We start from the raw sequence: 64854 nt of genomic DNA, 5'->3' as shown, positions 1-64854 counted from the left end.
GTCCTCTTCCTCCGATTGTTCGACGAATGCCGAAGCATGAAACATACACTGTGAACGATCAGAAAAAAAGGTTGGGATGCCTGCAGATACGCCCTTGTCAACCAAGGCTTTGAAGACCGTAATATACAATCATCGCGAACAACAAGTTCGAATAACCGCTGAAAAAACATTGGCCTGAACGTTCACCGCCAATTCAGAAGGTTGAAGAAACTTGACCTTGTCACGGACCCCGAACAAACGAAGAGATCAAATATGTTGCACCACAGACCAGCCAATACCTTTCCCCTAAACGACACACCAACTGACAAGAACCAAAGAAATCAAATAGATCTAGCAGAACCTACCCTCGTCGACCCTTTGCCGGCGTCGGATCAAAAGTTGACGAGGTAGGGAGAGGTCGAAGAGACATCATTCCAACACGCCACCACCACGCCGATGCCGCTAGGGGACCAAAACATGAACCTGCAAGAACTAAAGCATGAAAGAATGTGTCCCCACCCTCTTGGCCACCAACGCGATCGCTGAAAGAGAGAGGGGGTGGGCGATCAAGGTAACAATGCTAAGGAAGAAAAAAAAACCTGGTCTGGTGGAGGAAAGGGAAGATCTACTGTCGTCTTAGATAGGAAGAAGAGAATTGTCACACAAGTTTCAATTTAGAAATGTTAATTCGTGATCCAACCTCGACCAGTTGTGCTAGATATTACGGTGCATTGAGTGGCGGTAATTACAAGGTCTTTATGAAGTAAGTTAATTTGCATACTCCCTTCTATCCATTTGACTTGTCGCTAAGGCTGCTCATAGTGGAGAGTAACTTAGTCTAGTAACATATGTCATGTTACTAGTCTAAGTTACTATCTCCATAGTGGGTAGTAACTTAGATGTGATTTCATGCAATGTGTTATTAATTATGTTGTATACTCATATTGCTTTGGGATGTGTAATGTTATGGTAACATAGCTAGTTACCACCTCACTCTCTTTCTTCTTTTATTGTCATGTCATGTCACCAAAATGTCTTGAGATGTGTAATGTTACCACCTATGTTACCCCCACTATGAGCAGTCTATAGATGTATGTAAAACTAAAATATGTCTAGTATATCCATATCAGTGACAAATAATATGGACCGGAGAGAATATGACATTTGTGAGTCATAAATCAATTTTTTCCAAGACAGGTTTCCAAGTTTCAATTGTTAGTATATGGTTTGACTTGTCTCTCTCGAAATCTAGAACAGATTATTATAGTTTTCAATTGTAAACGCTAGATTGGTATTTTTCAACTTCTCGAAATAGGCAATCACAATGTGGAAGTAGTAGCATAGATTTCTTCTTCCTGAAGTCTAGCTCGAATTCAAAACTTTCTATTCTATGATAGGAACGATTCCTAGCGGTTGCCTTGTGGATCATTATGAGGCGGGCTGCTGAACAAAGCCGACGATAGAGCTAGACGTGCACTGGTGTTTCTTCCTAACAGACACGCATAAATTAGTTTGCCATTTTTTAAAAGTACTGTACAACAATTGTTGGTCAGCACTCGTGTTGCTGACCAGGTGCCGTTCATCTTGGATGCCGTTTCTGAATGCTTCTGTACCATCTTCTTATTATCAATCAACGAAAAGCCGCTCCGCCTGCATTTTCATCAAAAAAAAGTCTGTTCCTCAGTCTTCTTATCGGCAAAGACAGAATCATTTGGAACTCGAAGTAAAAAAATGGTAGAGGTGATGGTGATACCATTTCAGAGACTTTCATGATGCCCAGCTTAAACTGCTGCCGTTCCGCCTCCGTGCGGAACATGGGGGGCCGCAGCGGCGAGTCCCCGTCGTCAAAACCTGCGCCGCTACCATGCGAAGTCATGGCGTCGCGGAGCTTAGGCAAAGCGGCGCTTCAGCGCCCATGATTCCTCGTCGGAGAGGTAGCTGGTGGGTGCGGAGCGGGTGGCAGTGGCGGACGGGAGTAGGGTTTGGAAACCGAATTCCCCTCCGCGGCCAGTTTTAATACGAGGCCATCGTCGAGTTTCTTGGGCCCTCAAACTCTGTTTACGGGCCAGGCCGCGAGTTCGGGCTTCGTTCTAGACATATTTAGGCCTAAATCCGTAAAGTCGTCGGAATTTTTCGGTTCCGGCTTATTTATCGGTTACTGTTAGAGTTGCTCTAAACGCCACAGCGTTTCGATCCCACAGGCGGCACAGCTTGAGCCAATTGTGACGAGACCAAGATGAACTCGCTTGTGATTGACTGATTAATTTTTCTGGGTGGATGACTATGCACCTTGCTCTCTCTAGTCACTTATGTGCGCCCCTGAATTCCACCACGAATCAAGCACACATGATTTAGGCTCAGTTCTTTTAGCGGCTTTTTCGAGAAGCTGCCCTCCTCCTCAGCTTCTTGCAGAAGCCTCATACATTTACATTTGTTTGACTTTCTGGAAAAAAAATAGGCCTTAAGCCTTGGGATGGAGATAGTAGATACTAAATATGTGACACTTATATCAACACAGTTTATCTGATACTTACCGCGGTAAACAAAGCTAGTAAAAAAGTCCAAATCGACACAAAACATATACTCTAGTAAAAATAATAAGAAGAAAACCAATATGGTGTTCTCTTCCTATGATTGTTCGAGGAAATGCCGAAGCATGAAACATACACTGAACAATCAGAAAAAGATTGGAACACCTACAAACGCGTCCTTATCAGCCAGGGCTTTTGAAGACCGTAATAGTCGCTCGTCGCGAACAACAAGATTGAATAACCGCTGAAGGAACATCGGCTTGGAAACACCCCCAAACAGAACATGCTTGCAATCATTCAGCACCAATTGAGGGGGTCCAAGAAACTAGACCTTCTCAAACACCCAAACAAACAAACAGACCGAATATGTCGCACCACAAACCAACCGGCAGCTTTCCCATGAACTGCCAAGATCCAAAGAAATCCAAGAGATCTCGCAACACCTACCCTCGTTGACCCTTTGTCGTCGTCCGATCGAACATTGACGAGGTAGGTAGAGGCTGACGAGACCTCATTCCAACACGCCACAACCAGGTCGATGCCGCTAGGGGACCAAAAGTTGAATCCGCAAGAACTAGAACACAAAAAAATGTGTCCCTGCCCCTCTTGCCATCGACGAGATCGCTAAAAGAGAGAGGGGTAGGGGCCGAGGCAGCGGTGCTTGGGAAATACCCTGGTCTGGTGGAGGAGATGAAATATCTACAAGAGTCTTGGTGTCGTACAGATAGGAAGAAGATAATTGCCTCACAAGTTTTCAATTCGGAAATGTTAATTCATGGTTAAACTTGGAAACCCTAAACATGATCCAACGACCCACAACTGAGCTAGATAGTACAATGCATTCAGTGACAATAGTCTCAAGGTCTTTATTAACCGGAAATTCAATTCGGCACATGGGAGCATATGCTCCTGCCACCGGAAAAATATTTTGAAATGTTCAAAAAAATTAAACAAAAAATTTCTCGCTTACGTATCAACATTTTACGTGCGCACATCAAGTCTTGCGAAAAACCGACATTTTTTGTGACTTGTGTAAAAAAGACAAATAAAACGTCTCGTACATAATTTTTTTTACACAAAAATTTGTTTTTTTACGGATGGCACTCAAAATGTCGGTTTTCTGTGAAACCACTTTTTAAACGTGTAGAATTTCAAGATGTATCCACTAAATTTTGTGTTCAAATTTTTCAACATTTTAAAAGAGCATTTAAATCGAAGTTTAAAAACCGGGAGCATATGCTCCCGGGTGCCAAAACACCACTCCCAGTAAAACATTGTTATTGAGTTAATTTACATATTCCCTACATCTAGTTACATCCATATTGGCGACAAGTAATATTGATCAGAGAGTATGATCTTTGCGAGTCATAAATTTAATTTTACGAGACAGGTTTCCAAGTTTCAGTTGTTATTTATATAGTTTGACTTGTTTTTCTCGAAATCTAGAACCGATTATTAAAATTTTCAATTGTAAACTGCTAGATTGGTACGACTTTTCGAAATAGACAATCACAATGTGGAAGCAGTAGTATAGATTTCTTCTTGTTGAAGTCCTAGCGGTTGCCTTGTGGAGTATTATGACTTTATGAAGCATTGAGGGTGGTTGTGGAATGAAGTAGACGATAGAGCGAGACGTGCGCTGGTGTTTCTTCCTAACAGACACGCATAAATTAGTTTGACATCCCTCTTTTTAAAAGTACAAAACTGTTGGTCAGCACTCGTGTTGCTGACCAGGTGCCGTTCATCTTAGATGCCGTTTCTGAATACGTATGTACCCTCTTCTTATTATTAATCAAAATATATAAGTCTGTTCCTCGCTCCTCTTACCGGCAACGACAACAAAATCATTTGGAAATCGAAATAAAAGAATGGTAGAGGTGATGGTGATACCATTTCAGGGACTTTCATGATGCCTAGATTCAACGTTCTAAACGCCGCAGCGTTTCGATCCCACAAATGGCACAGCTTGAGCCAACTGTGGCGGGACCAAGATGAACTCGCTTGTGATTGACTGATTAATTATTTCTGGTGGATGACCGTGCTCTAGTCACTATCGTGCGCCCCTGAATTCCACCACGAATCAGGCGCACGGGATTTAACTATGTACTCCCTCCGTCCTTCACAGGGCTTACACGTATTCCTAGGTCGTAAATTTGACGATGATAATGCAACATATGTATTATAAAATATATATCATTAGAAAGTTTAGATGTTCTACTTTCTAATTATATAATTTTTATATTATATAAATGATATTATGTTGGCCAAATTGATAACCTAGGGATACGTGCAAGCCCTATAAACTGGGACAGAGGGAGTACCACAGCCGGGCGAGCACTACGAAGAACCAAACGCATGTGCCAACGCCCAACGGATTAGCTTGGCGTACGCGGTCTAGAAAATGTCAAGGATAAGATGAATGCTACATCCCATGTCTCCTGCATAGCCGTTCGCCAACTGTAACAGCATCGTAGCCTGACAGTAAAAACTAAATATGGATCACGACAACGCAAAAACTTCGAGAAGGTCGAGCAGATCAACGGAGTGCTCTTGTTAAAAGAAACTCTTCCAATCATAATTAAAGTGACACGCAAGTCTTTTTTATGTGTTCTGGAAAGAAAAAAAAAACAAATCGACGACTACGAGTGAAAGTCCCAAAGCCACCCGTCATGGACGATGCGAGGGTAACAAGTTTTCACCAGGCCCAGTATTTTCAACCAGTTCATAGCGCATCTCCAACGGGGTGACCAAAACGGACGCGCCGTGATCGAAAATGCATCTCGGCCCTCCTTCAGCGGGGCAACGCAAAGTGATCGAGCCGTCCGTGGCGACGCAAATCTGGTCCAAATATGCACCAAATTTGCGTCTCCGCGGGCGTTCCGTGGTCGCGCCGAGCGTTCTCCTTTTCTTACCCAGTCCCGCAAGTTAGGGACAGCGAAATCGAGCGCTTCGATTTGCTTCTTTTTTCCTTCTTTGCTGCCCTAGTGCGACGCCACCACCCCAATCCCACCAGCCGTCGTCCTGCCGCAGTGCCGCAGTACTCGCCGGTAGGTGTCTTATTCCTGTTTTTCGGCGCTACTGTGCGCGGCCATTGACCCACAGTTCGTACCCACGCAGATGAACATGTGGCAGACGCTGGACAAGTTCCGCGCGGAGGTCGTTCACTCCTCTTCCGACGAGGAGTCTGATCATAATATGGCTGCTGATATATTCGATGAGTATCTTCGAATGGGTGAGAGCATCTGCCTTGAGGCCATGTACAGGTTTTGCCGAGCCGTGATTGCCGTGTTCGGACAGATTACTGCAGGGAGCCAAATGTTGAGGATACAATGCGGCTGTTGTCTATCAACGAGTCTAGAGGGTTGAAATGATTGACAGTATAAATTGCATGCATTGGGAGTAGAAGAACTGTCCATTTGGATGGCAGGGTCAGTACATCGGTCATGCAGAGGGACGGACTGTCATTCTTGAAGCTGTCATATCTCAAGATTTATGGATTTGGCATTCATTCTTTGGCATGGCCGGTTCCAACAATGACATCAATGTGTTGCACCGATCACCGGTTTTCAACAGGCTCATGCAAGGCAAAACTCCCCGGGTGAGTTATGAGGTCAATGAAAATGAATATAACAAGCCATATTATCTTGCCGATGGCATCTACCCTGACTGGGCCACACTGGTGAAGATTGTCCGTAATCCAAACTCCGAGAAGACGAGGAGGTTCGGCAAGATGCAAGACGCTTGTAGGAAAGATGTGGGCGCAGATTTGGTGTGCTCCAAGCTCGGTGGGCAATTGTCCGTCACCCGGCAAGAACATGACCGCTGAAGGCCATGCATGAGGTGATGACATGTTGCGTGATCATGCACAACATGATCGTTGAGAACGAGCGTCCTGATGGCCGCAATGAGAACCACTTGAAATTTCAAGGTGAGTTGGTTGCGCTACTCCCTGGGGCTTTATCTTGGGAGGACTATCTGCATATGAATGTAGAAGTCACTGACGAGACCGTGTGCAAACAGCTGCAGACGGATCTGATTGAGCATCAGCGGGCATTGGCTGGTCATGAATACCATGCCTAGAGGAATATCATCTTATTTTCATTAGACTTTTTAAATTTTGGATGTAATAACTATGACTTCGTTGAAACTCTTTATTTTGTTGTTTTCAAACATCATAATTCATGCCGACGCGGAAATGCGTTAGGCAGCTGGAGGCACCCCCATGTGCAAACGGACGCGCGGACAAATACGGTATTTTTCTCGTCCGTCGAGCGACTCAAACGGACGCACGCGAACACCGATTTGTGTCGCCCCGTTGGAGATGCCCTTAGGATGGTCATAGTGGGAGTAACTTAGACTAGTAACATATGCTATGTTACTAGTCTAGGTTACTACCTTCATAGTGGGTAGTAACTTATATGTGGTGTCATGCATTGTATCATTTATTATGTTGTAGAGTCATCTTGCCTTGAGATGTGTGATGTTATGATAATATAGCCATTTACCATCTCACTTTTTTTTTCATTTATTAGCATACCATGTCACCAAAATGTCTTGAGATATGTGATGTTACTACCTATGTTACTCCCACTATAATCCTTTTAGAAATGTTAATTCATGGTCAACCTTGTGTGGCATGTTTCCGGCAAGTAATTCTGTTGCTGCCGTGAGGAACACCCGCACAAGTGATACTACGCGGCCACATCGAAACAGATATGCCGTACATCTATCATGATGCCTATGGTAGACACATGAAGGTTGAATTTCCGACGTGAAACCTTAAACATGATTTGATGGCCATTTGATCATGTTTAAATTTAGAGAGTGGTTTTGCTACCCACATGGGTAGCTACGCATCTGCTAACTGCCCTTAGATCTACGTGAAGATTCATACTGGTTGGCTTCCACTTTGACCGCTGTTCCGCTCCCCATACAGTAAACCAAAATGTTAATTAGGTGTCATCAATTGCGTGCGCCCGTCACCTACCTCATCCCCAACCCGACGCTCCACTAATCCCACCGGCGCGCTCGAGCTCGACTGCTCCAGGCGAGCGTTCTACGGCGGCGCTAATTCCTGGCGAGCGTTGTAGGACCGGTAGATGAAGCGATTTAGAGTTCGATTTCCGTCGTCGCCCTTCCTGATTCCCATCGCCTCCGCGCGCGAGCAGATCCCAAATCGAGCAGAACTCCAAGTTGGCCACGAGCAGATCCCAAAATCGGAAAAATTCCAAATCCAATTGACAACCGACGACCACCGACGCTCTTGACCGCTCCTGAGCATGAGCTGCCCATCAGCGCCAGCCACCAAGCCGCCCTTGCCCCGCTCCCGCATCTCCATCAACGGTTGCGTGCGCATCCAGGGAGAAAGAACGGGATAGAACCTACACATCGAACGGGAGGCCGCGGTTCGAATCCGAATCTAGGAGGAAGGCGAGGGTCGGAGGCCAAATCGAAGTGGACACCCAAACCACGGCCCGCCGCTTCGCCGTTGAGACCTCGATGGAGCCACCGCTGGTCTCCCTACCGTGGGACGCTGTGGTCTCTTCCCTGCCGGTGTTGTGGCCATCTAGGCGCTCGAGAGTGGGGCAATGGAGGTCGGGGCGCTTGGGAGAGGGGCGATGGAGGTGCTCGGAGAGGGTGATGGAGGCACGAGAACCGGCGGCGCCGCCGGTCGCGAGGAACGACATGGGTCTGTAGGGGAACTCCAGGGCTCTGCAGCGGACGGGTGGGGAGTTCCTCCCGGTGGACGCGCGTTGAGAGAGTTGGGGAAGAAACACTTCTTTTTTACCTTAGTCTGGAAAGAACGCTGATTAGCGCTAAGTTTAGCTTTAATGTGTTATAAGGACACACAGGGTTGGTAAACGAGGTTTGACCAATTGGGTACGTGTCGGATGGTGAAGGGGTGTGCAGCTACCCCCGTAGGCAGCGAGGTTCATTCGTTAAATTTAAACTTAATCCCCAACACTAGGAGTGGGTTCTGCCCCAGCCTGATACGATATGTAGCTCTGTGCCCTTGTTTTATTATTATCAATGAAAAATAGCTCCACCTGCATTTTTTTGTCAAATAAGAATTGGAATTTTAATGAAAATAATGGTATGGGTGATGGTGATAGCATTTTCAGAGTTTCTTGGTGGCCAAATATTCAATGGTCTACAGTTCAAAAAAAAAAATGGTCTAAACGCTATACATCGTTTCGATCCACAAGTGCCACAACTGTATAGGTGATGGTGATAGCATCTCAGACTTCACATATTCAATACTCCTTGAGTAGTACAAACGCTACCTCCGTCCCAATTTATATGGCTTACGTGTATTCTTAAGTTGTTAATTTGCCCAACATAATATTATTTGTATAATATAAAAATTATATTATTAGAAAGTAGAGCATTTAAGCTTTCTAAGGATCTATATTTTGTAATACATATGTTACATTATCATCGTTAAATTTACGACCTAGAAACACGCGTAAGCCCTGTGAACTGAGACGGAGGAAACCAGCCGACTGTGATGTGGCCAAGATGAACTCTCTTGTAATCTTATCTAATTCACCCTCAGAAAAAGGTGGATATTGATACGTCCCCGACGTATCCATAATTTCTGTCGTTCCATGCTTGTTTTATGACAATACTTACATGTTTTGCTTGCACTTTATGATGTTTTTATGCGTTTTCCGGAACTAACCTATTAACAAGATGCCACAGTGCAGTTCTCGTTTTCTCGCTGTTTTTGGTTCCGTAAAGGCTGTTCGGGCAATATTCTCGGAATTCGACGAAACGAAGACCAAACCTCCTATTTTTCCCGGAAGCGTCCAGAACACCGAAGAAGAGTCGGAGAGGGGCCGGAGGGCCACCACACCATAGGGCGGCGCGGCCCGACCTCGGGCCCGCGCCGGCCCGTGGTGGGGAGCCCCAGGTGCCCCCTGCGCCGCCTCTTCACCTATAAAATCCCTTTCGACCTAAAAACATCGTAACTCTTGACGAAACTCCGTAAAGACTCTGTGGGTGCCGCCACCATCGCGAAACTCCAATCCGGGGGACGAAGTCTCGTCCCGGCACCTCGCCGGACGGGGAAGTGCCCCCGAAGCCATCTCCATCGACGCCATCGCCTCCATCATGCTCCGTGAGTAGTTCCCCCATGGACTACGGGTTCTAGCTGTAGCTAGTTGGTATTCTCTCCCCCATGTACTTCAATACAATGATCTCATGAGCTGCCTTACATGATTGAGATTCATCTCGATGTAATCGGTGTTGTGTTTGTCGGGATCCGATGGATTGTTACATTATGATTGTCTATCTACAAAGTTTATGAAGTTATTGTTGCCGCAATCTTGTTATGCTTAATGCTTGTCACTAGGGCCCGAGTGCCATGATCTTAGATTTGAGCTCTATACTTATTGCTTAGATTGTATCTACAAGTTGTATGCACATGTCACCGTCCGGAACCAAAGGCCCCGAAGTGACAGAAATCGGGACAACCGGAGGGGATGGCGGTGATGTGAGGGACACATGTTTTCACGGAGTGTTAATGCTTTGCTCCAGTACTTTATTAAAAGGAGTACCTTAATATCCAGTAGTTTCCCTTGAGGCCCGGCTGCCACCGGCTGGTAGGACAAAAGATGTTGTGCAAGTTTCTCATTGCAAGCACGTACGACTATTATTGGAAAACATGCTTACATGATTAATGATCTTGATATTATGTCTTAATGCTATTTCAATCCTATCAATTGCCCGACTGTAATTTGTTCACCCAACACTTGTTATTGGAGAGTTGCCACTAGTGTAGATAGCCGGGAACCCCGGTCCATCTTTCATCATCATATACCTGTTCTACATGTCATTGGAAGTAGTATCAACTATCTTCTCGGTGCCATTGCTCTCATATTGCTATTACTGCCGCTGTGTTATCGTTACTATTGCTCTCATATCACCGCTACTTTCACATCACCCCCGTTGCTAGTGCTTTTCCGTGTGCAACTGAATTGACAACTCGCTTGTTAAGGCTTATAAGTATTCTTTACCTCCCCTTGTGTCGAATCAATAAATTTGGGTTTTACTCCCTCGAAGACTGTTGCGATCCCCTATACTTGTGGGTCATCAAGACTATTTTCTGGCGCCGTTGCCGGGGAGGCATAGCTCTACTCATAAGTTCACCTGGGGAGTACACTCTACCTCTCTCTCTGCTTTTATTTTATTTTGTTTTGTTTTGCTTAGTTTACTTTTGTCTAGTGTATTTGTGCTTAGTTTATTTCTGTCTAGTATTACTTTGCTTAGTTTATTTTTGTCTTTTTTTATTTTCCTCATATACCCAAAAATCCATAAAAATTTGAAAAACCTAAAATTAAAAACTGCTGTTATGGGAGAACCTACAACCTACTTGGAGCTTATAGAATGTTATAATAATTATAGAGAATCAAGAACTCGGTAAAATAATGAGTGCTATGATAGAAAAATTGAATACAATTGCTGAAATCTTGCTTGAACGCCATAATATAAACTCGTTGCTCTCAACAGGATACTAAACATCTTAAATTTCAATGTGGCTTTAGTGAGGAATTTTTAATTAAGAACTATAATCGGAATTGCTATATTCATTATGGGTTCGAAGAGGTAGAACAATTTGTCTTATTTATGGGAGCCTCCGAGATAGAATCCTTCATGGTTGAGAATTATGAAACTTGTGTTGTTTGTAAGGGCCTTAAAGATTATGTCTCTACTATCCTTAATTCTTGCATAGAATGCTACAATAGGAATCCTTATATCCTTGATTATAAAGAGAGACACATTAATGCACAAGAATGCACTCACAATTTGCAGTGAACCTGCGGAAGAAGAAATTGATGAACCTCGAAAGCTCATTGGATGAAAAAGAGGAGGAAATTGATGAACCCGAAAGCTCATTGGATGAAAAAGAAGAGGAGAGTGATGAACAAAAGGAGGAAGAATGGATTAGCTACCCATGCCAACCTTCTAATGAGAGTAACTCTTTATCTCTTACACTATTTGATTGTCCTCCATGCTTACCGTAAGAGGTTGAATGTATGTTCCCGTGGATTCTCTTGAAATAGTACCTATGAGTAATACTTGTGAGAATGATTATGCTATCTGTTATCTATGATAATCCATGCTACTTTGATAAATCTTATGATAATGCTTTGTTTGTGCCTGATGTCGAAATGCATGGTACTAAAGAATTTTGCTTGGCAAATGTTTATGATAAATCTCTTGATGATGGTCCTATGTTACTTGATAATATTAATTGTACTACTAATGAAAATGGGATTGGAGAAGTATTGACTTTATTTAGGAGTCCCATATCTCTTGAGATTGATCAACTACCTTGTTATATTATTAATAAAAGTAAGTTTGAAAGTTTTAATTCCACTATTCTTGAACTTGATAAAAATTATGTGTTTGGAAATCATGAAAAGTATGCTGCATGTGATAGCTATATTGTTGAGTTTGTTCATGAAGCTACTGAAAATTATTATGAGAGAGGAAAATATGGTGGTAGAAATTTTCATGGTACTAATATACCTCTCTATATGCTGAAATTTTTGAAGTTATTCTTGTTTTATCTTCTTATGCTTGTCACTTTGTTCTTCATGAATTTATTTGTGTACAAGATTCCTCTGCATAGGAAGCATGTTAGGCTTAAATTTGTTTTGAATTTGCCTCTTGATGCTCTCTTTTGCTTCAAATACTATTTTCTGCGAGTGCATCATTAAAACTGCTGAGCCCATCTTAATGGCTATAAAGAAAGCAACTTCTTGGGAGATAACCCATGTGTTATTTTGCTACAGTACTTTGTTTTATATTTGTGTCTTGGAAGTTGTTTACTATTGTAGCAACCTCTCCTTATCTTAGTTTTGTGTTTTGTTGTGCCAAGTGAAGCCTCTAATCGAAGGTTGATACTAGATTTGGATTTCTGCGCAGAAACAGATTTCTATCTGTCACGAATCTGGGCTGTTCTCTCTGTAGGTAACTCAGAAAAATATGCCAATTTACGTGTGTGTTCCTCAGATATGTACGCAACTTTCGTTAGTTTTGAGTTTTCTGATTTGAGCAACGGAAGTATTTATTTAAAATTCGTCTTTACTGGCTGTTCTGTTTTGGCAGTATTCTGTCTCGTTTTTTGCATTGTCTCTTGTGGACTTTAAGCGAGGTTTTCTAGACGTGGAGAGCTGTAGCTAATGTTTTATTGAGTTCTTGCAATGTGCCACTACAGGACCAAGGTGGATTCAAATTTTTTGAGTACTAACCCCTCTAATGAAGTTTGTGAGAAGTTTGGTGTGAAGGAAGTTTTCAAGGGTCAAGAGAGGAGGATGATATATGATCGAGAAGAGTGAAAGAGTCTAAGCTTGGGGATGCCCCCGTGGTTCATCCCTCGCATATTTCAAGAAGACTCAAGCTGTTTAAGCTTGGGGATGCCCAAGGCATCCCCTTCTTCATCAACTTATCAGTTCCTCCCCGAAACTATATTTTTATTCGGTCACATCTTATGTGCTTTACTTGGAGCGTCTGTGTGTTTATTTTCGTTTTGTTTATGTTTGAATAAATTCGGATCCTAGCAATCCTTGTTTGGGAGAGAGACACGCTCCGCTTTTTCATATGAACACTCTTGTTCTTCGTTTTACTTTTAATGTTCAATGATAAAAGTTGGAAGCTATTGCACTTATTTATATTTGGTTGGAAACAGAAAATGCCTCATCATGTCTTGGATAATTTGACACTTGGCAATTGTTTTGAGCTCTCAAGTAGATCATGATTAAGTTTTTTCATGTAGTTTAAACCTATTAGTGGAGAACTACCGTAGAGCTTGTTGAAATTGGTTTGCATAATTGATCTCTCTTAAGGTCTAGATATTTTCTCGGTAAAAGTGTTTGAGCAACAAGGAAGACAGATGTAGAGTATTATAATGCTTGCAATATGTTCTTATGTAAGTTTTGTCTGTACCGGTTCATACTTGTGTTTGCTTCAAATAGCCTTGCTAGCCTAAGCCTTGTATCGAGAGGGAATACTTCTCATGCATCCAAAATACTTGAGCGAACCACTATGCCATTTGTGTCCACCATACCTACCTACTATGTGGTATTTCCCGCCATTCCAAAGTAAATTGCTTGAGTGCTACCTTTAAACAATTCAAAATTTATTACCTCTGATTTGTGTCAATGTTTTATAGCTCATGAGGAAGTATGTGGTGTTTATCTTTCAATCTTGTTGGGCAACTTTCACCAATGGACTAGTGGCTTCATCCGCTTATCCAATAATTTTGCAAAAAGAGCCGGCAATGGGATTCCCAGTCCCAAATTAATTAACAAAAATAGACACTCCTCCATGGTATGTGATTGTTGGACGGCACCCGAGGATTCGGTTAGCCATGGCTTGTGTAAGCAAAGGTTGGGAGGAGTGTCATCATAATAAAACTAAAATAAAAAGGCACTCCTTCATGGTATGAGATTGTTGATGTGCACCCGAGGATTCGGTTAGCCATGGTTTGTGAAAGAAAGGTTGGAAGGGGTGCCACCCAAAAATAAAAATAATTCATGGGAGCCGCTCTTTGAAGGTTTGTTTGGCAAGGGGGTTAGAGTGCCCACTACCATTCGTTGACAACAACAAGCACCTCTCAAAATTTTACTTTTTATGCTCTCTTTATGTTTTCAAAACCCAAGCTCTAGCACCAATATAGCAGTCGATGCTTTCCTCTTTGAAGGGCCATTCTTCTACTTTTATGTTGAGTCAGTTTACCTACTTCCTTCCATCTTAGAAGCAAACACTTGTGTCAACCGTGCATTGATTCTTACATACTTGCATATTTGCATTCATCATATTACTTTGTGTTGACAATTATCCATGAGATATGCATGTTACAAGTTGAAAGCAACCGCTGAAACTTATATCTTCCTTTGTGTTGCTTCGATGCCTTTACTTTGAACTTATTGCTTTATGAGTTAACTCTTGTACAAGACTTTTGATGCTTGTCTTGAAAGTACTATTCATGAAAAGTTTTGCTATATGTTATCTATTTGTTAGCAACTATAGATCATTGCCTTGAGTCACTTCATTCATTTCATATGCTTTGTAATAGTATGATCAAGGTTATGTAAGTAGCATGTCACTATAGAAATTATTCTTTATCGTTTACCTGCTCGGGACGAGCAGTAACTAAGCTTGGGGATGCTGATACGTCCCCGACGTATCCATAATTTCTGTCGTTCCATGCTTGTTTTATGACAATACTTACATGTTTTGCTTGCACTTTATGATGTTTTTATGCGTTTTCCGGAACTAACCTATTAACAAGATGCCACAATGCTAGTTCCTCGTTTTCCGTCGTTTTTGGTTCCGTAAAGGCTGTTCGGGCAATATTCTCGAATTCGACGAAACGAAGACCAAACCTCCTATTTTTCCCGAAGCGTCCGTAACACCGAAGAAGAGTCGAGAGGGGCCGGAGGGCCACCACACCATAGGGCGTCGCGGCCTCGGCCCGGGCCCGCGCCGGCTCGTGGTGGGGAGCCCCTGTGTGCCCCCTCGCGCCGCCTCTTCGCCTATAAAATCCCTTTCGACCTAAAAACACCGTAACTCTTGACGAAACTCCGTAAAGACCTGTGGGCGCCGCCACCATCGCGAAACTCCAATTCGGAGACAGAGTCTCCGTCCCGGCACCCGCCGGACGGGAAGTGCCCCCGAAGCCATCTCCATCGACGCCATCGCCTCCATCATGCTCCGTGAGTAGTTCCCCCATGGACTACGGGTTCTAGCTGTAGCTAGTTGGTATTCTCTCCCCATGTACTTCAATACAATGATCTCATGAGCTGCCTTACATGATTGAGATTCATCCGATGTAATCGGTGTTGTGTTTGTCGGGATCCGATGGATTGTTACATTATGATTGTCTATCTACAAAGTTTATGAAGTTATTGTTGCCGCAATCTTGTTATGCTTAATGCTTGTCACTAGGGCCCGAGTGCCATGATCTTAGATTTGAGCTCTATACTTATTGCTTAGATTGTATCTACAAGTTGTATGCACATGTCACTGTCCGGAACCAAAGGCCCCGAAGTGACAGAAATCGGGACAACCGGAGGGGATGGCGGTGATGTGAGGGACACATGTTTTCACGGAGTGTTAATGCTTTGCTCCGGTACTTTATTAAAAGGAGTACCTTAATATCCAGTAGTTTTCCTTGAGCCCCGGCTGCCACCGGCTGGTAGGACAAAAGATGTTGTGCAAGTTTCTCATTGCGAGCACGTACGACTATTATTGGAAAACATGCTTACATGATTAATGATCTTGATATTCTGTCTTAATGCTATTTCAATCCTATCAATTGCCCGACTGTAATTTGTTCACCCAACACTTGTTATTGGAGAGTTGCCACTAGTGTAGATAGCTGGGAACCCCGGTCCATCTTTCATCATCATATACCTGTTCTACATGTCATTGGAAGTAGTATCAACTATCTTCTCGGTGCCATTGCTCTCATATTGCTATTACCGTCGCTGTGTTATCGTTACTATTGCTCTCATATCATCGCTACTTTCACATCACCCCCGTTGCTAGTGCTTTTCCGTGTGCAGCTGAATTGACAACTCAGTTGTTAAGGCTTATAAGTATTCTTTACCTCCCCTTGTGTCGAATCAATAAATTTGGGTTTTACTTCCCTCGAAGACTGTTGTGATCCCCTATACTTGTGGGTCATCAGATATGCACCTTGCTCTCTCGAGTCACCATCTTGCGCCCCTGAATTCCACACAACTAGGGATGAAGCCATGAATGAAGTATAAAGGGGGCAATTTTTAGTATGAGGGGGGCATAACTAGCTAAAATCACACAAATAAAGAGTTGCCATGGCTTGTGTTTGAAGAAAAATTATGAGCAGTAGAGGGGCTGCCCCCCCCCCCGTCTCCGTCCCTGCATACAACCCTTGTCTCCTGCATAGTCCTTCCCCAACTGTAACCATATCGGAGCAAGTCAAAGTTCTACCCTTAAAAATTCACTATGGTAACAAAATAAGAAAATGGATCATGCCAACGAAAAAGCTTCGAGAAGTATCAACGGATCAAGAACAGGTGGAAGCCCCAAAGCCAACCGTCAAGGATGATGCAAGGGTAAGAAGTTTTCACCGGGCCCAAAATATTCAACCAGTTCATCGATATCGGGATTGAAGGATTCCGGTAACATATATGATTTTGCTTGTTGTATGTTGTGAAATAATTCATAGACATAAGTTTTGTTGTATTTTATGCACCCATAAAATATTGTCTCAAAATATGACCATGTCTGAATTTTTCCAAAAAAAAGAAAAGACATATACAACACCTGATGTGCTAGCAAGCGGCACCCACAACAACCCTCTTAGATGTCCCCATAATACTGATTTTACTAACCACTTCAAAAAGAAAATACATTTTATTTGCCATCGGAACACTCAAAGCGAGCTGATGCGGGCATGCCACTTCCATCCCTACTAGCTAGTACTATACCTTGAGAACCGAGAGTTTAAACTCTTTACAAAAAATTACAATACCAATTTAAGAGTTATCCTATATCTTCCAAGACAAAATTTTGGTCAATGCAAGTTATCCAACATTGGCAAACAAGATGAACTAGTGTGGACAAAGGAACATTGATGTGCCAAAATATTGGCAACCATGTACCCAAACAACGACATAAAAATTGGCGATGAACAATAATTTGGCAGGTTGAGTTTTGGTCACGAACCAATTAATTGTTCCAAAACATAACTTTGGTGCTCATCTTCAACAAGATAAACGCTATTGCATATCAATTTTCCAACCACCTCACAAGTTTTCCTTTAGGATTTTTTATCGCGGTCAACTATACCTAGAATTTTACACTGAACACTGACAAGCACTTGGAACTTGATGTACATTGCAGTGCAAAGCCCTCGCAAGTGAGACGGGTGTATCGTGCATGTGTTTAGGTGCCAACACATGGGTCCGTATTGGTGGGCAGATAAAAGTTATGCGCCTAATTTCAGTTTGAAATGTGTGTGTTCTTTGTTATCATCGTCGAACCGTAAACAATGATCCCATGTCTACATGATGTTGTAGCTAGCAAAATGCTTCCAAAACTTAAGAGTTTTGAACTCGTTTTAGGAAGTGCAATTCTCGGGTTGGCATTGTTTAGATTTGCACGTTAGAGGTTTCTTGCTTCAATGAACCGGTTACAAGTTCCAGATGCGAGTTGCAAGGTTTTTCTTTGTCTTTCAAAATAGTCAATCACGGTGTGGAAGTTTTAATTGTAGTATTCTCGTTGTTGAAATCTACAATCAAAAGTTCTATGCTAGGGAAAGGTCAGATTCTTAGTAGCAAACCATAAGAATTAGAAGGGAAAAAAGAGTGAAGGTGATGGCGATAGCACTTCATTGGCGCCCATATTCAACGGTTTAAACGCTATTGCATTTCAATTCAAGTAGTGCCACAGCTTGAGCCAACTCTGATGCACTCAGAAGCTATTATAGTTTATTGGCGGGTGACTGTTCACCTTAATTGCTCTTACTACTGGTCACCTTCGTGCGCCCCTGAATTCCACCACAAATCAGGCTGCCTTGAGCACACAGGATTTAACTATGTACTGTAACTGGGGGCGGGCACGACGAAGACATGTGCCAACGGATTTACGGATTAGGTCGGCATGATCAAGTAAACGCATGGCAGGAACTACGAGCATACAAGTCCTGTCTCCTGCATAGCCGTTCGCCAACTGTAAGCACATCGGAGCCTGTCAGTACAAGTCAAAGCTCCGCCCTCGCGATCGACAACGCAAAAGCTTCGAGAAGATCGACGAGTGGAAGCCCCAAAGCCAACCGTCAACAGCGATGCAAGGCTAAGAACTTTTCACCAGGCCCAAAATTTTCGACCATCGATCGGATTGGATGGATTCCGGTAAAATCTATGTTCTCTTGGTCCAATAATCTCGGCAGGCATGGATCGATCGAGTAAGCAGGACCGAGCTCCCTCTTGCTACTCGCCATTGCCAGTTGCGAAGTGTGAGATCCGCTCAACTCAATTCAGGATAATAATACGAACGCGATACAATTGTCCACAGCGTCACGCTGGGCACGAGAGAATTCGTCGAACTAGGTTCGCGAAGAAGGAGGAAGGGAATTCCTGACGAGGAATATGTTATCTCAATTACCAGTTTTTCTCTCGTCCTCTGCACGACTGTCGCTGTTATATCGCGGCTGCATCACTGGGCTTCGTAGACGATGTCCGACTGGGCCTTTTGCTTCTCTCGTTCCTGGGCCTCGCGCAGTTCTCTGTGCCTGTCTGTTCTCCTCTTCACCTTGATGGCTTCAGGCAGTGTCACTGTCGTGACAATACCCCCCCCTGGAGACCCAGCTTGTCCCCAAGCTGGTGCATCTGGAAACGCATTGACAACAACATACAAATGCTCCCAGGTTTTGCAATTGTCTGGCAATCCTTCCCATTTGATCAGCAGCTGCGGCACTTGCTTGTTCCCACGTCGTATGAGGCGTTCTCCACAGATTTGCGAGGGCTGTAGTGCATAACTCATGTCCATGGACAAGACAGGTAGAATTGTACTAACCGATTCAGTTGCTCGCAGCGACTTCTTGAGCTGGGAAACGTGAACTACAGGATGAATTTTTGATGATTCAGGCAGGTCGAGTCGGTATGACACACTCCCCACCTTGGCCAGTATCTTGTATGGGCCAAAGAACTTAAAGCCAAGTTTCTGAGAGGATCTGCGAGCCACAGAGTTCTGGACGTATGGTTGTAAGCGCATATACACCCAGTCCCCAACCTGAAACGACCTTTCCATCCTCTTCTTATCTGCCTGTGCTTTCATTCGATGTTGAGCTCGCTCCAAATGCTGCCTGATCACTGGCATCATCTCTGCTCGCTCACGCAGCCAAGCATCCAAGTCCACATTGCCTGTTGGCGCTTTTTGCTGGAATCCAAAGTGTCTTGGTTTTCGACCATAGAGTACTTCAAAGGGAGATCGTCCCAATGCTGAATGAAATGTTGTGTTGTACCAGTATTCAGCCAACGACAACCACCTGGCCCACTGATTGGGTTGAGCATGTACCAGGCACCGCAAATATGTTTCTAAGCATTGATTCAACCTCTCAGTTTGTCCATCTGTTTGTGGATGATACGAGGAGCTCATGTTTAGTGTTGTGTCAGCCAACTTGAACACCGTCTGCCAAAAAGTGCTAGTAAACACCTTGTCCCTGTCAGAGATTAGTACTTGTGGCATGCTATGTAGCTTGTATACATTATCAACAAACAATTGTGCCACAGATGCTGCTGTGAAGGGGTGCTTCAAGGGAATGAAATGCCCAAATTTGGTTAACTTGTCGACCACCACCAGAATAGTATCATACCTGCCAGACATTGGTAGACCCTCGATGAAATCCAATCCAACTGTGTGCCATGCTTCAGGGGGAATAGGTAGGGGTTGCAGTTTGCCAGGCAGCTTGGTGTGTTCACTCTTAGCTTGTTGACAGATAGGACAATGTTGTACATACTGGAGAATATGTTGTTTCATGCCAGGCCATGAGAACAATTGTTTGATTTTGTGATAGGTGGGCAATGCTCCAGAATGTCCTCCCAGTCCACTACTGTGCAAAGCTTGCAATATAGCTTGATGAGCCTCTTTGTGATTACCCAGCCAGATCCTTCCTTTGTGCCTAATAATACCATCAGTTAGCGAAAACCCTTGGTCATTGTTGCCTGTGATGGCCAATTCCGCCAATAACTGTGATGCTTTTTTATCGTGAGCATATCCTTCCACAATAATCTCTATCCACTTGGGTTTTACTGTTGACACAGCACACACGAGTTGTGGTCTTCTTGATAGAGCATCTGCTGCCTTGTTGGTGCTCCCCTTCTTGTACACTATTTTATATTGCAGGCCCAACAGCTTAAAAAAAGCTTTTTGCTGCACAGTAGTGTTAAACTTGTGGTCGCCCAGGTGGATCAAACTCCTCTGGTCCGTGTGAATAGTGAATGGCCTATGCTGCAAGTATGTTCTCCATTTGTCGACAGCCAATAAGATTGCTAAACATTCTTTGTCATAAATAGACAGTGCCTGATTTTTCAGCCCTAATGCCTTGCTCAAGAATGCTAATGGATGGCCTTTCTGCATTAATACTGCCCCCACACCAGTAGCACACGCATCAGCTTCAACCACAAACTCATGAGAGAAATCTGGCAACGCCAAGACAGGGGCTTGGACTAGAGCTTTTTTGAGTGCCAAGAAGGCATCATTCACAACTGGTGACCAAACAAAAGGCACATTCTTCTTGAGCAAACTTGTTAGTGGCCTGGAAATCACACCAAAATGCCTGATGAATTTCCTATAATACCCAGCCAGCCCTAGGAAGCCTCTTAATTGTTTGAGGTTGTTTGGTTGAGGCCACTTTTGCACCGCTGAAATCTTATCAGGATCAGTTGACACTCCACCCGCACTGATTATGTGCCCTAGATACTCTAGAGATGTTTGAGCAAAGGAACACTTGCTCTTTTTCACAAACAACTTATGGGAGTCTAAGATCTGGAACACCGCTGCTAGGTGTTTCTGATGATCTGCAAGGCTCTTACTGTATATCAGCACATCATCCACAAATACCAGCACATACTGACGAATCACATGTGCAAATATTGTATTCATTGCCGCCTGGAAAGTTGCCGGGGCAGATGTGAGCCCAAAGGGCATCACCTTGAATTCGAAGTGTCCACTGTGGGTTTTGAACGCCGTCTTGGGTTCATCCACTTCTGCCATACGAATTTGATGATAGCCTGATCGTAAATCCAACTTGGTAAAAAAGCAAGCGCCAGCCAATTCGTCCAATAGCTCATCGACCACTGGCATGGGGTAGCGATCTTTAACAGTAATTGCATTCAGCTGGCGGTAGTCGACGCAGAATCGCCAACTTCCGTCCTTCTTTTTTACCAATAACACAGGTGATGCAAAGGGACTCTGGCTTGGCTGAATGAGTCCTTGCTTGATCATCTCTTTGATCTGCCGTTCAATTTCGTCTTTCTGTTGCGGAGAATGTCGGTAGGGTTTCACATTGACTGGTTGAGCACCTGGCATCAATGGAATTCGATGATCAAATTGGCGACGTGGTGGTAGCCCAGTTGGCGTCGCGAAGCAGTGTTCATAGGACTGCAACACTTGAGCAATTTCCTCCGGCAAGTTTCTTTCTTCATATGTATCTCCAATGGGGCATAGCTGCACGATTTGTGCCAGAGCGCGTTGCTTGATCAAGCTTTTCAGTTCTGATGCAGAAATGGATTTGCAGCTCGTCACCTTGTCTTTGATCCCTTTCAGAGTAATTCTCTTGCCTTGCACCCTGAATCTCAACTTCTTGTTGGGCCAATCAATCCACATCTTGCCACAGTTATTAAGCCAGTCCATCCCCAAAATTATGTCGTAGCAGGGAACATTGAACACTCTGCAAGTTGTAGTGAATTTCGTTCCTTGACATTCCCACTGTAGTTCAGGCACAACCGTGGTGATTGCAGTTTTGCCACCGTCAGCAACTTGCACTGTAACAGGGGCCATCTCTTCTGTGACGAGCTCCAATTGTCGAGCCGCAATTGTACTAACAAAGCTCCCACAACTGCCCGAATCAATTAGAATTAGCACTTGTTTCCCTTTGACAGTTCCTTGTAACCTAATGCTTTTGCTGTTGGATGTGCCAGCCAACGCACATGTAGAGATGTGCATGAGGGATTCATCCGAACTGTCACTGTGTTGATCACTGTCAGATGATGACAATTGTAGTACCTCCATCAATTCTTCCACAACATGCAAGGGAACTAATTTGGCACACTTGTGTCCTGGTTGATACTTATCACCACAGCGGAAACATTCACCTTTTGCTCGTCTCTGTGCTCGGAGCGATTGCATCTTCTCATCCCACGGCGCCTTGTGAATTGTGCCTTTTTCCTCCACTTTTTTGTGCTCCTCCGGTTTGTTGCTCAGGAGACCAGGACTTGGGAACCCAGTTCGACTGTACTTGCTCTTGTAATCAGTGTTATTCTTGGAGTATGAGTGTTGGCGTTGCTCTTCTAGTATCTCCTCTTGTGTTTCAGCTAGTGACAAAGCAGCATCCACTGTTTTAGGTTTGTGCAATTTGATGGCGCGCTGAATATCTCTCCGCAGCCCATTCACAAATTTAGTGACGAAAAATGCCTCATCGTAGTGTTTGTTGTGGACTAACACCCTGTGTCTAATTGCTTCAAATTTCTGATAGTACTTCTCAATTGTGTGTGTTTGTTTGCATCTCTCCAACGCCTCCAAATATCTGTGGTGTTGATCCCTGCCAAATTTCGTATGAATTGCAACACATAGCACCTCCCAACTGTCAATGTCATGCTCTGCTTCATATGTTTGGAGCCACAGAGCTGCATTTCCAACAAAATGCATGGTTGCGAAACTCGCCCAAGTGTCATGCTCTACTGAATATAAGGCAAAGTACTTTTCGCACAAAGATTTCCACCACTTGGGGTTCTCACCATCAAATCTGGGGAAGTCAGTTTTTGGTGGTCGTGATCGATACGCACCTGCACGAGAGCCCGTATAAGCACTCTCCTCACCAGCTCCAGATCGTTCTCCAAGCTCAAAATTCACTGGTGTGTGTGGTAATTCTCGTCGGGAACTGCCCTGCCGAGGGATCGTCACCTTCAGTTTTGATGCCTGCCCTTGTTCCACATCTTCCATTCCTGCTGCTGGGATGCGCAGATCCACTGCCATGACACGGTCATTTTCCAGCACAGCTAACCTGTTGCCTACTGTCTCCAATGACTGCTGAATTCCTTTGATTGAATCATCCACTGTTGGTACCCAGGCACTCAAATTCCTCAGAGCTTCGTTGATCGATTTGAGTGTTGTTGCCGTGTCTGCAGACTGCTTTTGCAATTCTTCTCCTTGTTTCTTCAAGCCCGCAAGTTCTGCTTGAGCCTTCTCCATCAGCACCTCCTCCGTCAGTTCCCACACCACCGCACCAGGAACCAGCGTCAGCCGCCGCCGTCGAAGCTCGCCTCCGATGATGCACGGATCCACCGCCAGGCCGGGATTCTACCACTCACGAAGGATTCGTGAGCAACCGCCCGCCGCCGTGAGATCTGCACCCGAATGATCTACCGCCGCCACACGCCCCCAAAATTTTGTGGATCTCGCTTCACTTTCTCTCTTCTTTTTTTTGTGTGGAATTTTTCTGCGCGGAATTTGGAGCCACAGATCCGAAAATCGTGGGCTCTGATACCATATGTGAGATCCGCTCAACTCAATTCAGGATAATAATACGAACGCGATACAATTGTCCACAGCGTCACGCTGGGCACGAGAGAATTCGTCGAACTAGGTTCGCGAAGAAGGAGGAAGGGAATTCCTGACGAGGAATATGTTATCTCAATTACCAGTTTTTCTCTCGTCCTCTGCACGACTGTCGCTGTTATATCGCGGCTGCATCACTGGGCTTCGTAGACGATGTCCGACTGGGCCTTTTGCTTCTCTCGTTCCTGGGCCTCGCGCAGTTCTCTGTGCCTGTCTGTTCTCCTCTTCACCTTGATGGCTTCAGGCAGTGTCACTGTCGTGACACGAAGAACCCCCCCTGTGATTTATAATAACAAACCAGCATGTGCGCTGTTCGAAAACGAGATAAGCTTCTCCTATAGCCGTCCGCCATTGTTTTATTAACCGGTGATCGCAACGAGCGACAAGGACGCGGTTGCATGGTTGAATGCCCGCTTTGCGTGGTGGAGCCATGGCCGATCGAGCAAGTTGGACGCTTGCAATCACGACGTGCTACTGTTGCACACGCGAGCATCCATTATCTTCGAATTGAGATATTCCAGGATGATCAGAATATGTTTGCCACCGTCGACGTCGACGACGACGCCACAACCTGACAACCATGATAACGGGCCCGGCAATGGCTACCCAAAGTTTTTTCTAGCCTTATCGTGTCGGCCTTTTGGGTTTATGTCTTACCATGCCATTGTTTTTTTTTTTTTTTGAAAGGGGGTAAAAGATTTGCTTCCATTCATTAAATAAGTAGGAGAGTCTTGACAAGACCATAAAAGAAAAACAGAAAGTTCCTAAGCGATTACTCTCCCGTTATTACAAAACTCAAATACTTCGCACCCGCAGTGCTCCAAAGTTTAGCTTCATCCTTAATGATTGAAGCAAGATGGTTGGGGCGGGAACTTATTGTTGAAAACTCTTGCATTGCACTCCTTCCATATTGTCCAAGTGACAAGCATGGTTATGAAAGACACGGCTTTTCGGTTCTCCACTACTCATCTACCACCACTTCCTAAGGGAGGCATCACCCGCCCACTTGTAACATCTCATGATTTGGGGGTTACAAAAATAGAGAAAATAGATGTGTGCATTGCATTCATGCATAGAAAATTCAGGAAAATTTTACGCTTTTAAATAAAACTTGTTACAGTGACTAAAGTTTCACTTGTGTTGATGAAATTGAAGTAGATCATCAAGTTAAGCGGTATAAACTTCAATGTGACCTTTGCTAAAATCCTGTTTGGGGTAGAGGTGATTTGATCTAGGGGTAGATCAAATGGAACACGAATTATTACAACAACATAGTATGTAATGATCAAATACGAGATCTTCAAAGGGATCATAACATGGTATTACTTTCTAAAACATATGAATACTTATTCCACTATAAACCAATGTAACAGAAAGAAGACTGATCTTTTCCATGTCTTCAATTAAATCATTGTTCTTACCATGATCCTCATGGTATTTCTTCCACTTAATTCTTGAATTCAGGACAAGGAGATAAACACTAGTTTTGTTCCCTAATTTTCACTAATTATATTCTGCTTTATCTAAATATATCTACATCAAACCCTAGAGAAGGGAGAGGTCTATGTCTATTAGACAAGCAATGTCAACACTTGAGCTAAAACCCTAGGATGTAAGCCATTTCAGTCAGGAGTGCTGAGGTAACACAAGAACCACATCTTTCACATTAAGAAGTAAATTAGATACCAATCCAAACTAAGATAGTCAAGAGGAGTATTCACTTATATACCTAAAGAGATATTGTGAGCACATCATAAACCCTAGAGTAAACATACCTATATCCAAGAGAGTATAAGCTAAGTACTATACCCTAGTTGATCAAGCCAACACTTGATATTGGAGGTGAGAACCCTATTTCACCAGTGTTTCCTTAAGAGGACAATACTTTGATAATCACCATTTGGTAATGATCATAAACCATAGGAACTTGAAGTATTAATTATTAAGAATAAGTGGATCATGTCTAATGCATGATCATGCTTTGGAGAGATACAAGTATAAGTTAAAACCTATATGATAAGCAGATATCTTCCATCACATGAAATGATACTGAAGCCACTAGTAAAGAATCCTAGCCATTCTAAACATCTTAAGTACAGAAACAATTGAATGATAACAATATTTTGCCTAGCCAAGCACCTATGTCACCCTAGCAATTTCCATCTTATGGTGAGTAAGAGCAAATCTAGTCCACTCAATATGTTATCAACACACACTTGGAAACCATAATACCTATTACCATATCTACCTATGCTTCATTTGATAGGCATAACAAAACTCTTGTACCATGCTCTACATTTAAGAGTCAATGATTAAACAATTAAATATCTCTAGTAAATCACATGTGTTTAACACTTGGAACCTAAACCCACAACTCAAACCCAACTTATGCATCACCTGGTGATCATAAGTAAGTTCTAGTATAATGTCCTACACCCCAGTCCAGGTGGTGTGATCAATGTAGTATCTTTGGAAATTAATTCAAAACTATGAACCAAATGATCACCACCCACATCAAAATGGGTGTGTACCATAACCATAGATCTTAAACCCATAAATCTTTCTCAGGAATCAAACAAGAATCACCTCTGAATGACCCAAGTAAAAAACCCTCCCAAACACCACAAATGACATTCTAATATCACTATGAATTGATATGTCTAGAAAATTATTAGAACTCAAATCAATGTTCCTTATACTTAGTTACCAATAAAAAGGCCAAATAATAATCTAAACCTTTGGTAAATTACTAGAATATCAAGAACACAAAATAAATTTCTTATATATTTTACACAAGTCAACCAAGGAAATACGAAATAACTTGAATACCAAAAGGAAGAGAATGAAAATAATAATTATCCACATACTTATTTAAAATATTTAGTATATTCGAACGAACCATCATATTATACCCATAAAAATATTCTTGAAGTTAGTTCTTGTTTGGAAGCCAGTTTTCAATAATACAAATATTTACCAACATCTGTAAAACAGATTTGAAATTCAAATTGAATTCAAATATGAAATATAAAATAGAAATGAAATAAAGAAGAAGAAGAAGAAGAAGAAGAAGAAGAAGAAGAAGAAGAAGAAGAAGAAGAAGAAGAAGAAGAAGAAGAAGAAGAAGAAGAAGAAGAAGAAGAAGAAGAAGAAGAAGGAATGGAGAGAACTAGGCCACTGCAGCCCACCGAGCTTATGAACTGTGATCCTATAACATTAACCCTTACTCATAGAATTATACTAAGAAAATAAAGCATGCTCACGTTTTATTAAGATAAACCAGTACCATGTCTTCATAAGACCTTATATGACCAACCAGTACCACCTAATGGTGAACCCTAAATTTTTTACTTTCATGTCATCACCATTAATCATCATTCATCGGTATAATCTCACTGATCAACTAAAGTAATAACCATCTATAAAGATGTACCTTATGTGCTCATGCTCAAGTAAATCATCCAACTACTATATGATTACAAATTCATTTTATTTAAAGATCTACCTCATATTTACTTTGTGAAACCCTTGAAAAGGAATTGTAAACCCTAGTTTCTATTCTCAAAGTCATCAACCTTAACCACCCTTATTTAGTATCGCATCATTGTGATCAACCATATATAATAACAAAACTATGTAGTAATTCACTTTATGTGTTTATGCGCAACTAAACCCTGCAAATACTAGATGCATCTAACTTCATTTTGCTTAGGATCCATATAATACCTACTTAGGAAACTCAATTGAGAATCATAGTAAACCATAGAAGCAAATAGTTTCTACTTGTAATACTTATTGTTCCTTAAGTAACATGTTCTTCAAAAAATATTCTTATATAGTAAATAGCAAGTAATCATTAACCATCTCCTATAGTACTAAAAACTAACAAAAATTATATACATGCTATGTCAACTAATATTTCTTGTGTGCTAATTTGATTGCTATACTTTATTAAACCACATGCATATGATACTAAGTTAACCAAACTCTAATAAGAACCTTGTTTGTGAAACCACTCTAAAAGTGCAACACACCCAAAAGAATCATTCCAACTCAGTAATCCTAAATCATGAGGCCGGGTTAGGTTATGCTTAGAACAATTGTAGGGTTCATTGCACAGAAAACAAAAAAAAATCTACCGCAAAGACGAATAAAACCAAGATCCAATCTATTGAAAAGCCAAGATCTAATTTATGAGATCGGAGCAACGAGAAAGAAGAGAGACTAACCCTCGAAGATCCAAAGCCTTAACGAGATCCGATCTTGTGGTTGATGTAGACGATTGTTCCGGTGCTGCAATCCAGCAGCACTTCCGTACTCGGTCACACGTACGGTGTCGATGATGTCCTTCCTCTCCCTGTTCCAGCGGGCACCGGAGGTGGTAGATCCCCTCGGAATCCCATCAGCATGACGGTGTGGTGGTGGTGGTGGAGGAGAAGATACTGCAGGGCTTCGCCAAGCCGGTGCAGGAATTGTGAGGAGGAGGAGAGGTGGTGGCTAGGGTTGGAGGGAAGGGTGGGCTGCGCCCTTGCCCCCTCCCCTCTTTATATAAGGGGGTGGCCAGGGTTGCCTTGGCCCCTCCTCCAAGCCCTAGGGCCGATGCCAAGGAGAGGGGGGGACTTGCCCCCCAAGTCTACCCCCTCCCCTTTAGAGTTTCCCCAAACCCTAGGGGGTTGGCCGGCCTGGGCCTCTGAGGCTTGGTGCGCCTGGCCCATTAGGGCTGGGCTGCACCACCTCGGCTCAGGTGGCCCCTCTCGGGGTCGTGGGCCCATGGGTGGCCCCTCTGTAACCTTCTAGAAACTTCTCGGTCTTCCACTAGAAAATTCCCGAACTTTTCCGAACCCCGAAAAATAACTTTCCCTATATGAATCTTATTTTCCGGACCATTCCGGACCTTCTCGTGATGTCCTGGATCCCATCCGAGACTCCGAAAATATTCGGTCTCCATCTCATATTCCATATCTACTGTACGACATCGAACCTTAAGTGTGTCATCCTATGGTTCGTGAACTATGCGTACATGATAGAGACTCCTCTCCGATCAATAACCAATAGCGGGACCTTGAGATCCATAATGGTTCCCACATATTCAATGATAACTTAGTGATTGAATGAACCATTAACATACGATACCGATTCCCTTTGTTGCGCGATACTTTACTTATCCGAGGTTTGATCATCGGTATCTCTATACCTAGTTCAATCTCGTTACCGATAAGTACTCTTTACTCGTACCGTGGTATGTCATCCCTTGTGACCTTGTCACATGCTTGCAAGTAAATTGAATTACATTCCACCGAGAGGGCCCATAGCATATATATCCATCATGAGGATGGACAAATCCCACTCTTGATCCATCTTTATAACCACCCATTTACGAAGTGGCGTTTTATGTAATCAAAGTACCCATCCAGTGTAAGTGATTTACATGATCTCATGGTCGAAGGATTAGGTTACTATGTATCGAAAGCTTATAGCAAGACGAACTTAATTACTTGATCTTATGCTACGCTTATTATGGTTGTGTATCTATTATATCATTCTCCCAATGACATAACCTTGTTATTAACAACATCCAATGTTCATGATCAGGAAACCATGATCATCTATGAATCAACAAGCTAGCTTAACAAGAGGCTTAATTACTTGGGACTCTTTTATGTTTACATAACACACAAGTATTAATGTTTCCGGTTAATACAGTTATAGCATGTGATGCAAACATTTATCATAAACACAAAGATATAAGAATAACCACTTTATTATTGCCTCTTGGGCATATATCTCCAACAAAAATTGCATCTCATATTATGCATTATAGCATCTTTGCCAATACTTTAAACAATGTCCTTACCGAACGATGATGCTATTTCAAAATTTGCACTTATCCCGTATCGAAGTTCTTGCCTAGATAATACTACAGTCAAGAAAGGAAAGTTCATCACTTGCTCATGATATTTGATTGTTTTTATTAAATTACTTGCAAAGTATTATACTTATCACTCCTACATTGAAAAGCAAAATATTACTTTTACAATTATGAATATGACAATGTGGTGGGCAATGGAACCATGGTTTGAGTTGATGGTGCATGTTCCATTGCAACTGGGAATACATTCACATAGGATTAACAACAAATTTCGTCTAGTGATTCTTGCGCCATCTCGTGTTAACTATAAGATCTGTAGTGGGACGGAGAAGTCAATTGTTTGCATATCAGCGGACGCACTTTACCGTAGAAGTTGTATCATGCTGGGGGCAACGGGAGAGGTGGAGAGCCTCTAAGTCCCCACGGTATTGTGGTCTACCATGGGTTGTAGAAGACCGGCGAAGGCTACCGAGGTCGGAACATAACCAACAGGGTATGTGACCGGCGGGGGTATAATATCGGTCGGTGAGGCTAGCAAGAATCCAAGGTCGGAATTACAATACGGGTGGGTATGTGGGGTCGTGGAAAAGGACAATGATTGGCTTGGATCTTAAACTGCCCCCATTCCAAAGAGAGTATGGACGGGTAGGTGATGGCGTGTATTTCACACGTTCGTTGGGCAACCCCAAGAGGAAGGTATGATGCGCACAGCAGCAAGTTTTCCCTCAGAAAGAAACCAAGGTTTATCGAACCAGGAGGAGCCAAGAAGCACGTTGAAGGTTGATGGCGGCGGGATGTAGTGCGGCGCAACACCGGAGATTCCGGCGCCAACGTGGAACCCGCACAACACAACCAAAGTACTTTGCCCCAACGAAACGAGTGAGGTTGTCAATCTCACCGGCTTGCTGTAACAAAGGATTAACCGTATTGTGTGGAAGATGATTGTTTGCGAGAGAAAACGAGTAAAACAAGTATTGCAGCAGATTTGTATTTCAGTATTAAAGAATGGACCGGGGTCCACAGTTCACTAGAGGTGTCTCTCCCATAAGATAAAAGCATGTTGGGTGAACAAATTACGGTCGGGCAATTGACAAATAGAGAGGGCATAACAATGCACATACATGACATGATAAGTATAGTGAGATTTAATTGGGCATTACGACAAAGTACATAGACCGCCATCCAACCGCATCTATGCCTAAAAAGTCCACCTTCGGGTTATCATCCGAACCCCCTCCGAGTATTAAGTTGCTAAGCAACGAGACAATTGCATTAAGTATGGTGCGTAATGTAATCAACAACTACATCCTCGGACATAGCGCCAATGTTTTATCCCTAGTGGCAACAAGCACAACACAACCTTAGAACTTTCACATCCGTCCTCAGTGTCAATGCGGGCATGAACCCACTATCGAGCATAAATACTCCCTCTTGGAGTTAAAAGTAAAAACTTGGCCGAGCCTCTACTAGAAACGGAGAGCATGCAAGATCATAAACAACACATATGTAATAACTTGATAATTAACATGACATGGTATTCTCTATCCATCGGATCCCGACAAACACAACATATAGAATTACGGATAGATGATCTTGATCATGTTAGGCAGCTCACAAGATCCAACAATGAAGCACAATGAGGAGAAGACAACCATCTAGCTACTGCTATGGACCCATAGTCCAGGGGTGAACTACTCACTCATCACTCCGGAGGCGACCATGGCGGTGTAGAGTCCTCCGGGAGATGAATCCCCTCTCCGGCGGGGTGCCGGAGGAGATCTCCGAGAATCCCCCGAGATGGGATCGGCGGCGGCGGCGTCTCGCAAGGTTTTCCGTATCGTGGTTTTTTCGCCTCAGGGGTTTCGCGACGGAGGCTTTAAGTAGGCGGAAGGGCAGAGTCGGGGGCCAGACGAGGGGGCCACACCATAGGGCGGCGCGGGGCCCCCCCGGGCCGCGCCGCCACGTGGTGTCGCCACCTCGTGGCCCCACTTCGTGTGTTCTTCGGTCTTCTGGAAGCTCCGTGGAAAAATAGGCCCCTGGGTCTTCGTTTCGTCCAATTCCGAGAATATTTCGTTACTAGGATTTCTGAAACCAAAAACAGCGTAAAACGAGAACCGGCACTTCGGCATCTTGTTAATAGGTTAGTTCCAGAAAATGCACGAATATGACATAAAGTGTGCATAAAACATGTAGGTATCATCAATAATATGGCATAGAACATAAGAAATTATCGATACGTCGGAGACGTATCAGTAGGCCACTCGAATGTGCAACAAGGTTTATGATCTCTTATGGGAAAAATAACACACCTCTCCAGAGTGTAATGAATTGTTGCTTGTCACTCCATGTTCCTGGTTTGGAACTGAAAACGCGGCCGGAAAGGAACTCCACGAAGTTCTAGACACCCAGTGAAAGCTGACGGATATAGCTTTTCAGAATAAAAGCAACCTTTTGAAGAAATGATTATGAAAACTTGCATTTTCCTACAAATTCCTAGTCTATGGCCATAGCTAGTGCATGATACACTTATTTCTATTATTGAAATTGCTGAGTACGCTCGTACTCACCTTTTCCCTCTTGAACCCCCTACTTAGACATGGAGGCATCGAAGGATGATCTACAGTGAAACACGAAGACAAAGGAGTCAACTACTTCAAGAGATAGGACTCTACCAGAGGAGTCAACGGAGTCAACCGCTGCATCCACCATGGAGAAAACCTAGTTTAGAACTAGAAGGGAACTAGCTCCCTATTCCTAGCAACTAATTAGCTAGAGTACATTCATAGTTTCTTTCGCAGGTCTAGTACCTCCATAGGTAGAGATAGTAATAAGTTTAGTCCACGAGTTGTTCTTCTATAGTTTACTTGCAGTTTTACCCCATTCTATAGACACGCAGACCCGCATATGTTTTTGTTCTACCACTCTGAGGGATACAATAATAGTGGAACGATGTTTTATTGGTGTTATGTCAATGACTTGCATACTGCACCATGCAGTGGTATGCTGGGTCACCACACCACTCATAAGTGCGGACGGAGGGAATCCCAAGCCAACTCTTAACCATATCCCAAAGCCTCTTGGTGTAGCGGCATCGAGAGAAGAGATGTGTCGCCGTCTCTTGAGTTCGCTTGCAAAGCAGGCAAAGCCCACAATCATCCCAACCCCTTCTCTCAAGATGACCCGCCATCCAAATTCTATTGCGGATGGCCAACCAAGCGAAGAACTTAAGCTTTGGATTGGCCCAAACCTTCCACACCATCTTGTTCATATTTGTTTATGTGGCTCCCAAAAATTGTGCCTTGTAAGCGGAGGTCGCCGTGTACTACCCATTCGAAGTTAGGTTCCAAGTGATGGAGTCTTGTGCATCCTCAGTAAGTTGAAAGGCATTTAGTTGCACCCAAAGCAAGATGTACTCATGAATGTCACAGACGGTCAAGCTGGTGTCCATTTTTTATTTTGGCAATCCAAGCGTTATTGGTAAGTGCATGCTTGGCTTTCCATTTCTTCCTCGTGGAGGCCTCATATATGAGCGGGCAAATATCTTTGGTATTTTTTCCTTTGAGCCATGGGGAACCCCAAAAAGGAGTGATCTCCCCATTGCCAATGGATATAGTGGTGGATGCATAGAAGAGGTCCATATCTGCTTCCACAAGGGGTACCCATGCCTACCCAAAGCTTACTCGGGTCACGCCATTCAAACCAAGGCCATCTCAACCGAAGAGCCCGCGCAAATTTCTCGAGATGTAGGATGCCCAAACCACCAAGCTTCTTGGGTCTACAAACCACTTCCCAATTCAACTTACACTTGCCTCAGTGACCTCTTTGGTGTCAGCCGAAAATAAAATCATGCTCGATTTTGTTCATGGAAGTGATGCACCCCGGTGGGATTTTGAGAAGGGTTAGATGGAAAATTGCTTGGGACGTGAGGACGGATTTGACAAGGGCCCCTCTCCCGTCCGCATTGATATTTTTCCCATCTGAAGTAACAAGCTTGTTGGCCATCTTGTCTACTAAAGATTGAAAATCGATCCTCTTAAGTTTCCAAACCGATAGGGGCAGCCCCAAATACTTGATTGGGAAGGAAGCGCGGATCACCGAAACCCCATCAAGCACCTCGTCAATGTCAATATCATGACATTTAATGGGAATGACCATACTATTTTGGAAGTTAGCGAGGAGACCAGTAGCCTCTCCGAATAAGGCGAGGATGGAGGAAAGATTTTGAATGTCCTCCTTCTTGGGATCCACAAAAACGGCTGCATCGTCCGCATAAAGAGATGTTCGAATAATTGTTCATCCATTGTGTGTTTGTGATAAGCGTCTGCTCGAATCGTTTAAATCGGCTCATAGTCGGCTTTGAAATTATTGCTTGCATGATTTCATATTTTTTAGTTATCAACTTAGTTGTCAGCATTGTGAACAGAGTCAAACAATAATTTTAACTTGATATTATTAACGAGCTAAACAAGCAAGCTGGCGAGCCTCGCGAGCAGCTCGATAATTAGAGCATCCCCACTCGTTGGCGCTCCTCACGCTCAAATCCAGCGAAATTTTCATCCGGATTGGAGGAAGATTTGGCGTGGGGAGCGCCGAAGTTCCAGCCGTCCCCCCGGCAGGAAACCCCCAACCTCGACCATTTGACATATTTCAAACAAATGTAACATAAAATTTAACAAGTTCGGCGACCAAGAGTACGAAAATTGCTGAAACAAATTCGGCGAAAATCAGTACAATGTTTAACAAGTGCTGAAACAAATGAAGCACATAATTACACAATTTTTCAAACAAATTAAGACAGACTAGTTGGTGTCGGCGTTGGCGTTGCCTCGGAGCCTCCATATGTGCTCCACCAGATCATCTTGCGGCGAGCGATGCATTGTAGAGTCTCGAATCTCCCGGCGCATAACAATGAAGGCGGCCCATGATGGAGGCACTCGATGATTAGGCCGTGCAAGAGGACCCTCTCTCTCATATGGTGCTTCTTGCTCAGCCGGAGGAACCGGATGCTTTCGCTCATTTTCAATAATCATATTGTGTAGGCACACACAGCGGTTCATCACCTCCCACATCGATCTTTGGACCAAGTCATAGCGGGGAACCGGACGACAGCAAATCTCTGCTGGAGGACACCAAATGCACGCTCGACGTCTTTTCGGCAAGCTTCTTGTTTCTTGACAAAGTCGCAAAGTTTGGGGGTGCTAGGGTTCGAGATAGTCTTCACAAATGTTGCCCACTTTGGATAGATACCGTCACGCAAGGTAGTATCCTTTGTTGTAGTGCCGACCATTGATCACATAGTCCACCGGGGAGCATGACCCTCAACAAGCTTGGAAAAGACCGGGGAGCAGTTTAGGACGTTGATGTCATTGTTGGATCCAGGCATACCAAAGAAAGAGTGCCAAATCCAGAGATCATGGGTAGCCACTTGCTTCAAGTATCACGGTGGAGCCTTTTTTGTGACCCTTGTACATTCCCCTGCCACGCAAACGGACAGTTCTTCCATTGCCAATGCATGCGGTCAATGCTTCCAAGCATCCACTGGAAAACCTCCGGCTTCATTTGTTGCAAGGATCCTCTCGAGTGTCTTCGACGGTGGGTGATCTCAAGTAATAGTCCCCGAACAACTGCTATGACGGCCCTGCGGAACCGGTAGAAACAATCAAGGGCGGTGGACTCCGCCATCCGAAGATAGTCATCGCAGGTATCACCGGGAGCTCCATACGCCGGCATCCTCATAGCCCTTGTGCACTTCACGGTGACGAAAATCCAACCAAACCAGTGCAATCCGCTTTGCATCTGAAGTAGGGATCAAAGTCTCGGATGGCATACACAATTTCCAGAAATAGCTTTCTGCTCATCCTGAAACGACGCCGGAAAACACTCTCACCGTGCAATGGATTGTCGGCGAAGTAGTCGGCGTACAACATGCAGTAGCCCTCCATTCGCTGTATGGGATTGCACTTCCGGCGACCTGGTGCCGACCCACCACGTCGACCAGTTCCAGTCCGGCGTACATGCTTGCCAAGCAACCGAGGATCATCATGTGCTCGTCGTCTTGGGCGGCTGCTGCCATCTCTTCTTGCATAAGCTCGACGAACATTTGCTCCTCCTCTTCGTCCGAGTCCATTGCCGGTGAGGCAAATGGACGAACACCTGACGGGCGTGGTCGAGGCAACCCGAGCCGCGAGCGACGAGGAGCAGGGCAAAGTCGGGAAACAGGCCGGCGGAAGAGCAGCCAGATAGGCCGTCGTCGAAAGACGGCGAAATATAGGCAGGTGGGGAAGGAGGGACGGCGGAATCTGGGCAACAAGCCGGCGGGGTGGTGCCGGCGGCGAGAGAGATACGAGGGGTGGAGGTGGGGTTCGTGTGTCGAGTCACCGATAGATCGGGCCCTTCCCCGCTTTTCACTCGTCCGGAGTCCCCGATAGGTCCCCGGGGGGCCGGGGATGGCGTGGGCTCGCCGGATGGATGAAGGGCCAAATCCGGACGAAAACGAGGAACCGGGGTCGCGACTGGGCCGAATTTCACCGTCCGAATGGGAAAATCGTCGCTCGGGGGCCTCGTCGGGGGACGAGTGGAGATGCTCTTACAACCTCATTTAACTTACCAACTTAAAACACCATAATTACTTGTGTATAGCTTGTTTTGCTAGCCAAATCCTGATACTCACCTAGTATGTTTGGCTAATAAATGCCAACATGCACCATTGTTGCAGCATGAATACATCACTGCTACATGTATGATACGTGTATGTACTATTTAACTTGTCCCTCTTTTTTAACGATCTTAACGGGCAGCTCGCGAGAGTATAATGAACAGAGCCAGCGAATGATTTTAGCTCGTTATTTTTAACAAGCTTAATGATCTACGACTTAAAGATCATGAGCTTAAGAGCCGAGCAGCTCGTTAGTCCAACCAAAGATATGAGGGTATGAGGTTAAGCGGGGGGGGGGGGGGATATTTAGTGATACCATATCCTTACCTGATATCCATAACACCACTTCTCAAAATTTTAATCAGCAAGCTTAAAGAAAATTCAGAACAGATTTCCAGGTGCTTACAAAATGCGTATTTCCATCTCCTCAGATGTCAGCACCGAATTCGAAATGCACGCGTAGAACAATAGAAACACAAATTGCAATGTGAACGAATTTGTGTTCTTTGGTGTTTTTATTCACGTTATTAGGTTCGTATTTTTTTCTTTTTTGTTTCTCTGCGTGTATTTCGAAGAATTTGGTTCTCGACATTCTATTGGTCGTAAGCAAGCCACATCTTGTGAACCCTCTGAAGAATTTATTTCACAATTTTTTTTTTGATACTTGCAAGTTTACATTTTCATAGTTGCAAGACCAGAGCATCTCCAGTTGCGCGCCCCAAACCGTCCCCCAAAGCGATTTGCGGCACGCCGGACAAAAAAACGTTTCCAGCCGCGTCCCCAAAGCCCTTTTTTGTTCGGCGCCCCGAGCCCGTCCCCGCCTCTCAGGGGACGCACCGGGGACACCGGACGCACCGAAAAGCGAGGCGGGGAGTGGCGGGGCCGACCCATCAGCGGCATAATTGAATTCTAACCTAACCATCGCCTACCTCCTGACGGAAGTTATTGGCGCGCAGCGACGGTGTAGTTCCCGCAGAGGCACAGCGAAGCGTCTCGTCGCCGCCTAGCTCTGCGTGCCGGAGTTAATGAGCGCCACCGCTCCCCCGCCTCCCTCCGGCCTATAAAAAAGGGCCGCCTCTCATCATCCCTCTCACACACAAACCCTAGCGCCTCTCTCCAAAACCCTAGCCGCCACAATCTCAAGAGTCGACGCCATGGCTGGTAGAGGCGGAGGCCGAGCTCGCGGCCGTGGTCGTGGTCATGGCCGCGGTAGAGCTGCACGCTCGCCGCCGCCTGCGACACCGTCATCATCCTCATCGTCGGACAAGCAGGACGAGGAAGGGCCCGTGCTGTTCGAGTTCATCGTCGTCCTCAAGGGTGACCCACACGGCATCCAGAAGCTGTCGGACGACTTCGCCGACTTCGTCGCCGATGACGAGCGCCCGGGCTCGCTGCATTTGCGGGAGGATGGCTGTCACTGCTGCCGGTAGATCGTCGACGTGATCTACGACGCGTGCGGCAACATGTACCTCCACATCGGCTGGGAGAAGTTCGCGCGGTACCACCACATCGAAGCCGGCTTCATGCTCGTGTTCTCCTACTTCGGCGACATGGACGTGAGCGTTCCCAATTATGTATTAGTTCGTGGAATATTTCTTCTCTTTGTTGAAATAAAAATGCAAAAAAACAAAAAAGAGTATTTTAATGTTTGGGGGCAGCGTTTGGGGACGCAGTTGGGGAGCGACGTCCCCAAACGCAGCACGAACAAAACAGGTCCCCAAACGCTCAATCCGGTGCCGTTTGGGAGACGGTTTAAGAAACACGACTGGAGAAGCCAAAAAAAGCGGCTTCCAAAATCCAAAAGCCAAAAAAGCACCTATTTAGGTGCTTTTTTTAGCTTTTGGCAAAGCCAAAAAGCCACAACAAAAAGACCCTAAGTCTACCAGCCAGCAAACAAGCGGCAGGTAGAGCTAACGAGCGAGCCCTTAAAAGTTAAAAGTATGCGCTCTAAGCAGAGGCAGGTAGAGCTCACGAGCGAGCCGTGCGCAGCCCATGAACCCAACGGCGCTCCCTCAGGTTTTTCCCCCAACCAGTGTGCCAGCAAACTGACGGAGGGAAAGCGAAAGCACAGCCGCCACCACCACGATCCTCCACCCTGCTCAACTCAACGGGTCTCATCCTGCACGTGCACGAGATGCACTTGCACTAGTAGAAAAGAGGGGTTTTGGTTATTTTTTGCTCCAAAGAGCATTAGTACCGGATTTGACACGAATTGGTGCTAAAGGGGTCATTAGCACCGGTTCGTGTGGTCTGGACGTCCATGGAACCAGTCGCGGCATTAGCACCGGTTCGTGCGGGATCTTTAGCACCGGTTTGTGCCACAAACCGGTGCTAAAGGGTTTGCGTCACTTTTAGCACCGGTTCGTAACATGAACCGGTGCTAAAGGTTTTTTCTGCTCCCCATGCACCTCCACCCCCACCCCCAGATCTCCATTTTAACTCTGTAAAATAGAAAAGAAAATGATAGAAAATTCAAAAAATAAAATATTTTGAGATTCTTGTATGCTACACAACCTACTATTAGGGAAAATTAACAAATTGGAATTTCGATTTTTTTTGCATGAAAAGTTTAGAAAACGGTAAATGGCATTAATTTTTTCCTACGACGTCGGAAAAAAGCGTATAATATATCAAAATGATCGTGGGAAAAAGTTACATCCGAATTCACCCGGGTTTAACCGGATAACCAATTTTTAGATTCTCAAAATTCAAAATTAAAATATGAAAGGATGAAAATTTTAGTTTTTTTAGAAATTTAGGATTTTTTTATTTTTTATTTTTTAAAATTAAAATTAATAATTGCATCCTGAATAAAGATTACCATTACTTTTCATGTTTAGCAAATTATAAAATTATAAAATTTTCAGGTTTTAGGTTTGGCAAAAAAAATTTAAAAAAATTAAAAATTGAGAATAATTAAAAATAATATAAATCATAAAGTTAATATTTATTTATTTATTAAAGATTATTATTACATCATTATTTTTGTTTATTAAAAGAATTATTTGAAATTCAAACAATAAAAAAATATGACATCGACCAGCATGTTAATAGGATTGATATGATACTAGTATCACATACATATGGGCGAAGCACTTGGATGCGGGACGGAAAGAAACTTGGAAGTTAAGCGTGCTAGTGCTAGAGTAGTGGAAGGATGGGTGACCGAACGGGAAATTTGTGCACGAGTAAGTAATTTAACTAGAGATAAGTGTAGTTAGAGACTAAACTTGTGAAATAACTGAAATATTAAAAATTCTAAAAAAAAGAAAATAAAGGAACTGGAAAATAATTTGATTTTTTTACGGTAGCGGGGTTCTACCGTGCAGCGTTTTGAGGCATTTTTCTACCGCGGTAGACCCATATGAACCGGTGCTAAAGGTCCTCTCGCTCGGACGCTCGGGAGCCGCCACGTGGTGTTCCTTTAGAACCGGTGCTAAAGGGGGGCCTTTAGCACCGGATACTTAGCTCCGGTTGGTCATCCGGTGCATATAGCCCTTACCAACATGTGCTAAAGGCCCATTTTCCACTAGTGTTGGTGCTTGGCGTGCTCCGTGGCAGCTCGCAGGCGGCGACGGAGCCACGCCATTCGCAGGTCGCGACTTGTTTTCCTAGCGGCGGTGGTTGGGTGACCGAACGGGAAGTTTGAGCACAAGTAAGTAATTTAACTAGAGATAAGTGTAATTAGAGACTAAACTTGTGAAATAACTGAAATATTAGAAATTCTGAAAAAAAAAGAAAAAAAAAAGACGAAGTGGAAAATAATTCGAATTTTTTTAAGGTAGCGGGGTTCTACCGCGCAGCGTTTCCGGGCATTTCCCTGCCGCGGTAGAACCTTATGAATCGGTGCTAAAGGTCCTCTCGCTCGGACGCTCGGGAGCCGCCACGTGGTGCTCCTTTAGCACCGGTTCGTAACTGAATCGGTGCTAAAGGAGGGCCAACATGTGCTAAAGACCCGTTTTCTACTAGTGTTGGTGCTCGGCGTGCTCCGTGGCAGCTCGCAGGCGGCGGCGGAGCCACTCCATTCGCAGGCCGCGACTTGTTTTCCTAGCGGCGGTGGTTGGGCTGGGATGGTTCCTCGGTCCTCGCTGATCACTTGTTTAATGGAACCCGTCCGGCCGGCGTGTCCACCGGCAGTATGCGACGGTAAGGAAGGCACGGCACGGGCGCACACCGGCGGTTGGTGCGTTGTACGTACTGCATTATTATGCATGCGAGTTGCGACGATGCACGCACGAGTTGGACCTCTCGCACGCACGAGCGTGCATCATTTGGTCCGGTAGGTGCGTGGAGATAGAGCTATAGCGAGCGCGTGGCGGCCTGCCGTCCCGCCGCGCCGACGGCGAGGGGACACCGGCACACGGCAGGTGAGGAGGGTCATGTGGCCTTTGGATCGGATCCAAGCAGATCGCAGCTGGTAGGGGCAGGCAGCACGAGCCAGAACAGAACAGGAGGTTCCCTTTGTTTACTGCCTGTGGCTCCATCCTCCGTGCACTGTACTGTATCATATTCATTGGCGAACCGTATTACAGCTTTCGCAAGGACGGACGGGACCGGAGTCCGGTGCGTGCATTCAATCCCACGGATGGATGATGCGTGCGCCCACACGTACCAGATGATCAAAGTACAGTTTAGGCCGGCCCGCCGTTTGCCAGTCCAGACTGTGGGTCGGCTCCTTGTTTTCCTGCCGCTGTCTAAACCGCCGGCTGATTTTAGCAGTCCTCGGGCCTCCAGATCGATCTCTTATGACTCAGGAAGACGTGCTACATTTTGAATGAGAGGCGCATATTCGTCATGTAATGTGTTTTACTGTCGACTACATACAGCCCGAGTCTGTATGCTTTCTTAAACATAAGGTTCAATAAGTCCAACTTTAAATCAACAAAACCACCAACCGACCACGAGTACAACAATAACAATGACAGGAAAAAAAAACCTAGGGGTGTCAAATACAGATACAAGTAGACGTGATGTAGAGCAGAGCATGGCTCTAGATTACAAAATCTAAAAGGGCGTCCGAGACCGGCAGAAGAATCTTCAAGCACCGAGACGCCCACTCCGCAAAATGTTTCCACGAAAGCTTCACCATCCACCACAAGAAAAGTCTTTACACCTGCCATCTCGACAGCCAACAACTGTTGAAAAACACCGGTGTCCGCTACGCCACGACACTAACTCCGACAGCCACCTTAGGCTCGCGCAAACCGGAGGCACGCTATTCATACAAAGCCGGTCACAACATGACAGAGGGCATCAACGAGGAGGCACTCGGATAAATCGCAAGTTAATAGGGTAGTAGACAATGCCACAACCAGCTGCAGGATGTGTGTCTTAGCCACAGCTCCAAGGAAGTAAACGGCATCCATAGACGTCATTGCAGTGGCCGAATCCTTGCAGTGCTTTCGCGGACACACCATCGAGCTCGCTAGCATCTCCGCAGGCTAAACCCAGTGTAACCAAACCAGTCCTATAGGAGCAAATCCAGGACGCACTATCCCCACGATCGTCAAATCTAGACGAAGGGCATCAAACAACTCACGGCGACGAGCCACCACCACGCCATTAAAGCGCCACCCTACCAGCCACGGACCCGAAGCTCTCTCGAGCTGAAGCAAACCCTATTAACAATTTTTGTGTCCTGTATAAAAATAAAGAAATGTTTTGTGGAAAGCATTTTAATTTTTAAAGCACCAATTTTTTTCTTTTTGCACACAACCTAAAAATGTTGGTTTTTCGCGAAACGACTTCATGAGCACATAAAATATCGAGATTTACACGTCAATTTTTTGTTCAGAATTTTTCAATATTTTGAACTATGTTTAAAAGTCATTTCAAAAACCGGGTGCAAAAATCCACGTTCTAGCCTTTATCAAAGTCAAGCACTATCAAGTTTGACTATAATTATTGGGAAAATATTAACAACCATAATACCAAATACATATATTATGAAAATATAGCTTATAACAATTCAAAAACTGTAACTTTTACTTCTAGATGTTGATATTTTTTCCTAAATATTTAGTTAAATTTAACATTAACTAAACCTAGAACACGAATAAACCAATTGTAAACGGAGGGAGCACGTAGGGATTCAGAGATAGCTCATCTTATAATTCGGAAACAACTGATAGCATTTAGAGGTAGGGGCATCTTCTTAAATATTGAAAATTCTAGATGGATCTTGGTTATGTTTGAAGAGCACAACTGTTCTAAAGCCCTACAGTTGTTTTGGTCAATTAATGATACTCTATTATTCCATCCAATCAGTGCATCCGCATCTCACCCACAACCATCTAAAAGAGTGGACAGTTCAAAAATTAATAATCTAAAAGACTAGGACCGTATGAGTGATGTGGGAATTATTCTGACATATAGGGTCTAGATAGTCGATCACATAGTCAGGTTACGTGGGAAACAATCACACGAACTGATGGAAATATGTGATATGCTACAGAATACTGACTCTTTTAACAGTCCTGTCATATATATCTACAGCCCAAAAGAATGGTAACAATGGAACCAGGCTTTCATGAGACTTTCACCAGGCGATTCTACTTATTATTGATGATACAGAAAGCAATTTACTGATACTATCTAGTATCTACACGCAGGTATAGAAAGATTGTGCAGACGGCGTCTGAGTTTCAGATGATCTGAACGTAGGACGTGCGTGGATGCCAAGCGCTAACTCTGTCCAGGAGGTCCGTTCCCGACATTTTACCTCTCGGTGAACTTCTCCACACATGTGACCAGCGTGCTTTCGGGCACTGCTCCGATCACCGCGTCCTTTTTCTCACCGTTCTTGAACATCATCATGGTCGGGATGCTCCGGACGCCGTACTGGCTTGCTATGTCTGGGTTCTCGTCGGTGTTGAGCTTGTAGCATTTCAGCTTCCCTTCATACTCCTTTGACAGCTTGCCCACAATTGGGTCGATCATTTTGCACGGTCCACACCAGGAGGCCCAGAACTCAACGAGGACAGGAAGCTCGCTCTCCATAACAAGTGACTGCCATGTTGCCTTCGTGACGTCAGGAACTACAAAACAAATAGACAGCATCACGGTGAAAAACTGATAACACATCAATTGATGGAACTTTACGAATACAGCTTGAGAAAGAAAAAAAAAAAGCAAATCAGGAAAGTTGAAGAGCACTATGAGCCCTAAATAAGTAATAAGATTAACCAGGAACTAAAACTTCATTACTGTGTCAGGCCCATGAAACATAAAATGACCAAATGAAGAGATTCATATATATAAACTCTAGCTGTCGCCTGTCGACAAGCAACATCACTGACAGTGTTATTATGCCACCTACAATCTTGCACCGGCCCAGATTGGTCAAGTTTGTTAACTTAAGAGGATTCAAACACCAACGGGAGTAGAAAAAAAAAGGGCACCTGGACTGGGCCATCAGCCATATAGGCTCTGATCTCTTTAAAGAGCAAGGCCAACCACAAATTAGATCAGAGAAATACAATTTAGATTGAGAAACCTTTTCATAAAGATCTATAAAACAACTTTTACAGGAACAATATCTTCAGCATCAGAAGTTGAATAGTTTTATGAGATTCAAATAAAGTGTTAAGATCATCTAGCTTGCCTAGAAGCATAGATTAACCAGGAATTTAAAACACAAACATAAATCCAATTCTAGCTTTCAAAAGGCAACATCACTAACAGTGTTTTATGCAATTGCATGCATGCCCAATGATCCTAGAATCCTCTACACCCATATTGGTTGAGCTCGGTAAGTTGGATTCAAACACCGACAGAAGAACAAACGCAGCACAAGGTCTGCACCGTCAGCCATCCAGGTTCTAATCGCTACGAAGGGTAAGGCCAGTCCCTAACAAGAACAGAGAAAATCCATCCAGACTGAGAAATATGTTCACACAAGATCCATAGAACCACCTTTACAGGAACAAAAATATCTTCAGCGTCAGAAGGCGCATAGCATTTCCTTGTATGATACTGATCTAGAACCGCTAGCTTTTCATTATTAACATACTCCCCCAGTTCACTATTATAAGATGTTTTAGGTTTTCCCGAAAATGCATGTATTTAAAGGTGTTTACTGTGTAGGTTAACTCATTTCGGCCCGTTATCTAGTCCGTATTAAAATATCCAAAATATCTTATAATACTGAACGGAGGGAGTATAATGCTTCATCAATGTAGCGCAAACAAGTATGGAATTGTCTTTTTTTTTCAGTTTTAGTGTGCTTTTTTGATAAGATATCAAACATTTTGATTTACAAAAAGCAACGATGCAGAAATATGAATGGACGACCATGAAATGCATATGTCCACATGCTATGCTAATGCCTTAAATACACCGACAACTCAATTATTCAATCAAATGCTTCTTCATGACTGCAGTGAAACAGTTCATCCATATCTTGTTGCCTGCTTTATAGGTGAATAACTTGCATTCATTGGCTATGTATGCACACTAGAATATCATGGTTGTAATGTAAGCCATTGAGGCTATGTGCTTCCGAGAGTGCAAGAGTTTTAACATAGACAAAAACTGGCAAATGGCAACTCAATCACCCTATACACCACTGCACCCATCATAGACCCCTTGCTTTTCTAATTCACTTTTACGGTGTTCTCGAAAAAATAAAATGATTTCCGTGGAGCGATCCCAGATTTGCTCATTTACGTGACACTGGACAACAAAACAGAATTATGCTGAAGGAAGCAAGTGATGTGATATACATACTTTCCTCTCAAGCTCAGTGTTGTGATTGAGCCTGTTTACTTAAAATGGGGTGGCGTTTGAGGCACTGCAATAGCAAATGTCCATTACGCAAAAAGGGCAGATATGAATCCATAAATTCAACTACTAGTGAACAATACGCAATAACTCACATTTAACAGGTGTATGACTCCATATTTAAATTCAAGTGCCACTCATAAAAACACAAGCATGCCAATATTAGCAGGTGTATGATGTATTGCCCAATTTTGCTCATGCATACAGCTGAATGCAACAAAAGTGTGATGGTCACAGATCAAACGAATGAGCACGTATAGCGACACCGCGGTTCATGCGTGATGCAGGTGCTAAACATATTTATGAGCTTCCGAGGAAACACAGTCGCAAACTCTACATTTCCAGAACGGCAGACGCATACGTGAAGCAGGCACGCATGCAAAGGCCGAAGATAAATGTCAAGTGTTGCTCGTACAGATTTGCTAAAACAGTAAGGCCCACCGCACCGCTGCGCCACTGACACCTCAACATGGCTAGTTCCCCAAACCAAAACGAGCTAAGCTTGTGATCCCAGTTCCACCACTGCACCCATCATAGGCCCTTGCTTTTCTAATTCACTTACGACGTTCTCAAACAAATAAAAATGATTTAATTGGAGCGACCCGAGATTTGCTCGTTTACGCGACAGTGAGCAATAAAACAGAATTGTGCTGAACGAAGCAAGTTATGTGAAATGGACTCAGTCCTCTCAAGCTTGGTGTTGGGATCGGGCTTGTTTACTACCTAAATGGGGTAGCGTTTCAGGCACTGCAATAGCAAATGCCCATTAAGCAAACACGCAGGTATCAATCCATAAATTCAACTACTACTGAACAATCTACAATAACTTACATTTAACAGGTATATCACTCCATATTTAAATTCAAGTGTCACTCATAAAAACACAAGCGTGACAGTATAGCTGAATGCAACAAAAGTGTGCTGGTCGCAAACCGAGGGAATGAGCATGTATAGCGACAACGCGGTCCCTGCGGGATGCAGGTGCTAGACATAACCCACGCGTGTGCCAGAGCTTATAACGAAAACACAATCGCAAACTCTACATGTCAAGAACGGCAGATGCATACATGAATCATGCACGCGACGAGCTAAGCTTTTAACCCCAGTTCCAACAAGGGGACTTGATCTTTTGTATCGACGTATCGAAAAGCATTAGATCCGCACCGACGCGTTAGTCGTATCGGTATTTCACCACCGAAATCTCGTAACGGAGCACGGATCAAACACTCAAACAGTAGCACAAGCGATTCGGCGAGCTGGGAAAACCGATCGAGCTCGCGCGCGCGCGTGTATTACCTTGGATGGTGGTGTCCTGGCCCTGGACCGCGCGCACCGCCGCCGAGGCGCCGCGGCCGACGACGGCCCGGCGGTTCCCGGGGACCGCGCGGAGGGCCGGGGACCGCGGGCCGCGGGCGGGCGGGAGCGCCGCGTGGGCGTGGCGGAGGGTCCGCGCGGGCGAGCTGGCGGGGGCGAGGGGCGAGGGCGACGCGGCGAGGGAGACGGCGGAGGCCATGGATGGGGATGGGGACGGGGAGGAGGGCAGGGAGTTGCGGATGAAGCGGGGCGAGAGCGCAGCGCGTTTGTTGTGATGCGCGACGGGGACGGTTGGGGTTGGGGAGGATGGAAAGGGAAGCAAGCGAGCCAATCGAAGCGGGGCAGGCAGTTCTCCCTCCCGGCTGGATTGGATGTGGTGGCCGCGCCCGCGCGCTTCGGCTGGGCCCCGCCCGGCTGCCTCGGTGGCTGTTGCCTGTTGCTGCAAACCAGCAACTATGAGCTGGTTCGTTGCTAGACTTGCACCACCTGCCTCCATGGAACGGCATGGGAAAGAAGTCCACATGAACCCCCTAAGTATTGGGTTTGGGATAATAGACCCCCATAAGTTTAGATTGGAGCAGTTGACCCCCCTAAGTATGAAATACCAGACAAGTTACCCCCTCCAGCTACAGACGGTGGTTTTGGTAGCTGTTTTGGTTCACCAGATATCTGGTTTTATCTTGCGGGGGCGTCGAACAGAGCAAATCACCCCTGTCTCTGATATTGTCTCCGTCCACTGCCTGCTCGCCATCGACCTCTGGGTGAGCTCGTTCCCGCCAATATCTCTTTCTTCTCCGCCTCGCAGATGCCTTCTCCGTCGCAGACACGGGTGTGCATGCCATGGCCACCGTTCGAAGCTCGGGCACGTCCGCCGTTGGTCTGCAACCAACGCCCACGAAGACTCGTCCGCATATCTTCCCATCGCTCCGGCATCTCGAGCACACAGGAGCGCCTCTGTTTTCTACCGCAGGTGAGCTACTCTTTTTTTTCATCGTGCTCCCCGTTGCCTCCTTTCTCTTTTCTTTGCATCACCACTCAGCAGACCAGCCGAGCAAGGCATCCATCAAATTCAGCAAGGAACACCACAGCGATCCATGACTTCCAAGTCTTCACTGACGCATTGGGCAGCACCAGTGCACCACCACAGTGCCCCGTAGTTCCCGTGTTCCCTTGATCCGCGCACGGATCAAGCCAGCCGGCCGTACCCTGCTTTCCTCCACGCCACGCCTTGCCATGAGCGAGCACACACAGCACCAGCGTGCCCGCTTGCCCTGACCCGCCTGTCCCCTGCCGCCTTCGTTTTTCTGCAGACAGAGCCATGCCGATCGAGTAGTGCAGCAACCGCAGGAGCGACCAGCGCCTTGGGTCTCTCGCGCGCGTACAGCGCTGCCGCTCCAGCCCGAGTCTCAACCACAACGCCACCAAGCCGCCCCCAGCGCCGTGCATCCGCCAACACTCTGCTCCGCCTCGTTGCCCAACGTCGTGTCAGTTCCGCGCGCACCATGTCGATGCCTTGTTCCTGCATCCTGCGCTGCAGCAGCCTAGGACCAGCGCCGCGCGTAGGCAGTTCGCGTGCCAGCACCTGTCGCCGCGCTGCTCCAGTCATCTGCGTTTCATCAGTCACCAAAACAGCTACCAAAACCACCATCTGTAGCCGGAGGGGGTAATGTGTCCGGTATTTCATACTTAAGGGGGTTAAGTGCTCCAATCCAAACTTAGGGGGGTCTATTGTCCCAAACCCAATACTTAGGGGGGTGATGTGGACTTCTTCCCTATCAAAGAAGCCGTTGATTTCCTTTCCTTTGCTTTTTCAATTGCTATCTTTGTCTACTACTCATTTACAGACGATCCGGTTGCCCAAAGAGTTGGAGACATGTTTTGAACATCACACCAAGCAAGAATTTCTTTCCGAATTCTTATGGTAAATCTACACTTGTATAGGAGATGTGCCGCCCATTCTTGAACTTGGCATCATAGAGGGCAATTTCCACAATTTACCCATCCTCTCTTCTCAAGACGGCCCGCCATCCAAATTCTATCCTGCATCACCAACCATGCGAAGAATTTATATTTAGGATGAGCCGGAACCTTCCAAACTAAGGTGTTGAGGGCTGCGGAGGTTAGGCATTCAAATCGCGATTTGTATGTGGAGGAAGTCAAATATTTTCCATCCTCCGTGAATTTCCAAGTCATTGTATCTTGCACATCATGTAAAAGATAGATGTTGGAGAGCGACTCTCAAAGAGCCACGAATTGTTGAATGTGTTCCATGTCCAAACCTTGTGAGATATCAATTTGGTTGATCAAAGAGTTGTCATCAAGAGCTTTCCTAAGCGTGCATGCATTTTTCTTTGATATTTTGTATAGCTTGGGAGCAATATCCTTTGAGAATTAGCCATGAAGCCAATAATAGGACCAAAATTTGGTACTCTCTCCATTTTCCAATTGTGGCAAAAGTAGCCGCCCCAAAAAATTCTCGATCTTCTTCATTGCAAGGATTTCCAAGCCCGATCCACACTTTGCTCTCATCAACCCATTCAAAGCCATAGTCATCTTAAATGGAGAGCGGTGGCAAATCTTTCAAGGTGGAGAATACTAAGGCCTCCAAGCTTGGTGGGCGGCATACTTTTTCCCAAATAACCTTTCATTTTTCACCAGCGACCTTATTGCATCCCACCCACAAGTAGGCACGAACAAACGCAATGATTTCATGTATGACCTCTTTAGGTAGGTCAATATAAGTGATTTGGTAGATTGCTTGGGATGCGAGGATGACTCTAACTAAGACTCTTCTACTGGCAATGTTGACATTCTTCCAATTTCAGGCAATCTTGTCTTCAAGATGTTGTAGGTCCTCTCTCTTTAGGTAAGTGGCGCTCAAAGGTAATCCCAAGTGTCGCATTGGAAATTTTATTCTATCGGCCGGGAAAAGTAGAAGGACATCATCAAGGTCTATATATTCACATCTAGTTGGCACCACAACACCTTTTTGATAGTTATCCTTAAGACCGGTGACGTCTCCAGAAGGTAGCAAGAGTAGATGATAGGAAAGCAATATCCTCCTTTATTGGGGCCACAAAGATTGCGGCGTCATAGACATATACGGATGTATGCGCCACCGTGGTTCTTCCCCTTTTTTCGAAATGGTGGGAGTACCCCTAGGTCCTAGCCTCTACATCGAAAAGATGCATACGACTTTTTTTTATTGAATTATTCAACAAAGTTCTGACAAAAACATACATCAAGATACCCAAAGCCACCACGCAACACCTACACACCCGACAACGAGTGAAGATCATGTTAACATGGCCTTATTCCCTGGACAACAATGAAAACTCCCATCAACTAGGAACCGGGAACATCGCATACCCCGAGACGCCCACTAAGCGAAACCGCTCATCGAGTCTAGTAGACTCTTTAGAGAGCACCCATCAACTAGCAACCAAGGTTCTTCCTCTAAGAGCGTGAAGAAATCAATACTTGCGATGTTGCCTTGGCAAGGATATGGTTTGATGGGGTCAATTGCCAAGACAAATAGAAGGGACGACAACGGGTCTCCTTGGCGAAGGCCTATACCATGCTTTATGGGGTCACAAGGCACACCGTTGAGAAGAAATGTAGATGTAGATTTTGAAAGAAGTGCCCCCCCCCCCCCCAATCACAAAATTTTACCAGGAAGCCACAATGTCTAAGAAGGTCCATTAGGTAATCCCATCTCACCAAGTCAAAAGCCTTTTTAATATTTAGCTTGAAGAGGAGGCAAGGTGTTTTGGAGCGGTGGAATTTCCGTGCAAGGTTTCTCATATACATGTAGTTGTCATCGATGCTTCTTTTCTTGATGAAACCACTTTGAGCATTTCAGACTAGGTATTCCATGTGGTGGGGGGAGCCATGAAGCCATAATTTTTGCAATGTACTTGGCTATGGCGTGGATTAGGATTATAGACCTAACATCAGTTCTTACACATTGTTTTGAGCATTTAAGAGCATCTCCACTCGTCCCCCCGACGAGGCCCCCGGGCGACGTTTTTCCCATCCGGACGGCGAAATTCGGCCCAGTCGTGCCCCCGGTTCCTCGTTTTCATCCGGATCTGGCCCTTCATCCATCCGGCGAGCCCACGCCATCCCCGGCCCCCCGGGGACCTATCGGGGACTCCGGGCGAGTGAAAAGCGGGGAAGAGCCCGATCTGTCGGTGACTCGACACACGAACCCCACCGCCACCTCGCTCAAAATCTCCCCCACCCCTCGTATCTCTCTCGCCGCCGGCACCACCCCGCCGGCTTGTTGCCCAGATTCCGCCGTCCCTCCTTCCCCACCTGCCTATATTCCGCCGTCTTTCGACGACGGCCTATCTGGCCGCTCTTCCGCCGGCCTGTTTTCCGACTTTGGCTCGCTCCTCGTCGCTCGCGGCTCGGGTTGCCTCGACCACGCCCGTCGGTGTTCGTCCATTTGCCTCGCCGGCCATGGACTCGAACGAAGAGGAGGAGCGAGATGTTCCTCGAGCTTATGCAAGAAGAGATGGCAGCAGCCGCCCAAGACGACGAGCACATGATGATCCTCGGTTGCTTGGCAAGCATGTACGCCGGATCGGCAACGCGGTCGACGTGGTGGGTCGGCACCGGGTCGCCGGAAGTGCAAGCCGAGACAACGAATGGAGGGCTACTGCATGTTGTACGCCGACTACTTCGCCGACAATCCATTGCACGGTGAGAGTGTTTTCCGGCGTCGTTTCGGGATGAGCGAAAGCTATTTCCGCAAATTGTGTATGCCATCCGAGACTTTGATCCCTACTTCGGATGCAAGGCGGATTGCCTCTGGTTTGGTTGGATTTTTGTCACCGCGAAGTGCACGGTGGCTATGAGGATGCCGGCGTATGGAGCTCCCGGTGATAGTGCAGATGACTATCTTCGGATGGCGGAGTCCACCGCCCTTGATTGTTTCTACCGGTTCTGCAGGGCCGTCATAGCAGTGTTCGGGGACTATTACTTGAGATCACCCGCTGTCGAAGACACTCAGAGGATCCTTGCAACAAATGAAGCTAGGGATTTTCCAGGGATGCTTGGAAGCATTGACTGCATGCATTGGCAATGGAAGAAGCTGTCCGTTTGCGTGGCGGGGAATGTACAAGGGTCACAAAAAAGGCTGCACTATGATACTTGAAGCAGTGGCTACCCATGATCTCTCGGATTTGGCACTCTTTCTTTGGTATGCCTGGATCCAACAATGACATCAACGTCCTAAACTCGCTCCCCGATCTTTTCCAAGCTTGTTGAGGGTCATGCTCCCCGGTGGACTATGTGATCAATGGTCGGCACTACAACAAAGGATACTACCTTGCGGACGGTATCTATCCAAAGTGGGCAACATTTGTGAAGACTATCTCGAACCCTAGCACCCCCAAACTTTGCGAGTTTGTCAAGAAACAAGAAGCTTGCCGAAAAGACATCGAGCGTGCATTTGGTGTCCTCCAGCAGAGATTTGCTGTCGTCCGGTTCCCCGCTATGACTTGGTCCAAAGATCAGATGTGGGAGGTGATGAACTGCTGTGTGTGCCTACACAATATGATTATTGAAAATGAGCGAAAGCATCCGGTTCCTCTGGCTGAGCAAGAAGCACCATATGAGAGAGAGGGTCCTCTTGCACAGCCTAATCACCAGGTGCCTCCATCATGGCCCGCCTTCATTGCTATGCGCCAGGAGATTCGAGACTCTACAATGCATCAGCTGCTGCAAGATGATCTGGTGAAGCACATATGGAGGCTCCGAGGCAACGCCAACGCCGACGCCAACTAGTCTGTCTTAATTAAATTATGAAATTGTGTGCTTCATTTGTTTCAGCACTTGTTAAACATTGTACTGATTATCGCCGAATTTGTTTCAGCAATTTTCGTACTCTTAGTCGCCGAACTTGTTAAATTTTATGTTAAATTTGTTTGAAATATGTCAAATGGTCGAGGTTGGGGGTTTCCTGCCGGGGGGACGGCTGGAACTTCAGCGCTCCCCAGGCCAAATCTTTCTCCAATCCGGACGAAAATTTCGTCGGATTTGGGCGTGGGGAGCGCCAACGAGTGGGATGCTCTAAGACTGCTATAGCATCGTTTTCCTTTTGAGAATTTGGAACCTGAACCTAATGTGCGGCAAGCCGGTGAAGCACTGCCAGCAGCCCAGCCTTCGACGGAAAGCAGCGAGGGCCACAACAGATTTGTGACGTCCGTTAGTCTTGAAGACGGTCCTTGTCAATAACGAACAATGGTTTCAGCAAAACTAGCAGTGTTCATCAAACAAAACAGAACTACACTGAAATTTATTGCTTGCATTTTTACTGCAATCAGTTCAACCGTACATGATGCACCCAATGAATCTTTACAACAAGATTTTCGAACAGTTGTACAGGTGTAAATCCGACTATTCCAAATCTGACAGCTATAATGACATGTGTGTTGTAGTACATGGTGTATTGGTGTAGTAGCATGTAGCACTAGCTTGTCATGCTTCGATGACAAACTCATGCTCTTCATCCCCTACCATCAGATGGTGGGATCCAAGGAGAAGCACCCTTCTACCTTCAGTGTTGGCTGCGCTCATAAGCTTGCAGGGATCTACCGTGATCTCCACATTGGTTGATCTGCCAGCGGCTGTGTAGACGCGCTCAAAGGCAACCAACTGTTTCAGTGGGAAGCCTGGAGCGATCGACTTTGATCTCGCAAAGAGTAGCAAAGCATGGCTCCCATCCATGGTGCCGTCGTTGGAAACCGAGATGTGGACAGAAAATGTTAGGGATTCACATGACGCGATGTCTTCAACCTGGACGTAGTCTAGCCCATCCCTCCTTGTGTATGCGGGCTTCCTACTGATGAGGCTTGGGGATGATGAACGTGACAGGCTAATTGTCCTGGGAGCCCCTACGATGTTGTATGAGTACTTTGAGTAACTCAATCCATACCCAAAACCATATACCACATCTCCCGTGTAAAACCGGTATGTTCTTCCAGGGTAACCACGTGAAGGGTCGGCCCTCATGTTCATATCAGTCATTGGAACGGCGGTGAAGGATTCAGGGTACCATGTGATAGGCAATTTTCCTCCTGTCAACACAGCGTACCGGATTAGCCACCATACAAGTTTTTCATTCAGACCACATGTAAATTGTTTACTGACCTGGGTTGTACTCTCCAAAGAGAATTTCTGGGAGAACTTGTCCGCCAACTTCCCCTGGATATCCGATCCACAGGATGCTTGCAATTCTTTCATCGTGCTTCGCAAAAGAAACATCAACAGGACCACCACCCGTGATAACCAACACAATGGGCTTCTTTGTTACACTAGCAACACTATTTACGAGGTCCATCTGCTTGCCTGGAAGGAGAAGGCTCACTCTATCAAGATCTTCAGTTTCCTGAGTCAGGTTCAACCCAGCAATCACAACAACAATATCAGCTCTCCTAGCTGCTTCAATGGCTTCGCCAAATCCCTCTGTTGAGTTACAAGATACATCCTTACATCCAGCAGCGACGGTTGTTTGCGGAACAAAGGCTTTCATGCCTTTAAGGAAGGTGATAGGGTCACAGGGAACACCTGAACAAAGTGAAACATAGCATTAGTTTATGTAGGATAGAAAAAATAAGGGGTGTTTAAATGAGTCCAGTGATTCAGACCTGTGTAATCTCCACCCATTAAGTATGAATCAGCTGCTGCTGGTCCAATGATAGCAATATGACTAACTTCGCTTCTCTTCAGAGGCAAAAAATTGTTATCATTCTTCAACAAGACAGTACCCTGCCTTACAGCTTCTGTTGCGAGCTCCCTGTGCTCCTTAGTGCAAATATTGCTGGGGCCTAGTTGAGTGAACCACTGATTCCCACTGGCTTTATCAAAAAGTCCAAGACGTAACTGAACAGAAAACAGATTAAAAAGAGCACGGTTGATATCTTCTTCTTGTATCTTTCCTGTCTCAAGTGCCGACTTCGTACGCAGAACCAGGAAAGACCCACAGTTGATATCCATTCCTTGAAAAACAGGAACCAAATTCAGCATATACTCCGCTTGGTTGAATGATATACAGAAGGTGGTTGAAGAAATCTATTTCGAGAAGATATTGCACCTTCCTCATGCTAATTTTGGCAAGGTGTTCAGTACAAATTTTGTTTTGGGAAGTTATCAAACTAGAAGCAGAAAGTGGAAGCCTCGAAATGGAGTTCAGATTAGTTGGACTCAATAATTTATTTATGTCACTAATCTTTATTTATTTGTAATGTTTATTAAGCTGAGAACTCAAAGTCCTAGTCTAGAAAGACAGCAACATGTTAATAAAATCCTAATGTGAAGTTCTGAGAAAGAGAATGTTTCAGGCCATTTACCAGCCTTAAGAACAATCGCTACTGAATCTTCATCTGAAGTTGTGTATGACTGGTATTCGCGAATAATCCCCACAGCGTCACAGTCAGATACGATATACCTTCAGAAATAAATGAGCACCGATATTAGTTCAAGGCTCATGCAATTGAGAAATTCAAAGGAGAGCAAGTAGTACCCTTGAAATCCCCATTCATTCCTAATCTTCTGCAGTAGATCTTTGCGCGCGCATGCTGGCACACCATTCACCTGGTTGTATGAACACATCAAGCAACTTGCACGACCCTCCTGGATGCAGCTCTTGAAAGGAGGCTCGTATGTGTCCTCAAAATCTTGCGCATTTACCTAGCAACAGTGGATGCACCATTTAAAATTGCATTGCATTACAAGTTCAAAACAATTCTTCACCATATCCCAATCTAATATTTTGATTCTTAATCGGATATATTTTTCAAATAAGCATCTCCCTCAATGAATATAAATGTGTTAGCTCGCGCCTGGCACACATTTGGGGAGTACTTAGTTCTAACTTTTCAGTATCAATGACTCATTCATTCCGTTTTCGGGTATGTAAATACTAAAATCATTTGTATGTAGTATTGTTTTTCTGTGCATGGACTGGCAGAACGATGTGCTAATGTGTGTCGGTTTCGGCGCTAGGATCTGAGTTGTGATGTCAATGTACCATAATGTCTTAATCATCTGAAGATTATATCGCATAAAATTGGAAAAAGGTAAAGAGGGTTTTGCCAAAGCTGCGATGTTGCTGGCCCCTAACTTTCCATGTAGCACATGCAGTGTTTGTACGATTGTGGTTCGGTATGTTTGGGTCTGCACATGGTGCCTAATGTCTAAAAATAGACTGCTAATGTTATGTCAAGTTCAGAAAAAAACAGCCGTATAATCAGTTCATCGTGGCTGTTTTAGTCTGGCATGCTTAATCAAGTGAACAGCCAACATTATTGTCTAGTATTAGCAAGTCAGGTACTGTGCAAATATCAGAATGACCTATGATAGTATTGAAGAACACCAAAACATTCATAGGACTGGAGCAAATGCTTCACCTTGGCATTGAAGGTGTACCGCGTGAAGGTCTCCCACTTCTCCAAATCGTAGGCGACGTAGTGCTTGCAGCAGGCGGAGAGCATCATCCTGCCTTCCTTGGCGTCGCCGTACTCCCCCTGGAACCCCTTGACGTACTCGACGGAGTAGGCGGCGATGACGGCCGGGTCCTCGCCGGGCGTCTCCTGGCCGCGGCCCCAGCGAGGGTCGCGGAACACGTTGATGTTGGGCGCCCAGTAGGTGAGCCCTGCCTGGCCGGCGTTGTGCATGGCGCGCGCCTCCACGGCGACGGCATCGGCCACCGCGCGCCACAGCGAGCGGTTGAAGGAGGCGGCGGAGAGGATGACCTGGGGGAACATGGTGGCCCGGGCGACGGGGCCCGAGGAGAAGTTGACCCCCGGCCCGTTGTCGGCGAGGCCGTGCAGGGACTCGGACCACCACTGGTAGGGCGGCACGCCGAGGCGGGGGACCCCCGCCGCGGTGTTGGAGAGCTGCGCTATCTTCTCGTCGAGGGTGAGGAGCGAGACGAGGGCGCGCGCGCGGGCGGGGAACGAGAGCGAGGCGTTGCAGAAGGGGTACGAGTTGGCCGCTGCCGACGCGCACGGGTACGCATTCGGCGGCGTGGCGGCGCCGGCGCCGGCGACGGTGAGCAGGAGGAGGAGTAAGTGGGGATACATGGCGGGGAATTCGGTCGAACACTTGGCCTGCTTGGCGATCGCGCCTCCATCATATAGTCGTCAGAAGTACAGCTCGGAGGCCGGAGGGTAGTGGATGATGGATAGCTTGCTGAGCCGGGCCTCTTGTGAGGATAGTGACAAGGGTCAAAGCTATCTGCAGCAAAAAAATTCTTTCTTTTCTTGACGAGCCGCCAAATAGCGTGCGAGATTGGGTCTCATTTCCCTATGGATAAGCCATGTGTATTTTGGCTGATTGTGTTTTTATATGGTTGCCAAGATGCTTGGTGTCCGCATCTTCTTTGCTAAGTGCCAACTGCCAAGTAATGAGTAATGACAGTTTCGAGTTTTTCTGATTTGTTTACAGTTGAGTATTGGCATTTTGTTTTCAGATCGACTGATCGGGTACTGACAGTTGAGAAAATTAGTGCTGAGTGATTCCTTGTGCCGTGAGATTATTCGGCCCATTTTTCTACTCCTTCCTAGATATTTAGGTTATTTCTTCTAAATGCATGTATCTATACATGTTTTAGTGCGTAAGTTTACTCATGGATTCACATCTAGTCCACTTTAAAATATCTAAAGGTGTTATATTAGTAAACATAGTAACTACTTTTTTCTAACATTTTTTGTAGCCCATCTATCATGCGGATGTGATTCAACATTTTACCTCCACCTTATAGTGTTCAATGTGTTTTATAAGGTGTGTCAAATTAGGAGGCAAACCCTTGGTCACACATGGTATGCGTGCTGCCATTTTGATGTCGATAAATTTTGATTATATAGAACTAAAATAAAACTATAGTTCTTGTGGAAAGGGAAGGGACGACCCAATGAGGGTCCAGTGGGAACTTAGGCCCACTCGAATTTCTAAAATCCTTTGAGATACTTGAAAACATATGAATTACTTAAATGTTCAAATTTTAGGTGCACTAACACATTATGCCCCAGCTTTAATTATTTTCAGGGTTCACCCCTTAGAGTAAGAGGTGCCCCAAAGTGATTAGTTTGTCCAAGTTCGTTGCTTTGCCACCTTCGAACATGGTCAGATTGTTCTTGTACCGTATTTAATTCATGCATAATAAAACTTTGTATAGGGTCCAGACTCGGGACTTAGAGTATGGTACTCCTATGTTTACAATCACTTTGGGCCGTGTGTTCATTCAAAGTCAAACTAAAGTTGACCGAAAATTAGGAACATTATCATCATCTACAATGTAAAATCTGTAGCATTAGAATAGTTATAGACTATATTTTCATATCATAAGCATTCGGTATTATCGATTTTTCATATATTTATAGCCAAACTTAGCAAATATTGAGTTTGAATAAAGCTAGAAGGCCAAGTAAATAAAAACAATGGGAGTATAAGGGCTTAAATACTTAGGTAGTAGTGGAAGCCACAGAGCCAATCAATCTGCTTCCTCCGTTTCTAAAAAAGGTGACTCAACTTTATTAAAATATGCATGTATCTAGACGTATTTTAGTGAGTAGATACAGGCAAACTTAAGTAAAGTTGAGACATTTTTTTGTGAAAGGATGGAGTAGTTTTTTTTCAAGGAAAGGAGCTAGCAACTGCCTTTTTTCTAAATAGAAATTTATAAAACTAACAAAAGGAAGCAACATAATGGCACACGGGCCACATATTTTATCAAGCAAGGTTGTTTCGTGAGAATAGAGAACTACTATGACACAAAAAAAATGAAGAAACTAGTACCCAACAAGCACGACACAACATCACAAGTACACCTCGCCAGTGGAGGAAGTGAATGACAATATCATTCTTTTTTATGTCTTCTACTCCCTCCGCTTCAAAATAATTAAAATCCTCACGTTTGACAAAAATTATAAGAATTTATAGCATTAAATATATATAATATAAAAATATATCGTATGATGAATTTCATAGAATGAAAATGGTGTGGTACATATTTGATGTATTTTTCTACAAACCCGGTCAAAATTAGGTATTTTGAAGCAGATTTGGAAGCTTGGGATTATAAATACAGGTTTATGAATACTTTTTACATTAAAGTGGATAGTGAAGTTGTTCGATGAGAGTGCATGCAGTTCATAGAAACAGATTATATGCAAGAAATACTTGAAGTGGATTTTGTCCTTTTTTGTATTTTCTAATACAACATATTGTGAAACAACATTTCTGGATTACAATGTCGGTATATATATCTAGCTATATATATATTTGGCATATTTTTTGGATATCCAAAAGTGAGATTTTCAAAATTTAAAAATAAAGGACTCACTAGTGCTTACAAGCATTGATGAGTTTGTGATGTGCAATGGTTGATAAGACATTGTTAGTTGTTACCTTAGACGTGGCATGTCGTTTAGAGAAGACAAGAGAACATGTTATACAATAGATTATATCCTAGTCACATCTCTAGCATTGATGTTTGCATGCTTCTAAATTATGGCATGATTAAAAATACACTAAAAACATTTAACAAAGATATATAAAAAGTAATATAATAGAGAAACATGTTTTTATTTACCTTTTTAAGAGAACATCTCTTAGCTAAGAGAGAAGATAGCGAAAAATCAGTTTTGAACCCGAGCTCATATTCTCCTGGTTGAATGAAAAAACCAAGAAATAGCAAACAAAATTTAAAAAATCTAAAAATCGTGTACAATGAACATGAACAAGTGTTCTAGCTGTACACCAAAAATCTCTGAAAAAAAGACCACTACACATGCCTTTTCTCGGATATTTTTGGTGTGCAATTAGAATACTTGTTCATGTTTATTGTATAAAAATTTCAATTTTTTTAATATTTGTTTGCTATTTTTGTATTTAACCAGGAGCATATGAACGCGGGTTAAGATAGCTCCTATTTCCCTTTTATCTCCTTCAACTCAACAGTTGTCCTATGTGGCATTGATAAGATAAAACTATTATAGATGCCCTCATAGATTTGTGAAGGTTAATAATGAAGGTCAACCAGGAGCATATTGTAAAAGAAGGAAAAAAGAAGGAAATGCACACAAGAACGATGATTAGTGTGTTTGAGGCCTTGAGGGCACCTAGAACAGAGACACTCCAACAACAAAGTAAATGTCCTAGCAAAAGGGACGCAGTGCCCACTCTGGTGGGGCTAAAGCCTAAAGCAAATGGTGCTAGCCGAAAAAGCCATGAAATGGAACTATGGAAGGGAGCACATGCCAGTAAAGTTCGCTTTGGATTTATTTTATTGGAAGAAGAGAGGTAGTTTCCGAAGAGTGCGAGTGCATTCACTTTGTACCAAATCGTTTGGTATTTGCCAATTTGGCACTTCACATGTGATCCACAAAAAATGCTGCTTTTTAATGAGACTTCCCACCCCTTTATTTAAATAATGATCTGCCGCTTACACATATTCCCGAGTCATCGGCGGAGCTAGAACTATTCATAGATATGCAATGAATACCTAATATTTTCCGCAAAAAATTCAGCATATAAACTTCTATATGCATTATATACATGTTAGTGCTCTTCTCTACATGTTAAATCAGTAAAATTAAAAAAAAAATCGGGTTGTACGGGGACCTACCGAGTCTAGGCATTCCATCCTAGGACATTTTGAGCCAGTGACGGAGCTAGCCTAGAATTTTGGGGGGCAAAACAGAGAGTATGCAAAATTGGGAGGGGGAATGACTCTATTTTCTTCTCATTTAGGTTCCTAATTTTTTTTCTTTAGAAATAATGCAGTCTTGGGGGGCGGTGGCCCCTCTGACTTGCACATAGCTCCGCCAATGGATTGAGCTATCACCGGGCATTTCCCCTTTAGTTTGGTCAATCGATTCACCTCAGCTCATGTATCGAAGCGACGAGAGGCATCGAATCACATGACGCAAACCTCTACTGTTGGTCAGTTCATCTTCGATGAGGCCTCACCAAATTTCCGATCGATCTCATCTACTCAGCCTCTGCCCGTGCGGCCAATTGTCGCCCCTCCTCAGGCGTTCGCCCAGACGCCGACGCTTCGCCACTATGCCACTAAGCCTCAATAGCCGTGGAAGGCATGGCTGAGTCGATGAGATCGATCGGGGATTCGGTGATGCCTCGAGGAATGATGGCGTGTATTTCACACGTTCGTTGGGCAACCCCAAGAGGAAGGTATGATGAGCACAGCAGCAAGTTTTTCCTCAGAAAGAAACCAAGGTTTATCGAACCAGGAGGAGCCAAGAAGCACGTTGAAGGTTGATGGCGGCGGGATGTAGTGCGGCGCAACACCGTAGATTCCGGCGCCAACGTGGAACCCGCACAACACAACCAAAGTACTTTGCCCCAACGAAACAGCTGAGGTTGTCAATCTCACCGGCTTGCTGTAACAAAGGATTAACCGTATTGTGTGGAAGATGATTGTTTGCAGAGAAAACAAGTAAAAACAAGTATTGCGAGAGATTGTATTTCAAGTAAAGAGAATTGGACCGGGGTCCACAGTTCACTAGAGGTGTCTCTCCCATAAGACGAACAAGCATGTTGGGTGAACAAATTACAGCTTGGGCAATTGACAAATAAAGAGAGCATGACAATGCACATACATATCATGATGAGTATAGTGAGATTTAATTGGGCATTACGACAAAGTACATAGACCGCCATCCAACCGCATCTATGCCTAAAAAGTCCACCTTCAGGTTATCATCCGAACCCCTCCAGTATTAAGTTGCAAGCAACAGACAATTGCATTAAGTATGGTGCGTAATGTAATCAACAACTACATCCTTAGACATAGCATCAATGTTTTATCCCTAGTGGCAACAAGCACAACACAACCTTAGAACTTTCTCATCATCGTCCTGTGTGTCAATGCAGGCATGAACCCACTATCGAGCATAAGTACTCCCTCTTGGAGTTAAAAGCATCTACTTGGCCGCGAGCATCTACTAGTAACGGAGAGCATGCAAGATCATAAACAACACATAAGCATAACTTTGATAATCAACATAACAAGTATTCTCTATTCATCGGATCCCAACAAACGCAACATATAGAATTACATATAGATGATCTTGATCATGATAGGCAGCTCACAAGATCCGACAATGATAACACAATGGGGAGAAGACAACCATCTAGCTACCGCTATGGACCCATAGTCCAGGGGTAGACTACTCACTCATCACTCCGGAGGCGACCATGGCGGTGTAGAGTCCTCCGGGAGATGATTCCCCTCCCCGGCAGGGTGCCGGAGGCGATCTCCAGGATCCCCCGAGATGGGATCGGCGGCGACGGCGTCTCGGTAAGGTTTTCCGTATCGTGGCTCTCGGCATCGGAAGTTTCGTCACGGAGGCTTTAAGTAGGCGGAAGGGCAAGTCGAGAGGGGGCACAGGGGCCCCGGATGACAGGGCGGCGCGGCCAAGGGGGGGGCCGCGCCGCCCTAGGGTTTGGCTCCCCGTGGCCCCACTTCCTTTCGTCTTCGGACTTCCGGAAGCTTCGTGAGAAAATAGGCCTCCGGGCTTTTATTTCGTCCAATTCCGAGAATATTTCTTTACTAGGATTTCTGAAACCAAAAACGAGCAGAAACAAAGAATCGGCACTTCGGCATCTTGTTAATAGGTTAGTTCCGTAAAATGCACGAATATGACATAAAGTGTGCATAAAACATGTAGATAACATCAATAATGTGGCATGGAACACAAGAAATTATCGATACGTTGGAGACGTATCAGCATCCCCAAGCTTAGTTCTCGCTCGTCCCGAGAAGGTAAAACGATAACAAAGATAATTTCTGGAGTGACATGCCATCATAAACTTGATCATACTATTTGTAAAGCATATGTAGTGAATGCAGCGATCAAAACAATGTATATGACATGGGTAAACAACTGAATCATAAAGCAAAGACTTTTCATGAATAGCACTTCAAGACAAGCATCAATAAGTCTTGCATAAGAGTTAACTCATAAAGCAATAATTCAAAGTAAAGGTATTGAAGCAACAAAAGAAGATTAAGTTTCAGCGGTTGCTTTCAACTTGTAACATATATATCTCATGGATATTGTCAACATAGAGTAATATAATAAGTGCAATAAGCAAGTATGTAGGAATCAATGCACAGTTCGCACAAGTGTTTGCTTCTTGAGGTGGAGAGAAATAGGTGAACTGACTCAACATTGAAAGTAAAAGAATGGTCCTCATAGGAAAAGCATCGATTGCTATATTTGTGCTAGAGCTTTGATTTTGAAAACATGAAACAATTTTGTCAACGGTAGTAATAAAGCATATGCATCATGTAAATTATATCTTATAAGTTGCAAGCCTCATGCATAGTGTACTAATAGTGCTCGCACCTTGTCCTAATTAGCTTGGACTACCCGGATTATCACCGCAATACATATGCTTTAACCAAGTTTCACAAAGGGGTACCTCTATGCCGCCTCGTACAAAGGTCTAAGGAGAAAGCTCGCATTTGGATTTCTCGCTTTTGATTATTCTCAACTTAGACATCCATACCGGGACAACATAGACAACAGATAATGGACTCCTCTTTTAATGCTTTAAGCATTTGACAACAATTAATTCTTTTCTCATTAGAGATTTGAGGATATTTGTCCAAAACTGAAACTTCCACCATGAATCATGGCTTTAGTTAGCGGCCCAATGTTCTTCTCTCACAATATGCATGCTCAAACCATTCAACTCAAGTGTAGATCGCCCTTACTTCGTACAAGACGAACATGCATAGCAACTCACATGAAATTCAACAATGAGTTGATGGCGTTCCCAAGCAAACATGGTTATCGCACAACAAGCAACTTAATAAGAGATAAAGTGCATAATTACATATTCAATACCACAATAGTTTTTAAGCTATTTGTCCCATGAGCTATATATTGCAAAGGTGAATGATGGAATTTTAAAGGTAGCACTCAAGCAATTTACTTTGGAATGGCGGGAAAATACCATGTAGTATAGGTAGATATGGTGGACACAAATGGCATAGTGGTTGGCTCAAGTATTTTGGATGCATGAGAAGTATTCCCTCTCGATACAAGGTTTAGGCTAGCAAGGTTATTTGAAACAAACACAAGGATGAACGGTACAGCAAAACTCACATAAAAGACATATTGTAAACATTATAAGACTCTACACCGTCTTCCTTGTTGTTCAATCTCAAAACTAGAAATTATCTAGACTTTAGAGAAACCAAATATGCAAACCAAATTTTAGCATGCTCTATGTATTTCTTCATTAATGGGTGCAAAACATATGATGTAAGAGCTTAAACATGAGCACAACAATTGCCAAGTATCACATTACCTAAGACATTTATAGCAATTACTACATGTATCATTTTCCAATTCCAAACATATAACAATTTAACGAAGGAGAAACTTCGCCATGAATACTATGAGTAGAAACCAAGGACATATTTGTCCATATGCTACAGCGGAGCGTGTATCTCTCCCATAAAGTGAATGCTAGGATCCATTTTATTCAAACAAAACAAAAACAAAAACAAACCGACGCTCCAAGAAAAAGCACATAAGATGTGGCCGAATAAAAATATAGTTTCGGTGGAGGAACCTCGATAATTTGTCGATGAAGAAGGGGATGCCTTGGGCATCCCCAAGCTTAGACGCTTGAGTCTTCTTGATATATGCAGGGGTGAACCACCGGGTGCATCCCCAAGCTTAGAGCTTTCACTCTCCTTGATCATGTTGCATCATACTCCTCTCTTGATCCTTGAAAACTTCCTCCACACCAAACTCGAAACAACTCATTAGAGGGTTAGTGCACAATATAAATTGACATATTCAGAGGTGACACAATCATTCTTAACACTTCTGGACATTGCATAATGCTACTGGACATTAGTGGATCAAAGAAATTCATCCAACATAGCGAAAGAGGCAATGCGAAATAAAAGGCAGAATCTGTCAAAACAGAACAGTTCGTATTGACGAATTTTAAAATGGCACCAGACTTGCTCAAACGAAAATGCTCAAATTGAATGAAAGTTGCGTACATATCTGAGGATCATGCTCGTAAATTGGCGTAATTTTCTGAGCTACCTACAGGGAGGTGGACCCAGATTCGTGACAGCAAAGAAATCTGGAACTGCGCAGTAATCCAAATCTAGTACTTACTTTTCTATCAACGGCTTAACTTGGCACAATGATACGTCTCCAACGTATCGATAATTTCTTGTGTTCCATGCCACATTATTGATGTTATCTACATGTTTTATGCACACTTTATGTCATATTCGTGCATTTTCTGGAACTAACCTATTAACAAGATGCCGAAGTGCCGCTTGTCGTTTTCTCGCTGTTTTTGGTTTCAGTAAATCCTAGTAA

General features: G+C 44.5%; 2 protein-coding genes across 2 annotated transcripts; both read right to left on the bottom strand.

Annotated features, from left to right (window-relative positions):
• Positions 1 to 43054: 43054 nt before the first annotated feature.
• On the bottom strand, positions 43055 to 46735 carry LOC124676856 (thioredoxin M2, chloroplastic-like). The gene is made up of 2 exons (XM_047212879.1): positions 46445 to 46735; positions 43055 to 43404 (listed from the first exon to the last, which is right to left on the bottom strand). The coding sequence occupies exons 1-2, from the start codon at positions 46659 to 46661 to the stop codon at positions 43085 to 43087; spliced, it is 537 nt and encodes a 178-aa protein (XP_047068835.1). The 5' UTR covers positions 46662 to 46735; the 3' UTR covers positions 43055 to 43084.
• Positions 46736 to 52739: 6004 nt separating this feature from the next.
• Positions 52740 to 56250, bottom strand: LOC124670800 (probable beta-D-xylosidase 6). Its single transcript, XM_047207274.1, has 6 exons — positions 55879 to 56250; positions 54993 to 55159; positions 54820 to 54917; positions 54118 to 54468; positions 53621 to 54037; positions 52740 to 53547 (listed from the first exon to the last, which is right to left on the bottom strand). Exons 1-6 carry the CDS (start codon positions 56233 to 56235, stop codon positions 52949 to 52951), a joined length of 1989 nt encoding a protein of 662 aa, XP_047063230.1. The 5' UTR covers positions 56236 to 56250; the 3' UTR covers positions 52740 to 52948.
• Between the last annotated feature and the right edge of the window lie 8604 nt (positions 56251 to 64854).

The sequence above is a fragment of the Lolium rigidum genome, chromosome 7 (assembly GCF_022539505.1).
Source record: "Lolium rigidum isolate FL_2022 chromosome 7, APGP_CSIRO_Lrig_0.1, whole genome shotgun sequence".
NCBI classification, from domain to species: Eukaryota; Viridiplantae; Streptophyta; class Magnoliopsida; order Poales; family Poaceae; genus Lolium; species Lolium rigidum.
The sequence above is the reverse complement of the archived record's forward strand: the minus strand, read 5'-3'. Positions and strand labels throughout refer to the sequence as shown.

Excerpts from the sequence above, each read along its gene's own strand:
- LOC124676856 (XM_047212879.1), bottom strand. The coding sequence starts at position 46,661 with ATGGCCTCCGCCGTCTCCCTCGCCGCGTCGCCCTCGCCCCTCGCCCCC. Across the intron at positions 43,405-46,444 it reads CCAGGACACCACCATCCAAG|TTCCTGACGTCACGAAGGCA; the intron begins GTAATACACGCG and ends TTTGTTTTGTAG.
- LOC124670800 (XM_047207274.1), bottom strand. The coding sequence starts at position 56,235 with ATGTTCCCCCAGGTCATCCTCTCCGCCGCCTCCTTCAACCGCTCGCTG. Across the intron at positions 55,160-55,878 it reads GGTACACCTTCAATGCCAAG|GTAAATGCGCAAGATTTTGA; the intron begins GTGAAGCATTTG and ends CACTGTTGCTAG. Across the intron at positions 54,469-54,819 it reads AGCGATTGTTCTTAAGGCTG|GAATGGATATCAACTGTGGG; the intron begins GTAAATGGCCTG and ends CTGTTTTTCAAG.